Source organism: Vanessa atalanta, chromosome 7 (assembly GCF_905147765.1).
Source record: "Vanessa atalanta chromosome 7, ilVanAtal1.2, whole genome shotgun sequence".
In the NCBI taxonomy this organism is placed as follows: Eukaryota; Metazoa; Arthropoda; class Insecta; order Lepidoptera; family Nymphalidae; genus Vanessa; species Vanessa atalanta.
Genome location: NC_061877.1, coordinates 13,361,122 through 13,422,069, shown reverse-complemented (window position 1 = coordinate 13,422,069; position 60,948 = coordinate 13,361,122). Strand labels below are relative to the sequence as shown.

At 35.8% G+C, this 60,948-nt stretch overlaps 5 protein-coding genes across 9 annotated transcripts; 2 read left to right on the top strand and 3 right to left on the bottom strand.

Moving 5' to 3' along the window:
• The first annotated feature begins 15,093 nt into the window (after positions 1-15,093).
• LOC125065477 (NKAP family protein CG6066) lies at positions 15,094-18,065 on the top strand. The gene is made up of 5 exons (XM_047673078.1): positions 15,094-15,581; positions 15,971-16,112; positions 16,485-16,705; positions 16,779-17,049; positions 17,140-18,065. Exons 1-5 carry the CDS (start codon positions 15,230-15,232, stop codon positions 17,312-17,314), a joined length of 1,161 nt encoding a protein of 386 aa, XP_047529034.1. The 5' UTR covers positions 15,094-15,229; the 3' UTR covers positions 17,315-18,065.
• A 3,573-nt stretch (positions 18,066-21,638) lies between these two features.
• Positions 21,639-29,411, bottom strand: LOC125065476. Of its 3 annotated transcripts, none has more exons than XM_047673077.1 (11): positions 29,140-29,411; positions 28,627-28,699; positions 27,137-27,322; positions 26,495-26,685; positions 25,889-26,097; positions 25,284-25,337; positions 25,125-25,201; positions 24,870-25,050; positions 23,933-24,246; positions 23,723-23,860; positions 21,639-22,960 (listed from the first exon to the last, which is right to left on the bottom strand). In XM_047673077.1, the coding sequence occupies exons 2-11, from the start codon at positions 28,687-28,689 to the stop codon at positions 22,760-22,762; spliced, it is 1,614 nt and encodes a 537-aa protein (XP_047529033.1). In that variant the 5' UTR covers positions 28,690-28,699; positions 29,140-29,411; the 3' UTR covers positions 21,639-22,759. The 3 variants fall into 3 exon arrangements, with proteins under 3 accessions (XP_047529033.1, XP_047529031.1, XP_047529030.1); XM_047673075.1 differs by lacking the exon at positions 29,140-29,411 and adding an exon at positions 28,774-28,988 and having other exon boundaries at positions 21,640-22,960; positions 23,723-23,863; XM_047673074.1 differs by having other exon boundaries at positions 21,641-22,960; positions 23,723-23,863.
• Positions 29,412-29,697: 286 nt separating this feature from the next.
• Positions 29,698-31,395, top strand: LOC125065478 (transmembrane protein 138-like). The gene is made up of 4 exons (XM_047673079.1): positions 29,698-29,910; positions 29,979-30,051; positions 30,172-30,343; positions 30,413-31,395. Exons 1-4 carry the CDS (start codon positions 29,783-29,785, stop codon positions 30,517-30,519), a joined length of 480 nt encoding a protein of 159 aa, XP_047529035.1. The 5' UTR covers positions 29,698-29,782; the 3' UTR covers positions 30,520-31,395.
• A 72-nt stretch (positions 31,396-31,467) lies between these two features.
• On the bottom strand, positions 31,468-44,222 carry LOC125065457 (E3 ubiquitin-protein ligase listerin). Its single transcript, XM_047673038.1, has 26 exons — positions 44,018-44,222; positions 43,639-43,839; positions 42,948-43,079; positions 42,487-42,621; positions 41,886-41,998; positions 41,316-41,501; positions 41,102-41,156; positions 40,972-41,070; positions 40,530-40,596; positions 40,251-40,368; positions 39,166-40,003; positions 38,905-39,094; positions 38,525-38,682; positions 37,933-38,057; positions 37,008-37,566; positions 36,371-36,790; positions 36,117-36,286; positions 35,868-36,051; positions 35,506-35,692; positions 34,926-35,147; positions 34,691-34,817; positions 33,754-33,897; positions 33,529-33,680; positions 33,059-33,456; positions 32,811-32,978; positions 31,468-32,735 (listed from the first exon to the last, which is right to left on the bottom strand). The coding sequence occupies exons 1-26, from the start codon at positions 44,063-44,065 to the stop codon at positions 32,676-32,678; spliced, it is 5,256 nt and encodes a 1,751-aa protein (XP_047528994.1). The 5' UTR covers positions 44,066-44,222; the 3' UTR covers positions 31,468-32,675.
• Positions 44,223-47,843: 3,621 nt separating this feature from the next.
• Positions 47,844-59,036, bottom strand: LOC125065081 (zinc finger protein 1). 3 transcript variants are annotated; one of them, XM_047672499.1, is made up of 4 exons: positions 58,886-59,036; positions 53,572-53,762; positions 51,301-53,365; positions 47,844-51,159 (listed from the first exon to the last, which is right to left on the bottom strand). In XM_047672499.1, the coding sequence occupies exons 1-4, from the start codon at positions 58,977-58,979 to the stop codon at positions 50,966-50,968; spliced, it is 2,544 nt and encodes an 847-aa protein (XP_047528455.1). In that variant the 5' UTR covers positions 58,980-59,036; the 3' UTR covers positions 47,844-50,965. The 3 variants fall into 3 exon arrangements, with proteins under 3 accessions (XP_047528455.1, XP_047528453.1, XP_047528454.1); XM_047672497.1 differs by having other exon boundaries at positions 58,584-59,025; XM_047672498.1 differs by having other exon boundaries at positions 53,590-53,762; positions 58,584-59,025.
• Between the last annotated feature and the right edge of the window lie 1,912 nt (positions 59,037-60,948).

The window sequence follows — 60,948 nt, the reverse complement described above, 5'->3', positions numbered from 1 at the left end:
ACAAATTTACCTCCAGATAAAGTAACAATAAAGGTTCAAATATTAAACGTATCATGACGAAATTATTAAGTATACTCAGACACAGAATGAGCCTTCGTCGTCAATTCCGATCCGAGCTGTTCGCTTACAAAAATGTAATCTTCACGGCATCGCTACCCGTCACAAATGTATTGATTTGCGAACACTTTACAAAATTATATACTCTTATATTGATTCCCCCATTTGTTATAGATGTCGCGAAATAACGAAATTATTTTCACTTCGGATTCATAATATTTTTCGGTTTGAAGGGTGAGTGAGCCAGTGTTACTTAGTATAACAGGTACAAGAGACATAATATCTTATTTCCCAAGGAATATTGGAATAATTGATATTTCTTACAGCGTCATTGTCTATGGGCGGTGGTAACCTCTTACTAACAGGAACGAGCACATGGGCTCGTTCGCCTACCTACATAATATAATAAAAATAAAAATGTAATACTTCGTACTACAATGTCCTCCCAATGGGTGGAAACACGGTTGCTGAGAATACATTTCTAGACATTTTTACGCCTAATTGTACAGGTAAAGGTTATAAATAAACATATGAATATAGTTTAATTTAATTTTTAGCCTAATTTTTAGTTGATTTTTAAATTAATAGTGCCTAACACAGCATTTAGTATTGTCAACATGCGCCATAAACTATCTGTAATTAGTTATGTGTGCCAAATAAATAAATTATGTTACACACATAATATTATGTTTTACTTTTTGTTTACGTTTTCCGATAATTTAAATGTAAATTATTTTACACACACGAATGTAATGAACTAACAAATTTATTTTAAAGGTATTCTGCAACTTAACAATTTATTTTATTCATTTCAGACAATGTTTTAAAAACGTTTGAGAAAAATAATCTGAGGCATGCGTTGAGCCCGGATAGCTTGTTTAGTTAGTTATGTTTTTTTTTTAATATATTAATCCGAATGAATAAACACATATCGAAATAGTTATACTAAAAATAATTTATCCTTCAATAAGATGTATTAGAATAGACGGATCGATCATTATATTTATTTTATAAGTTATTTATTTGATTCTATACTACAATTTGTGCTGTCGTTTATTACATAGTGAACAATGTAATAGAAAAGTAATGTTGTACTCTACAAAAAAGTTTTTTTTCTGCTGATAAAACTATTCGCTTCGAAATTTAAATTCTGACCCCACATCATATGCGACTGCAGTGCCGGCTGCACGTTAATATTCCGGCGATGCGAGTGCGGTCTGCATACTGCGACCTCTACTGGACGTGCGGCGACTCGGGGATATGCATAATATAGACAAGATGCCGTCTCCAGGCGGATACTTAGAACGAGTAACATTTCAAATGAGATATAACAAAATAACTCTTAGTTAGTGGTTGAACGAAATGTCTAAACTTGTAATATACTTTGAAATTGTTCATTTTATATCATTAAAAATAATGTAACAAAATACTTCTGTAATTATATATCCGCTATAACAATCATAATTTTATGGCAAAAATTATTAAATGTTATATAGTTTATATAACATCTGAGATGTCCAGTGGTACCACTGATTTAACATGTGTTTAATTTATGTCTATTAGTATTCATCTTATGTAAGGCAGTGAAGGACAACATCGAATAGAAATCTGCGCTATTTTTAAACACCATAACTCCATATGAACGGCGAAGTGGAATTAGATCCAAATCTTTTCTTTGAAAAGATATGCCCAACATCGATACATTTGCAAGCTGTAAATGTTCCTAATATTGTATAAATACAAAAGATTGATTTGATAACACATGGGTTATTAATGTCGGAACAGGGTGCCTTCAAGTGACTGTTAATGTATGACGGGAAGGAAGATACGCAATCAGACTGGATACGATAATAGTCACCCTTGCCAATAAACTTTCACTAAGATAGGATGCACTATGAGAACTATAATGTAAATCTTTATCACATGATTGCGCCAAATTCCATACAATAAGATCTGGTATCGTGATTACACTGGTTAACTCTTTTTTGGATCATTAACAATACAAACTAAGAATTGGGAGTTTCAAAAAGAACATTTCGTACTCGTATATACGCGTTAAGAAGTTAACTAACTCACATTGATACCGCTCGTCTACTATATTTTGCTTATGTTCATGCCACCTAGAAAATATATTTACAACAATGTTATGTATATTCACAGTAACATCGACAATAACGCTTTGATAGAAACAGTGATAATAATCATTGTACGTACACGAAACGTACGGATAAGCTTATAACGCCAAGTTTCCGAATCTGCAAAGTCAATAAATTCTTGGTTTCTATAATAAAATTCAATCTCAAATGTTTAAAAAGAATAACTATTTAGTTTCTTGCCGGTTCTTGTCTGTAGAATCTAGTTTCCGAACCGGTGATAGCTTTGCCTAATATTGTTTTGTAAAATGACGATTCAAAGGCTTCTTCTTCAAATGTTTCTGCCTACGTGTCTATTTAATAAAGTATATTTTATTTTTAAATAATTTTTAAACAATATTATTTCTTAAAGAATTAATTATTTAAGTACGAATATTGTTTAAACATAATATATACATATATATAATGTTCGCGCTGAGTATTTCTCACAGGTCTTAGGTATTTCTTTTTTTATAAATGATCGAGATTTATAATTTCAATCAGCAAAAGGAATGAAGGAATATTGAATAAAATCAGTACATAAAGTTTTTCCTGAGCTGGATGGGGTTTAAACAACATTTAATTTGGACGATATACTTATAATAAATAACCTATACAGTCTAATACCATAAGTCATCCGTGTCGTACAGGAAAATCAGTGTCGAAGAAAATTCGATTTATTTTACAAGCCATCAAACTCCCCTGAGGCACCTACTCGCTCCCCTTTCATTTAGATACGATATCAATCGGCTGCGAGGTAAAAAACGGCAAAAACAAAATGTGTCTTCGAAAGAAGATACGTAATGGAGAAATTTCAAACCAAGGAATCGTAATGGATTTTCACAATTCATATTCAAATTCTAAGAATACTTTTTTAAGGTAACTTTACATATACAAAATATTTACAAAGATCCTATAAGCCAAACAGAAAACAATAGTCAGCTTAAAAAAAAATACAAGGACAAAGTCCTAAATATCTAATAATAAATTAATAAGAAAATGAATGTACAGCTTCGCCCTTTAACGTGAATAGGTGTCCGGTAAATAATAACATAGCATATACTTGCAGGGGCACCCTGGCAGCTCAGACTGAGAAAACATTAGAGATATAACTGAATATTGGTATTGACTAGTTATCGCTGGATTTTTATCAGATAGTGATTAAACAGAAGGCAGAAGTTTGATTTACTGTTTTTTAAATAGAAACTGGTTTTTCTCAGTAGAATTTAATCGATTAATTTCGAACCGGCTTTAGTTTTACACATTATTTTATTCTGTAAAGTAACGATTTAAAGTGTTTATAAGAACCTACTTAAACAACATATTGTGAGCGTATACAGCAGAACTCTCATATACTCAACAGACAAATTGATAAGATGAAGATAATCGAAGCAACTACATAAAACATAACCACGTAACTGACAGCAGGGACTCGTTACCTCGATGTCAAGAAATATATTGAAGAACCAACTGTTGTAGGTTCTAGCTGTCTAAGATAGACAATGTTCGAAGGAAATCGGATAATGTGTCGAGTCGATGTCGAGTGATATTTTTATTAAAAATATAAAACGATCTCTCACGATATAATAAAATTTTAAGTAATTATGTATTATAAATAAAAATAAATGTTATTACATATATATATTATAAACATAAGGTAGGACTGGCAAATGGGCCGGATGGTGGTAAGCCCATCGCCCACAGACTTTGGAACTGTAAGAAATTAACTACCCGTTTGATCGTCAATGCGTACTAAACCCTAAAAACTAAGTTTTTATGTCCCTTCTGACAATCTACATACACAAGCTTAATTTCCCTTCAAACCGAAACCCAGATGGCTTGCGTAAAGCCCTACCTTATTACTTTGCCACATAATAAACGTAATTGATGGATAAGTATTTTATGTTGTAACTCTCCACCGTTTGTCGCTGCACTACAAACCTAAATCCTTCAACTGGTTATGACTATTTTTATATACACAGCCAGGAAAATATCTGCCCTATTTGTTTTTTGCTGGTATTAAATATTATTGTAAATAATAGCTCATGCTAAGTCTCATACACAATCCCAGTAGTAATATAAAAGTTTCGGAGCGTAACTGAAGTTTGAAAACAAAACATTGGACCCGGAGAAAAAAGTCCACGAGTTCTTAAACTTGGCTTTTCCAACTTCTTGAGAAATTAGATTTCTGCTGCGGGTTTTATTCGTGGGAAGTTTTTAAGTATCAAGCAAGCGATAGCGACCTAACACATCAAATATACACGTAGCTACTATTTTCATCATATAAAGCACAAAATTGACGGTCTCAGACTGTCTAACCATACAAAACAGAACATCAAAGTCCCACTTCCAGGCGACCCAAGGCCAAAGGGGAAGTAGTTATTCTACCACGCTATTCGCACGCTAGTACGAGTCATTGCCTAAAGAGTGTGATATGTTATGAATATAGGTTTAGACGGAACAATTTTAATGAATCATTCAATATATCACTGTTTGGACTATACCCTATTTTTGACAATTCCCGCATATAAGCCCCGCGGAGTTGCAGATGTCCATGGGCGGTGGTCACTTTTCATCAGGTGAGCCTCCTGCTCGTTTGCTACCTATAACATAAAAATAAAAGACCTTAATAAAATTCAATAGTCATTTTTATCAGATATAAAATATTCAGATATAGCGAAATAGATAAACTAGAACATTAACAACAAATTGTGTAGAAGCAGTTAAAGTATAGCCTAGACTAATACATATTTTCATATTTGATGTAAATTTATGTACATAAATCTTTATTATATACTTTAAGAGTTTGTCTAGTGTAAGAAGTTACGCTATGAAATAATCAATTTTACTTAGACAATTTTCAAGTTGAAACTTCGCGATATTTTTAATAGCAAAATCATAAACTCTAAACGTAGTTTAACAGACTCTTATAGAAATATATATCTTATATTATCTTGCCTGAAAATCGACAAATACTAACCTCGCTTTTTTGTCATGAGTATAATATTGAATAAAATAATTTTTCTCACTTATAAATTTATTTTATACGTGACCTTTATTTACTGGCTACTAAGTTAAAAAATGTCTGCGGAATTGTATTGCGTAACGGTTACTTTTGCCCCAGGAAGCATTTGTTGACGTCGCAAAGTCGGAAACTTTGTGTTATAATATATACCTATACCTTTGGTGATTATTACTTATACTGTAATATTTTGTACTTACAAAATATTTTAAAACAATACATTAATCCAGTAAAGCGTCTAAATGTAGGTTAAGCTGTCCGTTGCGCTAGCTATAGAATAAATGGGGCGTAGTAACCGAGAAAGTATGGGGGCTTCGTGCCAGCGGCGTGTTCGTGCCGTCACGTAGCCGCATTGACGGCTCTGCGTGATAGCCGCCACCAATGGCCCGATATCGACAAATATCTACTGACACACCACTATCGCGACAAATTCATTGCTTCCTTATTGAGTTATGTGCCCGAGAGGACTATGGACATGCAGCAGTGTACTGAGACCGATCAAAAAAAAATTATGTGTGGAGTGAATTGTGGTAGACAAAGGTGAAGCGAGTTATTTGTCTAGCTCGTCCGGAATGCAGTAAGTGCGAGCGGCGAGTCCGCCATCACCACCTCCACTATTACTTACTTACATGTCCTGGTATGTGGCGAATAATAAAATGCTGTACTGTAAATTACAAGAACTATCATATCAAACTTACTCACTACGCTGGTAATCATTTCCAAAATTATACGATATTATTTAATTCATTGTTTTATAATGTATTTTAATTAAGTATTTAGATGACATTTCTTGGTCATAGATATAGTAATACATTGATTCGTAAGAAAGGAATATTAATGAGACTCCAGATGGACAATAACATGTCTTTATCACAGACTTGAAGAAAAAAATATAAAAAAACGCATTATTGATTTTTAACTTTGACATGACATGGGTTGTCATTGTCAGTATGACCGTAAATTTTATCATTTGCATACGCTACAGAGAGCGTTTTTGGGGAAGTTATACGTATACGAAATAAAATACCGAAAAAAAAAATATAAACAATTTACAATATAAAAAGTTTATTAAGACTAATTTATAATCTATTTATCTTATTATTAATTTAAATAATGTATTTTGGACAAAAACGACTCTAGCTGTTTCTTCTCGCTAGAGGCTGCTTCCCGAAATGGTGGTAGAGTTTAAATATTGACGATTCAAATATGCTTTATTGTAAAGTTTACTTGAATAAAAATAAAATTATTTAATCGGTCTGTTCACCTTCTCTATACAAACTTTAAATATGGAAAATCGCTCATTGCTCTTCACTTCACACTTAAATAGGTGTACAGTTTTTCCCCATGTATTATTCTTTGTGTTGTCTTAAATAAGTATTAATTTAGAAAAAAAAAATTAAATATCACAATTTAAATTAAACGAAAAGAAAATAGATCACAAATGTCTATTAAAAAAATGAAAGTTTCTACGCTGCCATGTTCCAAATAGGCTTCACTAGCATTTACAAGATAAGATCCCAAATGCTTGAAAAAATGTTTGATTTATACCCAAATAACCAGCTGATCAATTCTAAGATGAACTATGACTGCATCTTTTAGCATAAATTCTACTGTGCTTATACAAATATATCAAGAGTGCCTGGCGAATTGAACTAATTACCTTTCAAGGTTTACAAATAAAAACAACTTCAATGACTACTAAATAAATGTACTCAATATATACTATATATATTATTTATAGCTTAATAACACAGCCCTCCAGAGCAATTAATCAATGTTCACGATTGTAATGATTATTCGGATACAATTTCTTCTTTTGTTATACAGATAATTTACTACTTCGTTGGACTTAATAATGAATATCGCATTATACAATGCGATGGACATCATGTTTTAGGGTTCCGTACGGTTTGTGGAAAAACTAAAACCCTTATAGAATAATTCTCATGATTTTCCGTCTGCTGTCACCAACTAGTTTATCCAAATTAGATTCATTGTTTTTTATAAATATATTATAAATCGGTGACTTAATTTCAGGAATAAGAAATAAATTAATCCTGTTCTAAATGAAATTTAAGAGCATCATGTCGGATATATTATTATTATAAATATACTTTGTTAACGAAAAATCAAAGAAAGTATTGTTTTTTTAGTGTCATATAGGTAGGCGATCTGGCAAATCGGCCACCTGAATGGTCACTTCTGCCAATAGGAACAGGTACTGTAAGAAATATTATTAATTCCTCATATAGCTAATGGGCCCCAACCTAAGGAACTAAGATGTTATGTCCCTCGTGCCCCTGAAGTTACACTTGCTCACTCACACTTAAAACGAAAAGCAACCTTACTAAACTGCTGTTTGACGCTAGGATATAATATGCTGCGTGGGTAATACTTACCCAGTCGGCCTTTGTAACACGGTATAAATTAAAAAAAGGCCTCTCAAAATGTTTAACCTGTAGCTACTAATCGCTTCGATTCTGTTGATATTGCACTTTTCCCTAACTTGTATCACTTTATTCTTTAAATAATTTCTATTTTAATATTCCTAACAGAAGGCTACGATGCTTTTTTCTCTTTTTATTTTCTATTGTATAGTACGAAACCCTTTTCGCAAGTTTTTACAGCCGTTTGATCGGTTTATTTGTTTTTTTATTACATGTACAATGTACATACATTTGATTGCACCACTATCACAATCCCTAAACTTAAAATATACCATAAGGAATCCCAATATCCGTTTAGTGGCTTTTAAACGAATCGTGCACTGAAAGATAAAAGTATTCGAAGATTTTTCCATTTTGTACAAGGCTTATGTTGGCTCTGGGAGCCTCAAGAACGTTATTTATAATATCCTTGCTATTTCGTACCCCTCGGTGAAATTTTAACAGAAAATAAAAATAATTTAATAATTTCATATTATTTATTGAACTTATAAATGTGTAAATGTTGTTTATAATAATAAGTAATGGAGCCTGGCAGACTTTGTCCGGGCCGAACAAATTTTTTTTTTTTGTTGGAACCGTAATTCTTTTTGAAATAGAAAGTAGCCTAAGACGCCTTAAAATATTAGATATCTACCAGTAGAAGTCTCTTCAAAATCGGTTTAAGCGTTTTGGAGAAGATTCGTGCGTATTTATTAATCATATTATTTTGATACTACAAACGGACACTTTAATTGTATTATTTGTATAGATGATGTAAATGAAAGGGTTTATAGGCTTCATTTTTATTCAATTGTTACGTCATATATAAACAACACGTCACAGACAATGGATATTTTGTGTAACGTGATATAAATAACTGTTCATTCAATTAAAAATTATAACTTATTTTAAAATATATGTTTTAAAAATATTTAGTTATTAAAGAAATAATAATAATATCACCTACCTAAATATTTTATATGTAGGTATACCATAAAATGAAATAATAATGAATTAATAAAAGCCATCTTCAACCGATGGATGTTTTCAAATATTTCATAATTACAATATTATCAGATCTCAATAGAGACGCTTTAGTATAAATAGACGAAGTGATCGTAGTATCGTATTGGAGATTATTTGACAACAGGAAAGCAAAACGTCAAAGTTAATATCCGTTCTTGCGGTAGTCGGATATTGCGATTAGTACGATCACCGCTGCGGCGGCTTGATTTCTTCACTCAGTATTAAACTGAGCTCTCTGAGCGCCTACTGGAAATACTAGGGTTGCAATAATTATTATAACCGAAGTCAATACAGATAAAACAAGACGAAAATAAATCAAAAGATTTCTTAAAAATAAAGTAACGCCTTTTGAATTTGTTAATTTAAATTAAGTAAAATTTTTGCAAGGTATTAATATAAAAACTTAAAAATGATAAATGTCATTTCCCTTTCAATCAAATCAAATAATCTTTACACGACATCATATAAAACAATTTTACTATACAGTACTACTACTATCATATAAGCAAGAAAAGATTGTAATCAGACCCACCGCAGGAGTTGCAAAAAACCTGGACCAAGTCTTGTACCATCGGTGAAGCGTCTTAAAAGGTCTCTTTTAAAACTTGTTTTGGGAGGACTCTTGAAGAAGATCTTTTAGAAGATTTGGTACTCTTACATCAACACCATATTGAAGATGTGTGATGTTTACATAATAATATAGTATATTTAAAAATGTAGAGAGGTACATGACATGCAAAGAAATATATGCTAATTTTATTATATGTTTAATTAAATAGACATACGTAACGTATGTAAGTTGAGGTTACAGTAGCATTAATCCCACCAAAACAGAATTTATTTTGTTGTGCAATAAGGTATAAACAAATAGTTCCATAATTTTAAACATTAATGATAAAACTTAACTAACTTTGTATCTCGCTTCAAGCTTAATGGGCTATCTTCGAAGGTCCAAGTACTCTCAAGGCGATTATATTTAATACGAAAAATGTCGCTCCTACACTTATAAAACGAGTGAGATTCCCTCTTCACATATCATATGAATCCTTATCTTGACGTTTCATAAAAATGCTTTGATGAATTTTGTAGAGAGTTATTTTATTTCTAAAATCTTGCAAAACCCACAAGAATTTCATCACTGTCAACCCTAGAAGGTAATACGCCGTAGCGCGCCTTTGAAGAATTTGCGGCCAAGGCGTTCTCGACTTTGCATATTCGCAACTTCACCTTTATAATCTGTTTTCAAAATAAATGTATTGTTTTATAGAATAAAGAATAACATACTGTAGAAACTATTTGAATTAAAGTTATATTAATGAATTATCAATCGATAAAATCGTATTCGAACGTTAGAGTCATTCATTTTCAAAAGTGTCAATTTATTACATTCTACAAAATATTTTATTTGATATATTTTGTTTATCAACCCTATGCTAATTTGAAGAAATGCATTTGCAAAAAGCTGATTATAATGTTTATAGGAATTATTTATTTAACAGAAAACCATTAAAGTTTGGGAAATTTTCTTCAAATTACCGTAATTTTAATGCCATAATAATCATCATCCATCAATTCAATAATCACCATTAATATAACTTCCAGTATAAATCCATACTGAAATAAACTTATTCTCGAAATAGGTCATTAATTAAGTTAAAATTTCGCGGACCCACAATGATAGGTTATCGTAACGGTAGGTGAAAAAAATAGTAAAATGTGGAGTTTTATCTGGTTCAAAATTGTCCTTATTTTCTTTTAAGAAACATTGTTGCAAATAAGCCGTGGAAACTTTACATGTATTAGCAAAAAAGAAAAACAAATCAAAATTATTATCCTGAAGATTAAGTTTTACTGTTCGTTTCCCTTGAATTTTAAATAAATAAATAAACACCTACAGATGCTTAGACCTTAATAAGAAAAGTTAAGCTAACTTGTATTTTTTCCTCGTATCAAGTTAGCCGTCGAGAAAAATATACATTCCTGCCTTTTTTACATAACAAAAACATTTGGGCGATCACACGTAAATTTATTTGGTCTTAAAACATTGTCAGTTGTCTATTGCTATCTTCATTCGTACCTTATGCCTATATTATAAACTCTTTCCTACATATTTGAAAAAAAACGCTGGAATAGATCAAATTGACTTCATTACGTCGTTTCCTCATGCTTCTACTGGATTCTCCTACTGGTATTATCGCATATTTTCTAAAACTCTGGAAGGCCATATTATTAGCTAACCCACTTTCTTTTAAAATGTATAAATATATTAATCCCGAAAACTCGCCTCTCTTCGTAAATTTATTTAATTTTAATAAAATAATTATTTTTAAATAGTCGGCACACAAAGAGATCTTGTAAGAACTGTGTCTCCAATTGTTAAGTCGGTTAGTTTCTCTAGAATTAAAAAAATATATTATATGAAAATCATGACTTACCAATCGCCGGTCATTTAGGTTCTGTTAAAATATTTACGTTACATACCCCGACTATGTACAGACTGACTTCGTTAGGCACTCTCACTTCTATGGAAAGGACCATATAAAGTAATAAGATCCATGGCAACAACACTCTTTCCCTATTAATATATCGACGCCACGTAACATACCATATCGAATTAGCAAAAATTTCTTTAAAATAAAATAAAGAACTAAATGACTTATTAAGAGCAAAGCTTTTCATTATTTTTATTTTATTTTTATTTTTATTTAATAAGTACACTAACAATATACATATTAATTGATGGTTTACACAACATCCAAAAAAAGAAAATCAACTTCTGATATGTACATCGATTACAAGTGTACATAACATTCACAGTGTATGGTGTCAACATGTAAAATAAAGTTTAAATTAAGTTGAAACTAAAATATATTATACAATTTTAAAAAAGATTATTGGCCTATGCTATCGTCGTTTACAAACACATTATTCATTCTATTATACTCGTATGGTTTTTTATTATTACTAAATCCTATTATCTCTGTTTTATTCTATTACAGTTATATCATATTAAACTGTTTCGAGATCTCTAAATTCAAAATCCCAGGCTAGTTCAATCAATCTCGTCAAACTCCGGAATCTACTTGGTTTTATAGGCAAATTAAAAATTATTAACGATCATTTTAACGTTCTAAAATATCTCGCATATCAGAAATCCCATGTCGAAATAATTAATTCAGCTTTAAGTACTGTTAAATATCTTTGTATGCGAACAAATGCAATAGATAATTCAGAACGTCACAATATGCTTGAACTTGAATCATTTTGACAAACAATATTCAACTATTTCTTATTTACTTAATAATCGAAATAGGCGAGTAGCATGGATTAGCGATCTGGGGACTGTTTTCAAGCAAATTGTTGGTACTTTAGAAGAGGATGATGAAATTATATATGAAAATGCTATGGATAGTGTACAAAATAACTACAAACGACTATCTTCACAAATTAAAGAAAACATATTAGTTCGACCTTTTCTTCTTATAATAACTCCCTTCAACTGCAGCTGTCGAGAACTTATCTATTCAAATGAGAAATGTCTCTGTTACTTTCAATAAATTAATATTAGTTTCTCAAATAAATTCGATCTTAAATAAATTTGCAACTTTTGTTCAATTTATCTTTTCAGATAGAAGACATTGGTAATTATTTTCTATTTAGCAATACAATAATACTTCATCCTTCTATACTAATACCTACACAATTGTATCAAGAGCTATCGAATGTTAAATTATTAGCAGTTAATCTTGAAACAAGTTGAATCTACACTATTTTAAGTATACGTTACGTTTACGTTATGTTACTAAGTTACTTTGTTATTATTTAAATCATAAAATAAATAATTATAAAATTAACCAGTCGTTTATCTAAAGAATTTTATTTGTATCATAATATTTCTTTGACGACCTCCGTGGTTGAGTAGTGTGTACACCGGTTTTCATGGGTACGCCACTCCGAGGTCCCGGGTTCGATTCCCGGCCGAGTCGATGTAGAAAAAGTTCATTAGTTTTCTATGTTGTCTTGGGTCTGGGTGTTTGTGGTACCGTCGTTACTCCTGATTTCCATAGCACAAGTGCTTTAGCAACTTACATTGGGATCAGAGTAATGTATGTGATGTTGTCCAATATTTAATATTTATTTATTTATAATTTGAAAAAGCCAGACTTATTCAGGATGACAATACCGGATAACAAGTATACCGCTCTTACTAAGGACACATTATATTACAGTAATATCCACTCTCTGGAAATTAGTAAAATTATCAGTGTTCATAACTATTTATACAGCATTATGAACGTTGTCTCATTAAGTGCCAATTAATCCTGTTTAAGTGAACTATTATCCAAGGTGTTAACACAACTTCCGAAAAAGTGTAAAACGTATTTTCTATACGGTTACTTGACATTTGTAAAACCCTAAATAACAATCGATAGATTTTCCTACAATCTTTATCAACTAAATTGTCAATAAATTGCGCTAAGGCTGAATCTTTATCTTGTTTTTATAATTTAAATATTATGGATCACTTATGTTAAAATTTAAATATATTGTGAAATAAACTGTTTGTAATACGCGTCCTTTTAAGTTGCAAAGTCTCGATCAAGAAAATATGAATTTTAATTACGAGTACAATGCTATTATTAAATCGCATATAAACAATATCTATAAGATTATTAAACCAAAAGCGTGTAATAAAATATGGGCTACATTATTCTGTTCTTGTTGTTTTCCTTATTTTCATTATGATAAGTTTTATTATGTTTAAGTTTTATACCAAGAATTTATACATTTGGCAGCAGCCCGATTCACTCTAATACCACTTCTATTAAAATTCAATGTTCTTTAGAAAGCCAACAGTCATACACAGTAATTATAATTATATATTGAATAAGGTGTAACACTAACTTTAAACTTAAATCTTTATATTCTCTTCTTCTACGAGGTTGTCTACCGAAATTTAAAAGAAACTATTCCTATATATATCGAAGGAGGGAGATGTTACTCCCCTAATTAGAGGAGTACTTGTAAATGCAATGTCAGCAGTATGGGCAAGAGAGACAGAAGTAGGGCTCGGCAGGAGTCAGCTCTCTTCCAAACTACATTCGCGACGGCTGCCTAAAGATTATTCTATATCTTATTTTAATTCTAATTCTATATTCAATACATTTGATGAATGAGTGTTTAATTCCAATTCTTTTTATTTTTGACTTTGTTAAGTGTGCCCTTTATAACAGAGCGTCACTCACTCAGACTTATAATAACACGCCGATATTAAATAATTAAACGTGTGTGAATAGGTCTAGTATTTACAAAGCCGAAACTCGTATAGATTGTTTTGATGAGAAAACCTCTATTAAATAAGATGAGTTTATTTGTTACTTATATTAAGTTAATCTCACTTTTTATTTTTCATAATATTACACTCACGCCCATTATATGTAGCTTTAAATTAGTTGCACTTATAATTAGAATATCTCAACACTGTCAATTATATCAAATATAAGTAATTCGTATTCGAATTATATAATAAACTACTACCTATAATTACAGCTCTTATGGTGAACAAAGTTTAGTGCTATTTTATATAACTCTTATTTACACTCGTCTAAATCAATATAAATACACAGAATTACATAAGGCTTTTGATGTATGTATTTGAAGTGCTCACGCAAGGGTATCTTGTTATGTCATATTTAGGTGGACGGGCAATTGGACCACCTGATGGTAAGTGGTCACCACTGACATAGATATTGAATTGGATAAAATATCCTTATTATTAAGCTCGTATTTTTAATGTCATTTACATACACTACACATATATTCACTAGGCAGTGTGCCTAGTGAATATATGTGACATTCGTCAATAAAAGTTCCTACAGATTTATATCATGAGGGAGAAAACCTACGAAGTGCAAGGCATGGTAAAAAGAACTGCCTTTTAAAGAATGATGCATACTGTATAAAAATAATGATATTATCTCTATTTAAGAAATAACACTGACTTGTTAAGCTATCTGCATAGCTAAAAGATAATTCTGTGTTTTTTCAATTGTCAATTTTTAAGTAAAAGGAATCCCAGAAGTTCAATTGGAGAGTATTACATTTTGTGGACTTTTTTTAATTTTTTAACATTTGACAATGAATGCGTAAAGATCATCTCGGATTAGTAATGAAAATGGAATTCACTGATTTTGGTTCGTAAAAATACAAAAGAGCGTAAGCTGTACATAAAGTTTTCTAAAAAGGTTTTTATTGTAGGTTGGGTTAAATTCTAGTAGTAATTAAAATAGTAGTGAGCAAAAGTACAAAAAACAAAACACAAAAAAGTTGCCAGGTATTTAGAATTTTCTTACAGTGGATTTAGCATAATATATTTTTTTGGTTGGTAGCACTGGTTCAGACATAAATGACAGAATGATGACATTGACATGTATCCCAAATATTGTGCTTATTATTCTCTTTGGTGGCCTCAAAGTTAGGTTCATTGATATTTACGTCTAGTTCAAGCAATAAGCAATTATTTAAATGTATAAGCGAAAGGATAAATAAACCTTTACATAAAAGAAATGGCAGGAGATTACGAAAAAACTCGACGTCGTAGTACTGAGAGACATCGAAGTCGCAGTCGAGATAGATACAGAAGCCGAGATCGTGATAAACGAGAACGAAAAAGAGATCACAGCAATGATCGGTATAGGAACAGCAGCAGAGAACGCAAACACAGTATTGAACGGCATACTAAAGATAAACGCAGGAGTAGCAGCAGTGACAATAACAGAGATGTCGGCGGTGAAAGAGAGAAAAAATATCGTCATAGGGATGATGACACGGATTACTCAAGGAATCGTGAGAGAGCGCAAAATCGAGATCGCGGTCGGAGCTCCTACAAAGAATTTACAGGCGGTGGACTAGGAGGAGGTACAGACGGTTTTTCTACTTAATAGTAACAGCCTATAAATTTCCCACTGTTGGCCTCCTCTCCCTTTCAAAAAAGGTTAGGAGCATATTTCACAATGCTGCTCCAATGCGGGATGGGGGATTCACATGTGGCAGAATTTCATTAAAACTAGATAATAGTAATTAGACACATGCAAGCTTCCTCTCAAAGTTTTTTTTTACCACCGAGCTCGAGATTAATTATAATCATAAAAAATTTAGTGGTGATTGTCTAGGATTAAACCTGCAACTATTGGTGAAGTTGTATGCATTCTTACGACTGTTCCATCTCAACTCCTTTTCTTACTTATGTAGAGACTACTTATTTAATTATGTCTGTAATTTTATTTCTCTTATTATTCCACTGAAAGGGTTAGGTAGCGGTGAACAGGCTCCCCGCGGTCGATACAAACCCCAGGAGGAAGAATTCCTCGATGCGAGGAGAGAAGAAAGAGAGAGAATAGGTGAAGTTGGGGTGTCTTCAGTTTGGGGAAAGTCTCCAACTAGGGCTGAGTAAGTAAAACTTTATTTATAACCATATAATATTAAATTTTTTGACATACTGAGTATATATTATGAGCTTATTGTAAGATCTCATGCTGTTTTTAATTGTTTTTATTTTTTTTGCCTAATCTGCACTACCTTCTTAATACATGAAACAAATTGCATTGAGATAAAATGTCCATGATTAATACACATAGTAGTTTTTTGATAACATTTAATTGTTGTAGTAAGGCTGTATTAGTTAATCATAATAAATATATAAAATCTGAATGAAGCAAGTAAAAGTTTGGTATGATAGCATTATATTTTTAAGCTAATGAAGTGCTGTGTAAATATTGATACAGTGCTATTACTCATGTTACTAATTGCATATCATCTCAGCTCTGAAGAAGAACTACAAGAAAATAATTCAGAAAAAGGCAAGGAAAAGAAAAAAAGTAAGAAATCCAAAGACAAAGATGGTACAAAAAAAAAGCTCAAGAAATTAAAGAAGAAACTAAAGAAAGTAAAGAAAGCAAGAAAAAAAGCTAAGAAAAAATCTAAAAGTTCAAGTAGTGACAGCAGCTCTAGCAGTGAGGAGGAGTTGTGGGTGGAAAAAGGAAGTAAGTGCAGAATAGAATTCATATTTATTAAATTTTTCAGCTATATTAATTTGTATTTTTTAAACTTTCATAGAAGAGCATGAAGTTGAAGCTACAACCACAAAATCATCAAAATCAAAGAAACATGATGAAGAACTAGCATCGGAAGCATATGGACCAGTGCCTCGAGTTGGGCCAGCTTTAGGACACAAAGATTTTGGGCGAGCTTTGCTGCCTGGAGAAGGAGCTGCAATGGCAGCCTATGTCGCTGAAGGTAAACGTATTCCAAGAAGAGGTGAAATCGGACTGACTTCAGATGAAATAGCAGCATATGAATCCGTGGGATATGTAATGAGTGGAAGCAGGTAACGTAATAAAGTTGACCCATGAATTACTTTATAGGAACATACTTATTATTTTGATAAAAAACATTTTGTTTTTAAAAACACTTGCAGGCATCGACGTATGGAAGCAGTACGTATACGCAAAGAGAACCAGATCTACTCAGCCGACGAGAAGCGAGCGCTTGCTGCCTTCAGCAAGGAGGAACGTGCCAAGCGGGAGAACGCGATACTCGCGCAGTTTCGCGACGTGCTGCAGGCGCGCTCGCAGCGTCGGGACGCCACGTAGCCCTCCGGCTGTTACACTATTAGATTAAATACTACATTGCACTGACAACCATAAATTTGTAGATGTACTAGAAACATCCATGAAATAAATATAATTCTGAAAATACAAAGTTTTCTATGGCATATTGTAACAACTGTAATCCTTTACATGGAGCATAGCTGTTGGTGTATTGATTATATGAAATGATTGAAAAACTAATTGAGACTGAATATATCCATTACAATAGAAACAAAATTTCATTATTTATTATTAGTGAATCTACAAGTTTTTTTAATATCCATTATATTGTTGCAATAATCAGAAGCGGTGATATCTTCTAATCTATTGAATGATATATTGTTTAAAAGAAAATGTTAGTATACTATATTAAATGCCCAAGGTAACATAATATCCGAATAAGAATAAATTTGGAGGAAATGGCATCATAAGTAACCTATATTTTTTACTAATCTATAAATACAAGCTAACGCGGACTTTTCTGCATGTGTACTAAAATTCTACTAAGTTTCAAGGTTTTATCTTTTAACCTGTGTTAGCCATGTTCGTAAATGTTCGAAAACTGTTTTTTTTTTTGGAAAAAACACTTATAACTTTTAACAAATTATATATACAAACCTTTCTCGTAGATTTTGTAATAATAAAAACCATACCAAATCCTTTGTATTGTGTAAAAGAAGTAAGCGGGTATACATAAAGGTTTTTGTATACCCGCTTACTACACTATACTTACACTATATAAAATATGATACTAATAATATAAAAATTTTACCTTCCAATAAAATTTGTATTATGTTTCCTAAGACGTCCGAAGTCCATTATGAGAGAGTACATCGTCTGATTTCCGCTGCAGGTCGCTAAATTTTACCACTTCCGTTTCCTAATTCACGCCTACCACGCCCCCTATACTCCTTTCTGGAACTAAACTGACAAAACAAATACAAGCCGCCAAATTTGTCATTGTTCGGCTCATAATGATGGATGTAGCCCCAGGAAGACATTACTTGGACTTCGGACGTCTTAGGAAACATAATACAAATTTTATTGGAAGGTAAAATTTTTATATTATGTGTTCCGGTTGACGTCCGAAGTCCATTATGAGAGATTGTTTGTTATCTTCTGGTGGCTTGTATTTGTAATAAAAATAATATTTACTTAAAACGCAACAATGTGATTCATTATATTTAATTGAAACATAGCATTAATATACATAATTTAAATTCCTTGAAGATAAGCATATAACACTAACTTATGAATTTAAATCAACATAAATCAAATATTTTCCAATGAAATATTAAGAGGATATGGCGGCTATGACTGCATACATCTCCTTCAAATTGCAGTGCCATTTTCTCTGGTGGTGTTCCCATGACCCTTTCACCATCTCGTTGTTTACAAGGGCTCCCCATTGAATGTCCGACGCGTCGGTGATGACGTGGTTCGTGGCCATTCTCTGAGGATGAATGGGTGTCCTCTGACTGATGTTCTCTAGCCACCACTCCAGCTCTGTACGTACCTCGTCCGGATACCGCTTTGATAAGTGAGGATACTTCCTGAGCTTGTTGCTGTGGTACTGCAGGACTCGGCAATGCAACCTTCCCCGGTGGGTGATGAAAGTTGCAAAGTTGAGGTATCCTAAGAGGCGTTGCGCCTGCTCTAGGTTCCAACTGCCGGTCGCAAGCCGCACGAGCAATTTCTGACGAATTTTCTGTATTTTTTCTAAGGGCAGGGACTTTGTGTTGAATCTGGTGTCCCATCTTATTCCCAGAAAGTCTATTAATCTCGTTGGTGTCATAATCGATTTTTCCATATTGATCCACCAACCTAGGTTGCTCAAAAAACGTATAGCCATCTTTACTTGAACTTCCAAAACGTCTCTGTCCTGGTGTACGAGCAGATAATCGTCTAGATAAACCACTAGACGCAGACCGTTCTTGCGAAGTATTTCGGCTGTCCAGTTTGTTACCGAAGCAAAAATCCGCGGGGCTGCAGCTAATCCGAATGGCAGACAAGTCATCTGGAGGAGACGACCCTGATAACTGATCCGGAGAAACCTCCTGTGCTGCTCTTTTATTGGAAGATGATAATAAGCCTGGCTTAAATCCAGCTTGACCATCCAATCCCCATGTTGTAAGAACCTGGGAACTTGTTGATGGTGGAAAAGATGAAAATGTCTCGGTTTCATGTACTGATTCAACGACTTGAGGTTGAAAATTGTTCGATTTTTTCCATTGGTCTTGGGGATTATAAAAAGCGGAGATATGAAAGACGGTGTCAGGGGAGCGGGTTCTAAAACTCTCAATCGAATTAAAGTCTGAATTTCGATTGACATTATATGTGATGTTGGAGTTTGAAATTTTGCTAATACATCCAAGGTTGGAAGAACCAATGGAGGTGTTTCGTTGAAGGGGATTCGAACACCTGTTATTAATTTTAATATTACGTTGGGTGCATTGTAGCGAATCCAGGTGTTTCGATAGAGTCTTAGACACCCGCCTGAAAATCCTGTCGAGTCATTTATTTTTATTTCCTGACTTTCGTCCCGTCTTGTACTTGCGTCCCCCTCCCCCCATTTTCTTTGCAGAGGAGTTATTCGGGTAGAATCGCTCAGAATCTCTGTTTTCGTTCTGTTTAGTTTTATTAGCATTTGGCCTAGCTCGAAATGGCTTTGCACTGGTAGTAGAAGGCGAAGGTTCAGGCGATTTAGGCCGTGTGCGAGAAGCAGATGGTGCCCGCTTTTGTAATTTATCTATACCACCAATTTTTTGTATATATGCTGTTAATATGCTGGGGTTAAACATATAATCACAAGAAGGGGGTATTTTCTCTAAATCTTCTCTGATATATTTATCCTTTAATTTCTTTAAGAGGTCCCTACGGCGTAACTCTAAAACTTCGGCTCGTTTACCGCAAATTATCTGAAGGATATCGCGAGAAACTGTCTTATAGCCAGAATCATTACTAAATAGCTGTTTCAATTTTTCATAAATAGAGGAAGAATTAAGCTGAACGTCCGATGAATTTGACCAGTCAACAAGGCTTTGTAAGGCAGTATTAACGTATTCATTTTGTGCCAAAAAGGCATTAGATAACGCAGCAAAACTACGTTCCATCTGGAACCAACGTAATGGACTACAGTTGTCCTCCAGACGTCGAAACTCCTCATTCACTCTTAATTCAGTAAAAGCCGGAAAAGCAGCATACTTTTTCTGAACATCGGTATAGCGCACCGCGTTCCAATCCGGCGAGTCAAATCTTTGCATATCCTTAATTTTGTCAACACGTGATTGAATTGCTTTCGGTACAGTGGGTTCTTTTACAGTAACGCTCAAATCTACAAAACTACCCGCCACTATTACTGGTGGACGTAAAAATTGTTCGTCTGTCGTTGTCGAACTTTGAATAGTAGTTGAAGCTAGATTAGACTCATTATTATTATTATTATTTGCCGGTTGTAAGAAAGAGGGCGGTATCGCTGGTGTACAACTAGTATGATTCGAAGTTAAAATATTATTTACATGACTCACCAATTGTTGTGACAAAAAGTCAAACCTTTTATCCAGATCCCGCGACCAGTCACGTTTTTGGCGCTTCCTTGGTGGTCCCTCGTATTCATTTTCCGACGAATCCGATGAAATATCCGAAGAATTTGAACTACCCTCACTTAAATCTTTATTTTGATTAGGCGCGATCACCTCTTCACTCATGGTTGAGCTTTTAAGGTTTCAAGAAAACGGAAGACAAACAACACTTGTTTGAAAATAACTTTCTACTTTAAATCTCGAAAGTTTATATTAATTTAAAACTATTATTTTAACTTTTAACGACTGCTCGTGTGGAAAAACGACGCAACAATGACAAATTTGGCGGCTTGTATTTGTTTTGTCAGTTTAGTTCCAGAAAGGAGTATAGGGGGCGTGGTAGGCGTGAATTAGGAAACGGAAGTGGTAAAATTTAGCGACCTGCAGCGGAAATCAGACGATGTACTCTCTCATAATGGACTTCGGACGTCAACCGGAACACATAATAAGAATGATAAATTATTTTCCAAAACATAATCCAAGTTCAGAATTGCAGTTTTAATCATTCATTCACATATCTGTTGCTTTCTATAAATATTAGTTTTATATTTTTAATCTTAAAAATTGGTTCAAATAAAATGGACATATCAAATATCACCATTGCCATGCTATTTGCAGAAGATAATACCTCACTGGATTCCCCTGACAAGAATCACAACATTGTATATTCATGTTAAGGATATAAAGGAACCACAAGAATTCTCAATAAAAATCTAATCCATTTGAAATAATAAAAATATTTTTATTTTACATAACATTTGTTTTATATTTTTAAACCTTAAACTTTTTATAAATAACAGAATTAATTCAATTAAAAACAGATTTGATTGAAACAATTGGCACTTAATAATCCAAATAATTTGCTCTATATGCTAATATTTAAAATTATACCTTCAGCTCAGTTGATACTCGGTTAAATAGATATGGTTTATTTGGTGTTAGCGGTTTATTACAAATGCACTTTATAGATATATTAAAATTGGCTCCACAAAACCAATTGTAGGTGGTATAAAAGTAAAAAATATCAACACAAACGTCAATTTTACTAAATCACAGGATTATTATATTGCATTGCGAGTACTTAAGTTTCTATTGATAAATAATTACTTTTGTTTATAATTTAGTGATAATACCTGTAATTTTATTAACTACAAAGTATTAATCACATTTTATGATCAATTTGTGATACATGTAAATAATGTTAAATGCAATATGGTTTATTTTAAATAACACAGTTGCAGTAATATCACCTATCATTAATTAGAAATCAGAATTGACATTCGAGGCAATAGAAAACATTAGCTACAATAGATATGGCAATGCATTTTTTCCACACAACATGGATATTATTTATACAAGTAGTTTTTTCTTGAATTGTGCAGTTAAAAAACATGTTTATTATTTTTATTGTTAATGAATAAAAAAAACAGTTTATATGTTTGTGCGATTTCTTACAAAATTTAATTAAAGAGAGCTCAGTCTTTACAAAGATACAAGACACTTCAATGGTGATATGAATATTTTTATTTACAAAACCAAATTGTTTTATTATCATTACCTATTAATATTAATGTATCAAATATAACATCAAAACCGAAAAGGTGGACTAACTATGTTTAATATTGTATTACAGTCTCGTATAAAAATACATCATAATTAAATAATCAAACAGATCGAAAGATATATCTAACACTATACTATGCTCCACAGTCGTTTCAGACAGCTGTGACCATAGCTCGAGTGATTTCGTCCTCGTTACTCGTGTGATGTGTTCTCTTGCCTTTCAAGATTCTTCATAAATGAATAAATCTGGCTTTTGAAACATTTTCTGTGTAAATTTCCATACCAAGTGGATACATAGGCAGGTTCACTGTGGTCGCTCCTTTTCGTAGTGTGCGAGCTTAGCGCGACACACGCGCAGCTCGGCCGCCATGTTGGCGATGGCTGCGTGCGCGGCCAGCAGCTGCGCGCGCAGGCTGCGCTCCGACTCCGTGCCCGCCTCCGCCTCCGCGGCGCCCGCCTCCTCCGTCTCCATGCTCACGGGCTCGGTCGGAAGCTGTGCTACCGGCTGGAAATTTATATGTTGATTAGGAGCGTTTCATGCCAGATTGACAGAGATTTTTTTAACGGGATTGTGCGCCAATTTTTATCTGTTACTAAAACAAAAAATACTGTACAAAAGTATATTATCTTATTGATAGAATCTATTGAAAAAATCATAAAAATAGATGATACTGATATTAGACATATTATTTGTTAAAAGTGCATGTTTACAAAATTTTTACAATGATAGTATTATTCGAACACTGTTTCAGCTATGAAAATGTAAAAACTACATAAACGAACAGATTGCTTTCCTTAGAATGTATTTATAAAAATATGTATTTCTTATATTATTATATATAATATTTTATATTATATTTGAGAAAAGAAGGAATGAAAACAAAGGTATAATATAGGTTATATTAAGCATCAAACCTCATGTAATTTCTACAAAACTATTTATCCTGTTAACGATCACTTCATAAATAATAATACAATTATTAAGTTTATCATCTAAAATACTGTCTAAGGTAATTACACTATCTAACAACCTTCTTTTGGAAAAAACATATGCAAGGTTATTTAAGTTTATTACAATATAATATAATACCGTCGATTATTTGACTATTCTAGTAAGAAAAGAGCATATTAACGCATCTACTTACAATACAGCTCTAGTCAATTTTAATCAGGTTATCAAAGTTCCGATGACAACTTATACTATATTCAATTGTTAGATAACATAGTATTTAATTAATTATTATACATAGCCGCTAAGCCGCTGTACCTGCGAGCCGGCAGCTGCGGCTCGTCGCGCGGGCTCGGCGGAGGCGAGCAGGCGCTGCAGGTTGGCCTTGTTCAGCAGCAGCTTGAGCGCCGGCCGCGGCCGCGCGCCCTCCGCGCCCGACACCTGCACGAGCTTCACCTGCTGGAAGTTGCCACGCGCGTTAATTCGTCGTACATACACGAGTTATATTTAGAGGATATACAAAAGTACCTGCAGGTCACTCGGATGAATGATCTTCTTGAGTGGTTGCTGAGGCTTGTTAATCGTTACCACTTTGACGTTCCTCGCGGGTCGCATCGTCCTCACCGCGCGCACCAGCGCTCCGCCGGCGCCGCCCGCGCCGCCCGCATTATCCGCACCACCCGCACCGACCGCAGCACTCGTGTTTATGATATCCATCGCAGAGCTGGTTTCGTCGATAGTCGCGTTGCCGGTCGAGCTCGCTATCGTATCGTTGGCGACGATCCGAGGTTCAGTAGAGGGACCGCCGTCGCCGCTCTCCTTCAACATTAGCTTACCGGCATCTGGAAGATTCCTTGCGAATGAGCTTTCGTAAAGTATTATAATTTAAAATATATCATACTCAGTTTTCTGAAACGTGACGCACACTCAAAATCTTCTAATTACACCGAAGCGAACCGAATAAGAGCAGATCCTGACTATGATGCCGTTCATAGTTTGGTCTCGGTTTTATAAAATATTATCAGGTAAAAAATATACATGTGCATTAATATTCTCGGTAAGAATCAAGTTTCGCTGGAATCCCATTTAAGTCATCACTCTCAACGAAATTTGCTTTTTTGGTTTCGGGTTCAGTCAGCTATTACGCACTGAAGCGATAAGTTCATTTTATTAAATTTTAATTGTATTTGAATTATACTGTAGCTAATCCAGTTGATAGAAATGTCTTAACAAATTTACTTTCGGAACGGGTAATTTCATATATAAATAATCGATGTTTTGAAAATGATATTTATGTATCCATCCATCCATCATTACATCCTTATCTTCTTCATCAAGGATTACAGCTACAGTAGACACTTCTTCAAATAAAGAATTTAAATCATGCTCGTCTACTAACTCATCCGTCGACTTCTCGTACGGCAAGGCGGCGTGTTACATACGTAGACACCAGTACAACGATTACCGGAGAGCATGACGGTGCGGCCACTGCGCAGGGCCGTGAGCACGGTGCAGCCGCGGTCGGCCGGCAGCAGCGTGATGCCGTGCGCGCGCAGCAGCGCCGCCGCGCCGCCCTCCGCGCCCCCCGCGCCGCCCGCTCCCGCCGCGCCGGATGTCGCGCCGCCGCACATCGAGCTCGGGACGGGCTGACGTGTACAAACGCAGGTTACACGTTAATCCGTTGAAAAATGATTTAATCATTAAATTTTTAGAAAATTACCTCTGTTTTTGACTCGATAATTATAGTTTTTTCTGGTTGTATTCTGACTTTAGTTAGTGGTTTGATATCTTGCGTTCCTGAAACGACATTTGACTTGGAGATGTATTCTAGGAATCTTTAAATCAATAAGCACTCAAGCCACACAAACAACTCACTCACTTTGAATAGTTTCAAAACCTTGTTCCATTTTCGAAGTTTCATCTGTCATTTGATCTGAAATAAAAATATTATTTTGTAATGATTATGAAGTTCTATTGACCAATTTCAGTCACGGCACATATTCTCTCATGGGACATTCGCCAAATTTGCAAGATGTTACAATAAATCTTTCTGTCTGTAATCTGATTGTACTATAATAATAAATATTGAATAACATTACATACATTATTCTGATCCCAATGTAAGTAGCTAAAGCACTTGTGTTATGGAAAATCAGAAGTAACGACAGTACCATAAACATCCAGACCCAAAACAAACATAGAAAACTAAGCAACTTTTTCTACATCGACTCGACCGGGAATCAAACCCGGAACTTCGGAGTGGCGTATCCATGAAAACGGGTGTACAAACCACGGAGGACCGACCACGGAGGTCGTCAAACTATGATGATGAATCGTCGCAAAAACAAAAGAGTTACGTGTATTCTTGGCACTTTTTTACTGGTGTCATTTGGGCTACGGAATGTGTAGCAGCATAAACCTTCCACTAGATGAGAAACGATGAAGATAATGCATTGATATAATATAGCACTCGGCGGTACGCACCGGGCGGCGGGTCGGGCGGCGCGCCCGCCTCGGCCGCGTCCAGCAGCGCCAGCAGGTCGGCGCGGCGGCGGCGCGCGGCCAGGCAGCGCGGCGTCTTGCGGAACTTGCAGCGCGCGCGCGCGTCGGCCCCGCGCCGCAGCAGCTCGCGCGCCGCGCCCGCGTGCCCGCGCGCCGCCGCCCAGTGCAGCGGCGTCATGCGCAGCATGTCCCTGTGGGCGCAGTACTGTGTCATTATACTCGAAAACTGTTTTTTTCCCAAAGAGCAACTTGTCATTTCCCTCGCTTTCGATGTTCCGACATCCTTTGTTTGTAGTCCCTTTAATCAAACTTTTAAACGCCACATACATTTCTAGAATGTATAAAAGTATATAATTTAACGACTGCATTTACATCAGTGCAGTTATACTAATTTTTGAAAAGAAAAATAGCTATAATCGAATATATTCTGTCCTTATTTTATATTATAATACATATCTACTAAGTGGACTTATAGGCATCGTATAACATCTACAAATAAAAAGATTAATATATTCTGTTTTAGTTTCGTTCACTCTTTAGGTGCGTGAAGCGGGTCGTACGATGCTCGTACGATGTGCATGCGCTCACCGACAGTCCACCATGGCGCCGTGGTCGAGCAGCAGCGCCACGACGCGCGCGTGGCCGGCGTGCGCGGCGAGATGCAGCGGCGTGCGCTCCACCTTGGTGCGCGAGTCGCGGCTGACGCCGGCGCGCAGCAGCACGGCGCACGTCTCCACGTGGTTGTTGGCGGCCGCCAGGTGGAGCGGCGACGTGCCAAGCTGAATCGTAATAAAACACTAATTACAGAAATGTTCAATAATATTGAACAAACTTTTACCTCATTTTCAAAAAACATACAGTCTTTAATCTGCATGTGCATCTCTATTATTCATCATCTTTTTCTTATATATAAATGCGAATGTTTCATACTCAATCATACCAAAACGGGTGAACAGATCTGAATGAAATTTGGCACAGAAATAAAGTATAGTTTTGAATAGCATAGTTTATTTTTTATCCAATCCAACAACACCCCGCCCTTCTGTTCCACTAACACGGATGCTAAGCTGCGGGCGGTAACTAGTATAATATAACTCATTTGATATACAATAATAGTAAATAGTGCCTAGTGTCTGATTAACACGTTTAAATTAGAAATTCAGCAATATTAACATTTTTGAATTATTTTATTTAAAACCATTCAAACATATTAAGCCACGTAGTTCATACCCAGTCTGTAGTAAAAGGCGCGCCCTTTGCCATGAGGTCGAGCACAGCGCCGGTGTCGCCGGCCCGCGCCGCCAGCAGCAAACGTCGGCCCAGCTCCACCCCGCCCGCCTGCACGCGCGTGCCCGAGCTGCCCGCTCCACCTGTCCCGCCATTACCGGCTGTAGAAGCTGCTACGATTGTCTCTGTCTGAAATAAAATTCATTAATATTGTATTGCAATTATTTATGTCAATACAAATGTACATAGAATTTGCAAAATAAAATAAGGTTTCATTTCTTTTTCTCTCATTATATTTAATAATAGCAAGCATGTTTTGACAAAGTCAAGTAAACTGTCCTTGTAATAGTATCCAAATTATTTATTTGCACAAATTTTCAAAGATAGACATAATGCCAAAGGGCAAAGTTACTTTTTTTATTGTGTCCTTAAATGAACAACATTAATTACTGATAGTGTCATGGACTCTATCATAATGTGAAAATCCATATATTTATATGGATTTATATGGATTTTTGTTGTATTTTTGCAATGACTACTAAACTGATTTCAGTTTAGTAGTCATTGCAAAAATACAACAAAAGTTGGTTATCTCTTCATATTCTGGCAGTTTTTACTTTAACTATTAGTAAATAGATGATGAATGAGCCTGATAAACAAATTTAAATTTGAATATATTTTCATCTCAGTGAAGATGGCTAAGTGGTTAGAATGTATCAAATTTAAGAGAAGATTTCAGGTTCAAATCCAGACAAACACTGAATTTGCATTAGTGTTTCTTATTTTATCTATTCTGTCTATATATTCTATCTATTGCTCAGCGCTGAAGGAATACATTGTAAGGAAACCTGCAATTAATTGAGCGAGAATCTGGTAAATGTATATCCATCAAGATAGCCACTGCAAGCTAGAGGTTTAGCTCTAAATCTTCTCTTCAAGGGACAAAGAGGCCTTAGTCCAGCAGTGGGATATTTACATGTTCAGGTTACAGCTTCTACTATTATAAAATATCTTAAATTAGAAGCAGTTGCGTACATTCCAAGTGCTCATATGTAATTTATTTTTATTTATAATTTTTAATATAGCAAGTTCATTGAGAAAATAAGAATATATAACAATAATAAATATCTTATTGGATATGTATCATCTAAATAAGGATACCTTACATATTATGTAAAAACCATACTTTCTAGTAACGCAGTATGTATAAATTAATGTTAAGTTTTGTATTTTATCATTATCAAGGTTTCCTCTTATAAATCAAGTGTCTGAATTGAATGGGACTAAATTTGTTGAAAATAATAATTAAGTTTCTCGTAAAGTGTAAGTATAGGATATTGTATATAACACAAAATTATCTTTTAAATGTTAGATAAATGTAAAAAATAGTATTTCAAATAAAGATAAGGATAAAGAAAAATGGTACAGGGATTTGTTGAAATATTATTTTAAACATTATCTTGATTATCTTCATTTAATTTTACTATACTTACAGATATAATTTGAGGTGATGATAAGCGCACAATAACGTCTTCGCCACAGAGTTCTGTTGTCATGTTTATGCATCTATAAAGTATTTAAAGCCATATAATATAAGGATATTAATCATAACATATTATATATTTTTTTCTAGTTATCACCTTAACTTTTTTCAAAGATATTCTATGTTACAACAGCTTTATTGCAAATGTATATAATCCGGTAATTATAATACTTTGCAGTTTGTTTTTAGTATCTAATGATACATACAACGCTTACTGAATCTATTGTATTGGAAACATTTTTATTTTTATTTCACGATTGCAGTTTGACAACTTTTCCAAACTTTTGTTACAATACAAAACGAAAACATAGAAACAGGATAAGGATGTTGAAATTAAAAAGTCTTCTATAAAGCATTTTCGATCACCGATCTCACACTTCCTTTTCCTGTCTCAACGGAAGTTCTTTAATAATGTAAATAAAGAGACTATTTTCAACAACATTTGACAAATACCAATACTTACTTATGAATGACAACAAATGATTTCAATTATATGAATATCTTAAAAGTATTTCACTGTAAATTGTAAACGTCAACACATTTTCTGTGTTTTACTCGAAAAAACCTAATTTTATACCGCGAAAAGAAATGTCAAAATATTTCTTCTTTTATTTTTATGGTACCTTAAAACAAAAGAAACACAATATTTTTTATTGGGTGTGAGAAGTATGTAACTAATTTGTAATAAATGAAAGAAAAATGATTTGTACATAAAAGTCTTTTGGATTAACTTTTTGTAGGTTATTTTTCTTATTTTGTGTGTGAAGATTGGCATACTTGTTGAAGTATAGAGAATCTACTCTATATCTGATGTTTGAAGTTAAATAAAGACTTATTAATATTGTAAATTAATTATAAACATCTGTAAACAAATTGTAGTTTTTTATATCAGTATAATTTATTACGTTATATAAAAAATATATCAATAATTGTTTGATATGTTCGTTTATGTTGGCAGTTCGTATAGTTATTGATGGTTTTAGCCAATGACGTAAATTGCGTAGATGACGTCAATAACGGATGTCAAAAAATAAATTTGTCAATAAACCGAACCGAATTTTTTCAATTTCATAAGTCTAATTTACTTTTGCGATTAGATTTAAAAAATGAAATTATCAACGCCAAGATACACATTTTGTTTAATCAGTCAATTGACGTTTATGTTTTGTGATCTTATATTTAATTGCGTGAGTTTATTTCCAAAGAGTCGAGATGGCTTACTGGTTTTATTTATGTAAGTAAATCATTACTTTTCGAATTAAAATAAAATAATAATATTATTTTAATTATATGATGATTTAGATTTCAGGATTTATTTCTTATACTGTCCATTACTACAATGCTTATGACATTTTTCACAACATATTTATTTCAAGTAAGTGGTCATGATTTTGGTATATGAAATATATTAATTGGTATGTAGAATAATTTCGACTTGAAACTACTTAAATAAGTAATTTTGAATAACATATAATTTTTGGTTGGTGGTTTTAAGGCTGGCTTAGTAGAAGTTCTAATACGCAAGTTTCGCGCAGCAGGCTCCGTTATAATGGCATATGTAGCAGCTAGCATAATTCTACACGCAGTTTGGCTTTTGGAAAAATGGGGTGATCCGGAGTCCGTCTCCACACCCATGCTCATTGTTCTTTTTACTTTACAAAGATGCTGTGAGTATATTTTGGTGGAGGACTTTAATTAAAAAAAAAAGACTAAATTAATTGTTTCACATTTTACAGTGTCACCATGGTATTACTTTTTCTACAAACGAGCAGCACTACGAGTCAGCGACCCACGTTTTTATGAAGATATAGATTGGATAAACCAACAGTTACAATCTCATTAAATGATGCATCTTAGATTAAGCATAATTTAGGTCCAAAAATTTTTAACTGGACAGGTCCAGTTACCTATTATTGAATAATATCTTCCATTAAATTTCTATAGCAAAATATCAAACTAATGTATTTAAATAGTTAACTGGCATTTAAAAAAATCTAGGTAATTTTGTAAGTTATTTTGAATGAAGACATTGTAAACTGACAAAAATCATTACATTAAGTATGGACTGAATAATTGTGACCAAAGAAGAAATATCAAAAAGATTGAACTTGCTTAAAACAAGTCTAGTCTAGTCATTAACTAAATTTAATTTTATCAAATCTCTCTAGTCATGTAAAATAAGTCTGCCTGAGACTTCACCCTAAGAATCATGCAATTCCTTTGAAATATATTGTCTTTAAATACATCTGTATAAAGTGTAATAACATTAATATTAATGTCCAAATTTTTAAGTATATTATATTAAGATACTTAATGCTAATATGTGAAAGGCATTCAAATAAATTTGTATAATTGATTAAGGAATCCCCATGCCATGAAATAAAATAACGGAAAGTATGCATGAAGTCTTACAATATCTCGTGATAAGTTTTTAAGTTAAGTTTTTTTTTTTATAGTTGCTCCTGACTTGCGTTTTCAAGTAATCCTCAATAGTTAAAATAACATCAACTAGATAATAAATGATATGTATAAAAAATAACTATGTTATTAAAATTAAATTTATTTATATAGTAATCAATTAAATTATATAAGTAAAGGTATCAAATACTAAAATAATAAGATTAAATGATAGATAACTATGAATCAATCTGATTTATTTCATAATTTATATTTTAACAACTATGTGTTTAAAAACTTACCTTTAAAATCAACAATATGTACACAACTCATTTATTGTACAATATTTAATTATTATAAAAACATGATCTATTTATATAAAACTGCTTGGTCCTGAAGGCCATTAAAAAAATAAATTATGTGTCAACTTGAATGTGATTTTTTTATTTTAATTCAAAGCTTATTACCATCTTAACAGTAGAAAATAGTAAAAATTGTTATATTTCTAATCAATTACAACCTTTATGAAAGTTATTTTTTTATTAACTTATGAAACAAACAACCAATATTAATGATGTCTTTGCACTAATTGTAAATTAATTGAATCTAAAAAAAGTGAATAATTGCTCACAAGTTTGCTCATTTTTGTCTAATTGGCGCTAGCATGTCTCACTGCCAAAATGGATACGTGGCCTGTTAGGACATAAAAAATTGGCTTGGACATAATATAATATAATGATAAACACTGATAACAGCGACTAAATTGCGCTCTTGTCTGAATCGACAGTCAAGTAAAATCGCTTTGGACAATTTCGAATATTACAAACTTCTCTGGGATATCTTCACTTACATATATGTTTTTACAATTTTTTGATTTTATTATTTAAAAAAAAAATACTTTTAAAACAAATCGTTAAATATATATTACGTATTTTGAAGAAGGCTGAGCTGAATTTAGCCACAAGTGGTCGTGCGATAATAACTAAGGCCAGTTTATGGCGCGTTCGCAATTCGGTAAAAAAAATCAAGATTAAAAATATATATATATTTATAATTTCATTAATAGTGTAAATGCGATGATATGTTCCTTTAATAAAGTGATTATGACCATGTCTACTAAATTTTCGAAATAAAAAAAATTGTTAGACATATGTTATCCTTTAATAATTTTTTGTATAAAAATTTTCCTAAGCGACATAGAATAATAAAAAAATACGGATTTCCTTTATCAATCTTAGGATTGTATACTCCTCTTATTCTTTTACTTGATTGATATTGATTGCATAATGATAACATTAAACAAAACACTCGGAAAACAAATGGCAAATATGTTTATAGACATGTTTTAAACATCACGGTGACAATCTTCCATGGTTTCAAACAGTTTATAGAGGGTCTTACTAAATTATTTTATTTGTTAGTGGTTATGTTATCACAAATACCAAACAAATAGTTTTACAAATACAAAACAAAAATTCGATGATGTATTTGGTTTATAGTTAACTGAAGTTTGAGTGCTTGACGATTTACGCGCATGCGCTCTGCAGCCGCATTGTACTGAGATCGCTTGAGCCGAAGATCCTCGACCTTCGATGGGGCTTATCAAAACTTCGTACGACAGAGAGGACAATTTGACTTGTTGCTCGTGGAGAACCATTTACGCTGCGAAAGGTACGATATTTTAGTACGTTTTATTTGCAACTAGATGTAATACCGATGATGCCGTGCGGGGCGTACCAAACAAGGCGAGTGGAACTTGTTCCGGCACTGGTGGCACGGCACGGTCGGCAACCGGCCCGACGACGGGTGCATGCGGCAGTAGCAGATGTAGCACTGCGGGGAGCTCTGCACGCGAGCCGTCACCGCGCTGATCCACATCTTCAGCGCGTTCAGCAGCGTGCCGTTCTGGAAACACATGGAACCGTAGTCGTCTCCGAGCGGGGAGAGGCATCTCGGCCGCGGTCGGGCGGTACAGTGTCGCGAACCTGGTAGGCGAGGTAGAGCACGATCCACTGCGTGTCGGGCGCGGGCGAGTTCGGCGGCGCCGTGACCTGCGGCGGCACCAGCGGGTGCTCCTCCGCAAACTGCACCGTCAGCTCCAGCGTGCGCTCCTCCAGCTCCAGCTCGCAGCGCACCTCGGCGCGAGACCACTGGATGGTGACCTGCGAGTCGGGCAGCTCGTGCGCGCGGTCCCGCAGCTGCAGCAGCAGGCGGCGGCGCAGCGCGGGCGCCACGGCCGCGCGCACCACGCGGCGCAGCGCGCCCGCCGCGCGCACGCCCAGCGCGCCGCACCAGCCGCGCGCCTCGCCCGCCGCCGCGCCGCCCAGCGTCTCCGCCAGCACCAGGCACGCCAGCGCGCTCACCGTCTCGCCGTCGCAGCGCTCTGCGGGCGCCGGGCTCGTGTACACTCGCTATCGGTTTCGATCGGGTGCGTTCGTATCGAATAGTCGCTCACTGTAAACGTCGAGGGCGGGCAGCTCGCGGAAGCAGCGCAGCCATCGCGCCGGCAGCGCCGGTCGCTCGGTGCCCTCGAGCGCGGCGCGGAGCACGTCGGCGGGCAGCAGCCGGACGCAGCTCGACATCAGCCCCGCCGCGTACGCGCCCTCTCTGTCGGAATATAAGCGTCGAGATTGACTCGAGCCGTGCGCGCGGAGCGTCAGATGCGCGAGAAGACGGTCACCTGAGCAGCTCGATGTAGAACTGCGCGAGGTCCCCGCGCGCGCGAGCACAGTGGCGCAGCAGCGCGACGGCCAGTAGCTGATGACCGAGCGCCACGCTGTGACTGTCGGAGGGCGCCACCATCTCGCAAGTGCCCTCACACACGCTGCACGATACATACGGCGATGAAGAAGAGATATAGCATTGAGTTTTTCGTTAGTGTATTTTCGCGACATAATCGAATTTATCAAAATAATATATTAAACTTATAATACACACAAATACAAGTTTTCTTAATACAGTGTAAACTCTATATACGTCACTCGAGGGACTGTGTGGCTTTGGACGTTGTAGAGAGTCGTTAAATGGTGAGAAGACAAATTTGTATTAAAAATAAAGTCTATTTCAGACTAGTGTTAGTAATTAAATAAAACAATTCTTATTTAAACGCTATTGCGGATAGTCTGTTATTTTCGTCTGACGTTTTTGTTGTATATTTTTACTTAACTAATAATAATGAGGCATCTTGGTGATAAAAAAGCACTTTTTTAATAATTTTGCTGCTCCCAAAGCTTCTTTATACGTGCCAGCAAACACAATTTGTAAATTAAAGAACTGTTTTCTTAGAAGTTCGGTATGTATGATGCCGGCAGTTTGTTACGGGCTAGGATAATAAAGCGACAAAAGAACATACACGTCTGCGCAGTTTTTACTAATTTTGGCAATTAAAAAATAACTTTTTATTATTTAATATGTCGTTACTGAAAGAGGGTGTAACGCTATACAGAGTGTATCATTGTATGGAAGAAAAGCTGAGCCAACCAACGCTTTAAGGAGTTTGTCGTTAAATCGAGTGACGTTACATGGAGTTTACGCTGTAATTCGTGTTTTATATAATAGATTAAATACTGTAGTATTAAAAAAAAAACATAAGTCAGAAATAATGAAACAGTGCTCACTTTATATTCGACAACGCAGCGTCGACGAGGTCCTGGAGGTGAACCAAAGTTTCGTCATAGTAGGTGAGAGTAAACTCTGGCCGGGGACTATCGTCTTCTCGACCGCACCACTCCGCCAGCTTTTCGGCTAACGATAGAAACTTATTTAAAAAAATCGGACGATCGGATCGAACGGCCGGTCATCGACACGGAACGTGCGAAACGTGATGACATCGCCGGCCCCCCGTACACTCACCGTCGTGCAGCACCAGCGGCTCGGCGAGCAGGTCGAGCGCGGCGAAGGCGAGGTACTTGAGCGCGGGGTGCGCCACGCCGCGCAGCGCGGCCAGCGCGGCGGCGCTCGCGGCGCGCAGCGACAGCGCGGCCGGCGCGCGCTCCCACTGCAGGCGCGCGCCGCACGCCGCCAGCGCGCCCAGCGACGACACGCGGCACGACGTCATCGCACTGCCGTCTTGCTCTGTGGCGTTTGCGCTTGGGTCAGATTGCTATTTCGTGCCTTTTTGTAGGATATATGTCCTAAATCCTTGCAGGACAGGACCGATCGTGGTAACCGAGGAACTATTAGAACCGTTTGTAGTTTCGATGTCGTACTATGCGGATGCAGAATAATTTGTCGAGCTATAGAATTATTCGACTGAATCGAAATGTAATGTACAATAATTACTACGAGTACAACTACGAGTAGATGTTGGATAGTGATCGACGCGTAATTGGCCATTTAAATTTGGTTGAATTTTGAATTAAGTATTAAACGTTAAAGACGTTAATAAGTCTAAATAATAATTTAAAACTTAATATTGAACGTGCGGACTCACTAAGCATTATCATTAGTAATTCGAATAGATTTTTATTCAAGTCTGGCGCGAAGATGTCCGCCCACTCCGTGGGCAGCGCCAGCACGTGCGCACTCGGCTGCCGCCGCTCCGCCTCCGCGCGCACCCCGCGCACGAACTCGTGCACGACGCCGAACAGCTCCAGCACCGCCCGCGCCACGATCGCCACCTTCGGCCGAGCCATTTTGTCGAGTCAAACATACGTTATTCTAGATTCGGTCCCCGGTTGCGCAAAGTCACACGAACTTCTTACGATTTTATTGTGTCCCGATTACATCTAGGCAAACTGTTTAGATATATGGGCGACATCGTTCGAAATCCATTCGGAGCCCCGACGCACTCACCTTGCAGCACCACCAGCGATGCGCGCTGAGTCGCAGCGAGGTGACCAGCGAGCACAGCGTGATGGTGGTGAAGTCCCACTGGTGGGCGCCCAGCTCCCAGCCGCGCGCGCGCACGCCCTCGGTCAGGAACCGCACGATGGCCGCGTTGCTGACGATCTGGCTCCACGGCGCCGCGGTCAGGTCCCTGCGGACAGCGACGGCACCGTCAGGCCCGCTCGGCGCGCGGGCGGCGGCCGGCGAGCTACGTACGTCTCGTAGAGCATGATGTGGTTGTGCTGGTAGTAGAGGTCGATGACGACGTCGGCGGGCGCGGCGGGCGCGGCGGGCGGCGCGGCCGCGGCGCACTCGTGCGCGTGCGCGCGCCACACGCTGCGCAGCATCAGCAGCGCGCGCGACTGCTCGCTCGGAGCCGCGTCGGCCTGCCGGAATTCTTGGGTTATTATATATTTCTAACGGCTTGTTCGTAATCGAATATAACAATGTTACATGGCGGGTCACGTTACCTGCAAACTGTGGAAGAATCCACTTCCAGTGATCATTTCCTCCAATTTAGATATATCTAAATTTTCGATAACGTTTTGATATTCGTTACTTTCATTTTCGGGAGTTTTATTTGTAGTTTCAGAATCGTCCTCTTTTTCACTTTTCTCATCGCAAACTTTACTCTCTTCTAGTCTATCGTCGAAGCTTAATTGACTTTCGGGCGTTTCATTTTCACTTTCGCGAATCTCGTGAGCTATTTTATTCATTTTAACGACGAATAATTTCTTAGCATACGACCAGTAGTAACCTTTTGTGATCGCATTCTCGTGTATGTATGACATGACGACATTCTTTGTTTCCGGTGTGATCTCGGATAAAATATCTTCTATTAAGTTCTCCATTCGTTCTTTACTTTCTTTTATTACTTCATAATCAGGCCACTATAAATAATACAAAAATGTATTTTCATAACAAATTATAAACACGATCAAAAATACATCAATGTTTTGATTTTTGTAAATAAAACTAAAATTAAGTGTGAGTAGTAAGAATGTAATATAACTATATATGTAAGCTTTACGTATTGTCATATGTAACTATTAAAATATTTTAAGAAAATCTTAAAAGGTTAATGAGTTGAACTTTTAAATAACTTACGAAAGCATATTTCTCGTAAAGCACGTTGAGAACCACATATTCGTAGAGCACCCGATTCAATTTCGCTTTGAAATACTCCTCTCTCAACAGCACATCGCACCAAGATTCGGTCTCATCATCGTCTTCATCCGACACTGCGTTCTTTGATAGAATAGCTCTCAAAAAGGAAGCGCGAAACAAACTCTCGTTGAGGTACAAGATGAGATCCTTTTTCATAAGCTCCTCGTGTTCCTTATCTGAATCTCTGACGACTCTTTCGATGAATTCATTTTCATTTTCAAAAGGACAATTGATGTTTCCTTCTATACAGTCGCACCTCAAGGCGTACACTTCAATGGGCACTTCGGGTCTCTGTGTTTGCATCTCGAACAGCTCTTTGGTATGGGATACTATTTCGCCGGCATTTTCGGGAGAATTATTTAGTCCAGATAAAAAGAGATATGGACACAAAGACGCGGCGTGTTCGATACCTTTCATATCTAGTTCATCCGTGCTGAAAGATAACGGTTTTGATATCGGTAAAGATACATTTTTAAATAAGTAAAGTTGTAAAAGTTTTTTTTGCGATTTTCAACCGTTACTTTCCATCTTTAATGAACGAAACAATTGCGAAAATATATAATATATCCGCTTTCGGTTTTCAATTACACGATATCGATAACATAATAATAATCGAATCGATGGTGAGCGTTTGTAACATAAACAATAAATTTGTACATATATACAAGGAAGAGAAGTACTACTATTATGAATTATTACAAAAACGTGTATGTGGTGTTTAATATATCAAAAACCTTCCGCCGAGTCGGTAGCGCTGGGAATACGTCTACAGCTACTGGGACTCTGGGAAAACTGGTTTAATGATTGGAACGTCCGGACATTATAGTAGAGTGCCGGTAGGATGGCAGGCAGGTGGGGGTCTCACCGCGAGTGCACGTGGCGGTGCAGCGCGGCGCGCGCGAGCGCGAGCAGGCGGGCGCGCGCGCCGCCCGGCAGCGCCGCCAGCGCGCCGCTCCACGCCCCGCGCGCCGCCGCGCCGGCCTCGCCCGCCTGCACAGGACACTCCGAGTCACACCCCCGCCGCTGCCGGCTCGCTGAGCGGTTGCGTGCTCATAACTCATCTCGGGAACTTTACGCTACATGTATTATATAATTATCTTCCGTCGAAAAGCGACCGGAGTACATTGCCCGCCTTTCGGCACTCCTAATGAGGGTACTTTTTAACCGGCAGCGGGACAGACTATCAGTGTTTACTACACCAAAAACGAATTGATAATGTGCACCATCTTTTAATAAGAATATACTTTTGTTAAAATTATTAACTTGGGACTATACTACCGTCGAAAGTGATACATCGATATTTTTCGATTAAAACATGAATCAGTATAATCGCAGGCAGGTGTGACACGACGTCTCATTCCTCGTCGCCGGCACATCGACAGCGTAAACAAATGTTTACGCTTTCTTTCAGTACACATAGATAAAATAAGTGCAAGCGCGAGGTGCGGCGGACTCACGGGGCGCTCGAGCGAGAGGCGGAACAGCGCGTCGAGCAGCGGCAGCGCGAGCGCGCAGGGCGCCAGCGCGGCGGCCGCCCGCGCCGCGCGCGCGCTCGCCGGCGCCGCGCTCAGCGCGCGCACCACGCGCGCCACGCCGCGCTCGCTCAGCGCCGCCTCTGCGCGCGGACACACGACATTACATCTCACGTCTATCTGCTTACTCGGCAATGCGACTGCGATGTGAAGCTATATTATTTTATACGTCGACGTCGCCGTGCTTTGTCTATTTCCATTCTTTGATTACCTGACGCATACTAATTTCTGCGTACGTAATTAAGTTCTTTTATAAATTGTTTTTTTTTTCTATATTATTTATCGGTTAAATCGAAGCCACCTACCCCCCGTATCGTCGGGACTGAGACACTTTAGAAGCATGTCGTCCGCATCGCTGTCTTCCTCTCGCTTGCACAGTGCGACCACGCTGGCCTCTACGACGTCGCCGCGAAGCCATCTCTTTCCCGCAGCCGACGAGCAGTGCGGGTGCGACAGAGTCCTCGATATACACCATTCCACCACAAATGGAGGAAACTGCGAAACGGACGTCAACTTTAGACGTGTCATTTTTCATGAATGTTCATTAGTAACGTCGCCGATCGTACCTGTTGAAAAGACTTGAACATTCCATCTTGTTCTTCTTCGGATAAATATTTAAGAATAATGAATATGAGATCTACGAGCGCTTTACATCTCATAGTGTCGCCGGCTAACCAATTCCTCAACACGGAATCGTACAATCCATAAACTGAATTTTGATTGAAGTGTCTCGCTAGCGCCAGGAATAAATTCTTACTTTCAAACTTTATCATTAGCGTGATCAAAGACGTGAAGACAGCTTGAGAGACTTGTTTCTCGTGCGCGAAGGCGAAGTATTTGCAGCACGTGCTCTCCACCACGTCGTTTAAGTTGTGGTTGAACCTTTCTACTAGAGTGACGTCGCACTGCTCCGTTACAGCTGGAGGCGGATCTTTGGCGTCCGGCATCTTTTGATCTGCAAACTGAATGTGATGTTGCTTTTTGCCTTCTTGTAGAAAAGCTGTCTTCAAAGTTTGCAATAGAAGTATATGTGATTCGATCATTTGCACAATATCATCTCTTTCGACCGTTAATTTGTCTATCTGCGCAGTTATCGTTGAGCCAATGTTCAACCAGAAATTCCTTATGAGTTGGTCGTATTTTTCACTGTTTTCTTGTTTGGTCTGTTTGAGCCAATACTTGACCAACGATGCCATAGTTGTTGACGAATGTTTTATCAAATGATTTTTCACTTGCATATCTGTATATTCGAATATTTTTTCAAGCCAAGTTCGATGTACGAAAGTGACTACTTCTATGACGTATTCGTGTTGCTGAATTGACAAATATCTAAGACATTCTTCTAGAATATTTATCCATGTCTGTCTTTCACTTTTCGAACTTATTAGTATTTTGTTGTTAAATCTAAAAATATGGAACATGAAAGTAAAATTATACAGGGAGTAATCGCTTATTCTAATGTTTTATTTAAATACAACTTTAAGTTAATAAAAAACCGGTTGGGTTCCAGCCAGACTGTCCCACCTACAGCCCTACAACCATTTTTAATCGAAATACATTGACAAGTTATAGTTAAATTTAAAAAATATATATATTAATAAGTTAAGTATTCATATAATTATTATACATGCTATGCAATTACTATACAAACCCAGTGAAAATTGCGCTGAAGAATGCTATATAGAAGTCCTTGGTGATCAAATCAGCCGGTAACTTAGCTAACAACGGCAGCAACATATTAGACAAAAGCCGAGCGTCTCCCCATCCGCCTGTATAATATCAGTAATTTAACAAAATTGAACAACAATTACACAAAAAGAAAGAAAAGCGTATTTTGAAAAAGATAAAATCGAAATAAAAGTATCTAAAAAAATCCGTCCGGTCCGAACTCTGATCGAATTATTTACATTCCAATGGAATCCATCATTACCGTTTTCGATAACTTCCAGAAGTCGTTTCATGAGTAGATCTTTTTTATCCAGCCACGTGTGCCATTCCTAAAAATTTTAATAAGAGTTATCAAAAACATTTTTATGGCTGATAATTATCAGGCATTTCACAGCAATCATTCGGTTTTCTATGTTACAACCAGTGCCCACCTCTGCCCACAGAGATTGGCTCTCTGAAAGATTCCTACCATTCCTTACATCGCCAATGCTCTATCTACATTAGAATCATGTCAAGTCAAGATGGTATGTCCCTTGTGCCCGTCGTTATACTGAGTCACTCACCCTTCAAAACATAGTACAACAATAAAAAATATAACCTACCAAGTCGGGCTCACACGAAGCCCGACCAGCGATTTGTTACCGAATAAAATGAACAAAACAAAACGAGCCGGCGACTACTGCGGGCCGGGGCCGTCCACCGACCTCCCGGCGGTGCATGACGTGCAGCAGCGCGGCCCAGCGCTGCGCGGCCACGGCGCCGCCCTCGGCGCGCGCCAGCAGCGCCCGCGCCGCGCGCGCGCCCACGCCCGCCGCCAGCCGCGCGCCGCCGCGCCCAACCGCGCGCCCCGCCGCGCCGTACCACGCCGCCCTGTCGCCGAGACCTCGGCCTTGAGAGCGCGTCGGACACGTCTTTGCGAGAGCCGTGAGATCGGATTCGAAACGGATCTAGCTCTAGATCCGAAGCGATCGATCCGATGGCACGGGAAATTCGAGAGTTCGTTTGCCAAGCTAGCGGCTTGACGTCCTCTCCGAGCCGGTGGACTCACCTGATATTTTGCGACTGATGCGCGGCCAGCTTCCAAAAAGTATTCGCTTGCAGTAGCGGCCCTATCGCGTCCCACAGCCAGTCATTATGAACTTCCGGGAGTTCGGTTAAAAATAAATCCAGCGCTCTCAAGCTGCTGCATAGAACGCGCACGATTTGAATTTCACGTTCCTCGGGGTTGTCGAGTCTGTAATAAAATATTTTACTTGAATATAAATGATCAAACTTTTATTGATTGGTCCTATTATATTAATTATTTTATTAAAATACTGCTTATATAACATTTTTTAGTTAGTTTGAATATAATCATCCTGTCCAATTCAATGTCAATGCATAAAATGAATTGTAAACACAAATTAAGCGTATGAGAATCTGTATTGCTTATTCGGGTCAAGCTCGCTATCTTCGATAAATTCAGATCCCTATCACGCTATGCAGTACATAAAACGTGCCAACACTTTTACAACCAATAGACGACTATACGAACCATCCATACCATACCATCCAACCATACTATAAGAACGATCGAAAAGTCAGCATTTTTGTTCAACTTTAAGTATTTTGTACTAACTTTTTACTGAGCATAGCTTCTGCATTGCCCGTGAGGTTGTCAATGAGTAATGTCATGATTTCAGATTTACAGAACGAGATTGCTTCTCCTAATTTGTTCTCAGGAAAAGTCATCTGAAATATAAAAAAATATTGTTACACTTTATATCACACATTTTACCTTATATAATATTAATGAGGGGGGCGATTCAATGAATAATAATATTAAGTCAATGGGCTGCCCTTTCAAAAAATCTAGGGAAGTTGGTAGTGTTTAAATATATGCTCGAACTTTCTCCAGACGTGAGGGAAGAGTGTGGGAGTGGTGTGAGAGAAGAGAACATATGATCAAACACACACTTAGACTAAAGTTTGGCATCTCATAAGTAATATTCATTGTAATTTTTTCTCTTATAAATGTATTATCCTATGAAATTTAATTTCTCGCTATTCTGTCCTCATTGATGTCCTTTGTGTTGTGTTGGATGAAATCCTCTAAATTTACTTGCACATACTATGTAGGGGTATGCACTTGGACCTATATAATCTGTGCTCGGTAGCACCATCCAGATTTAACATAATTAATATATGTTTTATATATTTCATAACATTAGGAGTAGAACCTTGAGCTGCGCGTGCGCCTGCGCGCTGACGGGCGCGTGGTCGTCGTGTCGCGCGAGCAGCCAGGCCGGCAGCAGGCGCCGCAGCTGGGGCGCCGCGCGCCGCCCGCTCGCCGCCACCAGCGCGCCGTGGCACAGCTGCGCCCGGGCAATTATTATATTAATTATTAAATTGTCTTATCATTATGAGGTTCTCTGATAAATAGTTTATTATTCTGTATATATATGTATATTGTATAATTATTTGTGATATTTTATTCTATTTGATAATTTTTGTTTCATAGTAATTACACGAAAGAAGGTCAAGGTTTTTGGCTGTAAAATATATACACTACTTAAAAGTTTGTGTTTAGAGCACTTTGAATTTTATATAACTACATTAAAGTATGTTTGATCACTAGTCAGAAAATAATGGAGTGATCAAAGAGTGAAAGATCAATCAAAATGCTATTTTCAATTTATACCTGAGCCGCTTCCCGCACTCTCCTATCACTGTCAATGATCAAAGTTTGGTAGAAGTGAGCCCAGCTCGGTAAAGCTGCTACCACTTCATCGACATTGCTATTCTTTACCAGTTCAGTTAGTTCCTGTAGAGCCTGGAATATAAAATTTGAATAATGTGTCAATTGAAGAAATTAATTTGCACTAATTTCACAATAATTTAAACAACTGACAGAATGGGCAAGAAACATACCAACCCTCCTATCACCAGTGGAGGCAATAAGGTGAGGTTTTATACTATTTATGAAGCTATTTGCCTTAAATTTTAATTTATTTTTATAGGTAATTATATGTTTAATAAAATAATACATTTATTTCAGTCATCAACAGTTAGGATTATTTATATAGTTTGTCCATCATGTGATGACATGACATGAATCACAATCACTTGGATTATGATTAATTATCCATTCATTTGGGGTTCCTTGCAGTACATTTTTTTAATTTGAACTAATTTCACAATTATATAGACAAAATGCAGTAGCATTAAGGCAACCTGTTCCAGAATTTCATTTTGTTGTGCAATAAAGTATACAATGTTCTGTTTCTGTTATCTTTTAATAGATTAAGATAAAAATAAAGATTTTAAGATACAAATGTTATAATTAATAGTGACAGTTAAAATTAACTAAATTGTTGACTGGTGTGTGTTACCTTTGTTTTAGTAATTGGATCCTTTTTATTAAGCTTCTTGAAACATACTGAGTATTCAGGGCTGAGGCCTAGGTCAATATTGGATACACCTAAAGTTGAGAAAAGCACCGGTAGAGGCTTGCCTTGGCCTAAGACTCCAAATGATGGGTCCACTTTAATAGTATTACTTAATAGTTCTGCGCTCCGACCGCTGCTTGAAGGCTGAAAGTAGAGGACGAGGAAAATAAATATACTTTAATTATATAGGTTACTTTTAAAGAAATGTAAGAAATGTACTAGTAAAAAAAATGATATAAACGATATGATTAAAGAAACGACTATTTTATGGTCGTGTATAATAGTTGTGTGAAGCAAAGTTAATATTGCTGCATGTACTCACTCGAACATTGTTCTTAGTTCGTTGGCTCTGCTTCGTTTTACCGCCCATTATAGTTACATATGAAAATAAATATATGGACTGATTTACAAAAAAAGTGCATGTACTTCGGTCGATATGATAATTTTTAAAGTGATTTTGTCCGAAAATTGCTGGTTTCAACAAATGATGTTGACATAATTGTGACAATTTGCCAATTGAGATGCTGATTGCTGACTATTAGACAGATGACGGTTGACACTTGACATTCACAGTGCCAATATTACAAACTGTGTTACCAGACGGTAAGCAATAATTATCACCGATAAAATCTAACGCTACGTATAATATTATGATTTAAGAAGTATATGGGTAGATACACGTATTAGTGTGTTTATATTTACGAGGATTTAATATGAATTCAATTTCTTTATTAATATGAAAGCATTTAAAGCTTGTTTAATGTTTATTATCTGTCAAAATTAAATCAAACATTTTATTAGGATAAAATCGTTGGTTTAATTTTAATTTTTAACCGGTGGAGTGGGTACAATTTTTAAATCCTTGATATTGAAAAAATAAATTTGTAATTTTATACTTGTAATAAGATATGATAAGTATCATTACATTTTTTAATTTTATTTATTAACAAAATAAATGGAATTAGTTTAACAATAATTACTTAATTTAACATCATAATTTAAAAAAGAAAACAGAAACCTGTTCAATTTAGTCTATTTGCAACACTTTACATATCCTTTTTCACATACTTCTTTCTTACTGAAATATCGTTTGACCAATGAATATCTATATATTTTCGCGCCAATTTGAAGAATTTTCTTAAAAGTGCGTCGGCGCCAATTTGTATATAATATTTGAATATTTGCTAATTCATAAAAAGGGACTTCCGAATTACTTCCTTGTTTAAACTTAATAGTTGTGTTATGTTAACTGCAAAATTATTCAGGACTCTTTCTCTTACATGAAATTTCTTCAGAAATTATTTCACAGTAGTATAACGGTATGTAATGTGAAACTGAATTATTTTATTTAAACATTTTGTATAAAAGATACATATTGATGATTAGATATTTATTTGTAACATGTTATTAGTTAATTTAATGTTTTCTCTATTATCAGATAATTTCATCCTAAGATTCACCAAAACAGTGTAGGTAAGTGTATTACTAATGTCAATTCGAGAATGTTCTCGATTTTTTAGGATAATTATTAGTATTACAATTTAGGTACATCTAAGTAATGAAGATCTAAGCTTGTGGATCTGAAACAGTAGATCGAGAATTTTGATTTGATATTTACTAGCGTAATTGTCGATGTTAATAATAATTAGCGTTACTTTTAATGTAATTAGAATACTTATTTATATTAGTGACTGTATACGTAATTAATGTACATATGTATTTTATCTTGTAAATACTAGATGGCGTTATGTCAAATTGTAGATAATTCTGAATCGCGATGGCAAGATTCGCTAATTATCTACAATTTGACATAACGCCATTTAGTATTTACAAGATAAAATACATATGTACATTAATTACATATACAGTGATAACGTATTAAATATTTAGTATAGTACCTGTCTAACTAGTATTTTTTACGAATTTAAAAGCTTTTAATAAAGATGTGACCGTCACTGGACTCCTGAAAGATATGATATGATGAGGGATACGAAACGAAATCGATTCTTTTTAAAATATTTTATAGTTAATGAAAACCAAAACATCATACACATACATAGATGAAAATAAATAAAAACTCAACAGTTTCATAGTTAAAGTATATATTTCTTAGTATCGTGATAATATTATATATGTAAGTATATGGCAAGGAAGTATATATTTATTTTATAGTTTAGGTAGGCGGTTGACCACCACTGGTCATATACATAAAACATACCTTATATAAGTTGTTATATCCCTTGTGCCTGTAGTTATCTACTCATCTTACAAGTCGGTCCTAAACAATATTGGGTAATAAGTAATTGCTATTTAACGATACGAGAGCGGAGATGGCCCAGTGGTTAGAACGCGTGCATCTTAACCGATGATTTCGGGTTCAAGGCCAGGCAGGCACCACTGAATTTTCATGTGCTTAATTTGTGTTTATAATTCATCTCGTGCTCGGCGGTGAAGGAAAACAACGTGAGGAAACCTGCATGTGTCTAATTTCAACGAAATTCTGCCACATGTGTATTCCACCAACCCGCATTGGAGCAGCGTGGTGAAATATGATCCAAACCTTCTCCTCAAAGGGAGAGGCCTTTAGCCCAGCAGTGGGAAAATTTACAGGCTGCTAATGCTAAAAAAAAAAATATTTAACGATAGAATATCTGATGAATGGATGGTACATATCTGGACGAGCTTGCATAGGATTAGAATACAGTATAATATAACATCCCGAGCGTCTTAGAAGCTTGACTAGAATCGAAACTTAACTAGAATTTGTTAGTCACTTATAATATAAGTATAACTGAATCAAAACCTTTGGTTTGGGACTAAGTTCATACAACAAAAACGCAAGAAATATGCATATCAAAGAATGATGATTTCCTCCGGTAAATAAGTATTATTACTCTAGGTAAGTACATAAAGTTACTAAAAATTAGCTGGTGCCCACGACTACATACTTGTGACGAAGACCTCCGTGGTCGAGTAGTTCCCGGGTTCGATTCCTGGCCGAGTCGATGTAGAAAAGTTCATTAGTTTTTATGTTGTATTGGGTCTGGGTGTTTGTGGTTACTTATGATTTTCCATAACCCAAGTGCTTTAGCTACTTACATTGGGATCAGAGTAATGTATGTGATGTTGTCCAATATTTACGCTGAAACATATTTAAGCTGGGACTTTAGCCCCAACTCAAACATAAGGTTGTTATATGATTGACATATTTGTGTATGTCTTTGTGTGTCTGTTGTGGTATCGCAGTTCCCGAATGGGTGGTCTGATTATGATTATATTTTTTTTGTTTCATAGATGACTTATTCGAGAGATACTGCCATATTTGGCAAAGTAATATGTAAGTACCTAATGGTTGTTTTAAGTATTATAAAATCTATTCTACCTATAATAATTATGATATTCTTCTAAGACTAAACTAATTATTAAAGGCGCTGATTTAAAAAAAATACAATAATAATTAATAAAGTCTAATTATCTATCCTAGTAAATAAAAGGTAATATTTTTAACTAAGTATAAGGCACCAAACAATGCCCAGCTTAAGCTGAACCCTATTTAATATGTTTGACTCATCAATGAGAGTTAAACTTACATTAAAATTTATTGGTAATTTCTAAATCTCTGATTCTACCACTTTTTTAACTTTGTGTTAACACTAACTTTTCAAAAAAACCAACTTGACGATTTTTTTCAAATTAATATATACCTATAGACGGATTTTTTCAAATTGACAGATTTGTTTGATTTATGAACCGTTTTAATAAAATAAACATGCTATATTACTCCGAGTTTACTTCAGTAGGTACCTACATCAGTGAAAGCCATATCCAAATCGGTTAAGCCGTTTTAGAGATTAGCGGGAAAAAAACATAAAAAAAATCTAAAAATCAATGTTATGTGGTCTATTGCGTTGCGTATTATGGAACAACGGATATATCTACTCAGAGAATCGTTTTGAGATATTTAGATAGTAAGTATTCAAGCTATTCCCAATACTAGCTGTTTTCTGTACTTGCACTCTCATGTATAAAACATTTTTAAATAGTGGCCGAAGAATATCCCATGAGAGTAAAAAAATAAAATAAACTTTATTGCATTGAAATGTCAATATATATATTTTTAATATTCATAAATTCAATATACATTATAATATCAAGTAAAATGAATTACTATAATTTATATAGGCAATATTTTAACACATGTTAATCTATGGTTACGTTTAACAATCTAGAGTTACCTTATTTTAACAAGTATAGCAACTTGCAAGCAGTTGCTACACCTTTACAACAAACATTATGGCAATAGGAATTCACTTTGGCCTAAAGTTACATCTAAAACTATATATATATAATATATATAAAAGGAAGATTTTTTTCTCTGCAATATTATATTGCACAAGAGTATAACTAAATAATGCCATAGTACGTAATGCCCTTCAAATTTGAAAAATATAGTTTACATTGCATATAAAATATACTCGAAGCTTTAAAAAATAATTTTGGCACAAAACTTAAAACTAAACTAATGATGATGGGAGGTTTATATATTACAATTTTCCACATCATATCTCGTAAACTAATTATTCTTTGGTTTATCTAGCCCACCGGTGATAATTTGGAAATCACTTATATTAAAATTATACATAATAAAATATGAAATATTTTCAAACAGACTCGCTTAATCCAATTATTATTAATTTTACAATAGTTTTTATATTATTTAAATTACGAATGATTTGGTATTTGCGCGGTTTTTTTTTAATGTTAGCGGAATACTGATTGGACTAAGGATCGACTTGAAGGAGTGTCTATTGTTATAAGAACTTATAAAAAAACAATAACCAATAATAACAGTTGTAAGATTATATTTTTTTTTATCTGGTGTGTATTTTATAGAAGTATATAATTAAATTAAAATAACAGAGCTTTTGTACATTTGAAATAAAATAGTATTATTTTATCTATAAGTCGATCCTGTCCTTTTTAGCCAACAAAGTTAACACTTTAAATGGACTTAGTGCCGAGCCATACATATACAGCTACAATTTAAATGACGCGAAAATGTGCTCAAATACTGTCTCAATGGACAATTTAACATTATGCTAAACAAGAAGTGTACTGTTTGCAATAATTTACGTAATTCGTTGATTAGAAACCTTTAAAAATTATATTTATCTACTTATGAATACAAAATAATATAGATAAATCATTAGGTATCTCTTAAAAGTATTAGGCTTAGGAACTTTCTGTTCTAACGTACGTTGTATGGAAGAATGAAAAATGATCGTTTTTATTTATTAGCGTTTGATTAATTCAAATGCGTTGCTACTTAACCAATCGATAATTGTATACAAATTAAGTACTTCGAATAGTCAATGCGTGAGTCGTGTTGCTATCTACTTTCTATGTAAACCGTCAATGAAAATTCGTAAACATTTATATTTTTTTTAATAATCCTAATAAACCTCGTTATTACTTTTAAGAAATAAATAACACAGAGTTCGCTGGTAACGATCACATCATGGGAATATTATTTTTGATTTACAATTACGGCTATAAATATATCGATTTTAATAAACAGATGTTCATTCATTATTGTCTCTTATATTCATACACGGCGCTCGCTTCCGTCGCGCGCCCATCCACATATAAACTATACTGTTAGATTTTATAAGCGATCATATTTACAGATATTTTTATTTTTTAATATATGTACAATAATTATTATTTACACCTGTATTACTAATCTTTGGATTATTCAAAAGTTTTTTAAACACAGCGGAGATCCCATAGAAGTATTATGGAATGCTTTAAACTTAAGTTATATATCTATCTATTCACTTAATACTAAAATACGAGAAGTTTAAATATTCTAATAGTACTTTATTAAGATTAACAAAAATGACGATGGTATATGAATATTTTAGTACACTAAAGTCGTTAAATACTGAGGCTAATATGAAAAGTTGACCGAGAGTGCATCGGTTCATAGCCGAAAAGCAATCTCCGTGTTGGAAGCATGAAATTAGATGTCTGAAGTCGACGTGTACTCTTTTGTACGTATTTACGTTCACATTAAACACACGGAGTCAACTTAATTATATGGATAGCGTTATACTTAACTATATATATTGTCATCGCGACAGACATAGGTCTGGTAAGCCTACGTTTCTTACTCGAATTCGCATTGTTTTTGCAAATGCTCTAACGGCGCTCGAATGAAAACAACATATGAATGTATATAATGACAAGATCTTTCTATTCTAATTATTATTTCAAAGATAAGTATAAAAATTATAGAATAATATTAAACGTTGATGAGTATTATGCTACAGGTACTGGCCTTTGGGATTCAGCACGTAAAACTATTTATAAACTATAAGGGCGAAAACGGACTGAGCTCACACAACGCGAGGTGATTGGTCTACAATAATGACGTCATAATAAGCGTCAATTAAAAAAAAAAAACAATCGTTATTTCAGCAAAATATTGATTTCAAAAGTGATATTACGATTATTGTCATTATTATAACTTTTTGAATTGATTACTTTAATTTTTATTTAAATGGAAGCTAATCTATATTTTTTCAGAATATTTGTTAAGTATCGAAAGTATATACAAATATATATTCATTATGACAATTATTTATGACGCAACCATTGATTTGATTTTATCGTAAGCTCTTAGCTCAGTCGAATTCACACTTACTCGTAATTAAATTAAAACAGTAAATATTTTTGGTTTATGAACTGGCACATAGTTACACATATTTGGCACAAGTTGCAATATAAATAATAAATTGAATGATGTCGTATCGTACGAAATATGACGTTGAGCAAAATCCTTAAATTATATTTTCGAATAATAAATACCGAGCAAAGAATACTTTAATAACATGAGTATTAACCATATTATGAGTAATTATTTCGATGTTCACTAAATGTCGATGTTCAGGCAATGCTTGTCATTTTAAGTTATTGTAATATAAAACTAGTATATATGAAAACAACTTTTAAAGTTAAAATCGTGATCCTACAATTTATGTTTAATTATATTTTTTTACGAATATCACATTAACTAAAACTCTATCTTGACAAACTATTGAATTGTATCGTAATAAATAAATATGTATTTGACTTTTTCTGTTCTGACAAATTACTAAGTAACAGCCCCGCGTATTTGCGAATACATTTACATAGGTTACGATCAAGAATAACACTTCAAATTAGAAAGTTTGTGAATTATTTAGCTATTATAATATTGTAGTATTAGTTAGTCCCTGTAGGGTTTGCAAATGGCAAACCTGTGGTTCATGTGTTGGCTGTAGGAACCGGAGTGGGAGAACTTCTTGAGGCACTTGCAGCACTGGAAGGGTTTCTCGCCGGTGTGGAGCCTCTTGTGCTCTGTGAGGTGATGCTTGTGCTTGAACGCTTTCGGGCACTCCAAACATTTGTATGGTCGTTGACCTGGAATATATTAGGTGTTTAATACTGCATTTTTTACTACAAAAATTAAAAATATATTTTCGACCATTATAAAATTACAAGACAATTACAACATAGCTAGCTGATTTTAAAATTACCTATTTATATTATGTAAAAACTAACCTGAATGCTCATATTTGTGTCTCGCGAGAGAGCTCTGTTTCACAAAAGTTTTATCACATTGGTCGCAAACGAATTGTCCTTCTCCCTCTTTAAAGTCGTTACCAGCCTTTAGCTTGCTTTTCTTAAGTACAGACGTTTCATCTTCAAATTCGTTTTGAGCTTGCAGTTCATCTCCCCAAGACGGTCGGTCGTAGGATGGGCTAGATTCTTGTCTATGTTCTGACGATATATGCATGTTAAGTATTGGCGATCTGCCATTTGTCAAATCATTATATTGAAGAAGTTTATCCATTGGCATCATAGGATTTACTGGCACCTTTTGAGACAGTAACCTCTTCTGCGCGCTAATCGTTTCACCCGGCGATGGCGACAATCGAAAGTCAGTAAACGATGAAGAAGAACAATTGGAATGTGGATACGTATTAAGATAGTTAGAACGATGTGGAGTCGTACTACGCGAAGATTTTTGGCTCAAATTAACTGCTTCTTCAGAGTCGGAATGTGTAACTGAAATGCTGCAAGGTGGGGAGGGTGATGGACTAGAAGTTAACGATGCGTTACATTTTTTTGTTGACAGATCTAATGGTTGATCCGAAATAGCTATCGCTTGAGTCATTCGTCTCACTCTCGCCCTGTTATTTTGGAACCACACTTGTACGACTCTGTTATCTAGACCAATTTGATGAGCTATCTTTTTGAATTCTTCTCTATTAGGTCGAGGATTAACAGAGTAATGCTCCTTTAGAACAGTTTGTTGTTCTTCACTTAAGGCTGTTCGGACTCTTATCTTTCTATCGCTGTCATGGAGAGATACTTTATCATCTCTATCATCTTTTCCAAAGTCTTCATCTTCACTTGCACTGACTCCACTCTGTATAGAAGCTCGCATTTCAGCTTCTAACCTATTTAGTGCCACTGTTTCAGCCATTTGAGCAGCTAATCCTTCATGTTTCCTAAACACATTTCCACATAAGACTTTTTCATGTTCTATTAGTTCATTTTTATCATTAAACGAAACGTTGCATTTTGAGCAGCGCAACTCATCGGGTTCTTCTTTCACGGTAACGCGTGATACTGGCGATTCTATGCTCGGGTATATGTTTCCGGAAACAGGTGACAGTTTCTCCATATCAGCTCTAAAAAAATGTTTCGTTACAGACGCATTAACGGAATTCATTATAGTGTTAAAACCTGTCTGGTTGTTGTCAGCCTCTTCACTGTTATTGTTAACAGGGACGGATTCATAAATACGCGAGGGAGACCTGTGCTCACTCTCTCGTTCTTCTTGTTCCTTTTTTATGCTAATATTATCCTCATCTTCTATGTCCATTACGAGTTCGGCGCTACCTTCTGATCTTTTGTCTTCATCTTCGATCACTTCTTCTATTAAATCTTCAGGATCAGCTGAAGGAAGACCCATTTGTTTCGGACTAGGATTTTCAATTTTTCTTTGGTGGTATTGTTGTGATGCTAGTTGCTCGAAAAGCTGGCTTAAGGAAGTAGGAAAACTGTATGGAGCAATTCCATTAGCCGGACTCAAAGGCATACCCGGAGGCATGTAGAAAGGATTAATTCCTGGCTGACCTAAAGGCGGTCGGTGGAAATTATTTTCTGGTGTAGACATCGATGCAAAGAATGCAGCGGCAGCGTCGTTGTATTTAGGAAGAATTGGTAAAAAAGAATTACCGTTTGGCGCAATGTTATTATTCAGTTGAGATGCAACCATGGCATTTGTTCGTTTGCGCGAAGGACTTCGATCGGGGTTAAGAGCAGGGTTGTTAGGCTTTATTCTCCCCATCTTGAGGTTCATCACTAGACATTTTTTAGATGTCATGTGTGAAGAATACGAGCCGGAGTGGGAAAACTTTTTGCCACAATTGGCGCATTCGAATGGTTTCTCTCCACTGTGTATCCGAAGGTGCTCTTTGAGATGGTGTTTAAATTTAAATGCCTTGTCACAATCGTTGCACTTGAATTTACGAAGTCCAGCGCTCTCGTCGTGGCTGATCATGTGGCGCTGCAGTCGGTACACGTTCGCGAAGCTCTTGTGGCAAATCTTGCACGACTGTTGACAAAATTAAACACTAATCAGAAATCTGTATCGGCCTAAGAGGACTTTAAAAAAAATGCAAATAAATGAATAGCATTCGAGTTAAAGTAAAAATAAATGATGAAAAAAATAAATGAAATGAAAGTGTAAAATGAGGATTCGCCCTATTCACTATAACCTGCACGGATTGTTAGTGTTGGTATATTAGAATGGGCACTGACATATTTGATGTTATCCACCTGAGTGCTGGGCGAGTGCAGGGTCTCGTGTCGCTCGAGCTGCTCGCGTGTTGGGTAGGCGCCGCGGCATTGGCTGCAGGTGAAGGGACCGCCAGGGCCCAGCGGCGAGCCCCCACGCTCCTCTTCTTCCTCCGAAGGTTTGCCCTCCGCACCTCCACCGGCCAGCGGTCGGACTGTTGATTTCAAATTCTTTACTATAAATAAATATAAATCTCTCGTATTGTTCAGTGTTTTTAAACTCCATTAATACTTATTAACTTTACTTAATGTTTTTTTTATGGTTGATCTCACGTTGAGTTAGAAATCTGTGACCTTTTTTTATCGCACCTGTGGGTTGTGAGTTCATATCCGGGTAACAACTAACAACAAATACCAATTAGGTATCTAAACAATTATGATAATATAAAATAATAAAGTCGACAGCATGCTTATAAAAACATTCGAAATTTTGTAACGTAAAGCTTTAAACGTTGTTCATAAATGTTATTTTCAATTTGTAATCGTAATAATCCCTTAATTCAGGAGCGATTTATGACCACAAAACAAATGAAAATAATAATAAAGTCGGTTCTCGTACATGTGCCCGGTGAGCAATTAACGATGTTTATACGCTAAACGATCGCGGACACCTTCATTCTTGTAACACGGTAACATTTCAATTTGGATTCGGTTATTTTGGTAATACTCGTTTTGCCGTGTAATATCGTTTTTAAAACTGGCGTCCGGCGTCCGGCGTCCGGCGGCACGGGCGCGGTCTACGTCGTAAATCAAATATAATAAAGAGCAAAACAACGCCACGACGTATTAATTAGTGCGGTCGAGTCCGTGCGCGTCCACGGACAGCGAGCGTCATAGAGTTGCTGTTCCATGTGGCGCTCCGGAATCATTTTGCGTTACAAACAGCTGAGCGGTAGTTCTATCAGGTTTTTATTATCTATTTCCCTTAATTATTTATATTATATCCCATATTTGACGATTTTCAAGAGGTACATCACTCTTACACTGCTTAAAGCAGCGATCTATATTTGTAAATTTTTATTTTATGTCGAGTTTGTTTGTTTATTGTCGAGTCTAAAATAACGCTTATGTTTAAATTCTGATATAGGATTGTATGCAAACGCAGTTATTATTATATGTACCTATAGGCGTTAGATTTTCAGGTTCAATATAATCTGCTATCGGCACACCGGTATTGAATTTTAGAAAATATGACCTCGTAAACCGCGCTCCCAAGCGCAGACCATATTCACCGTTATTTAGGTAACTAACCTGACCAAATTGTGCTCTTATGCTTTGAAACAAATATGGTAAAATTTATAAACAGTAAGCAATTTATTGATAACATCTCGCACTAATATGAAATATAGTTCTTATAATAAAATAACTTCGATTGGAAGTATTTTTATGCTATTCGATAACAGATGGCGCTAGTTGCACTGAAAATCACAGTAACGTCTCTTGTACGGTAAAGCTTTTTATTCAATATAATGACGGAATATTCGGTGTTATTCAAATAAATGATTTTTAATGTGAGATTAAATAAACTTTTTTTTTATTGCTCTTTGTACAGGTCTAAATCAGACTATAAATTTATACGTTGGTTAAATGAAATACCTATAGCCAATGTATCACATGTCGTTACTTCACTTTTAATAATTCTTGAATCATTCAAACAAACTAATTTAAAAAAGAATATGAATTTATTTTGTTACTTAAAACCACTAATTACTCAAATATTAGATTAAACAGCAGTGTCTACATGTAGCATGTTAGTAAGCAGTGAGCAGTGTACCTAGAGTTTATTAGGTGGAACGGACGACAACACCTACACAATGCGAGTATCGTGCAGTAATCTCTGCGCACGGGCACACGCGTCCGTTAACCGCTGATAAAAAACGTGCACGCACACATACGATCGACGCTTCCTATTGCGTTACAATAAATAATTATCGCACACACATGTGTGAGCGGTCATAGAGATAAGGAGTTGATTGTTGATTGTGGCACACAAGCGCGTCTGGTGATTGGCTACACCTGTGCCGGTGCGGCGCGGGGGCGCGGGGCTCGCTTGCTTTGGAAACAAAAAAACTCCGCCTGTCCCGAAGTGGCTAGACTCCATGTTGAAACGTCTCCGATCGTAATTGTGCGATGAGAGAATTATTAGTAAACTGTTTGGTTGGGTGAGAGCTATTTGTTCAATTGTATTGCGACGCAGGAATATGGACCGCGGGTTCATTCTAAAATTTAATAATACATCGTTATTTAGTTTCGCTCTGAACGTCACAATCGTACACAATTTTAATTATGATTCACTCTACGGCAATTCGGTACCCACGCTGCGGAGCCTGAGTCAATGTCGAGCGGATACTCAGAGCTTTATAGATGTGATAGGGATAATGAGCTAGGTATTTCAAGTCCAATGCGTTACGCATCATACAAAAAAACTCAGTGCGTAGATTAAGTCAATATTAACCGAAGATGGCGGGTTTAAGTCGCAGCAAGTACAACGGAATTTTCAAGTATTGAAATAAACACCTTTTCCTCAAAACGGCAGCAGACTTCACTCAGCCCAGTAGTGGAATATGCAAAATTTTAACAACTTTTAAATATAATATAATAAAGAATACCATTAACGTCAGTTACCACCTTTTATGCATTTTCATTTTGTTGTGTTACAAAGTATTTAATTAGATAAAAAAAAATTAAAAATCCATGAAAATTTTATAAACGGAACTCTTACTACTATGTGTTATAGATTTATATAAAACATTAATGATTTCAAGCTATAGTATAGGTAGTTTAGTCAAAACATCTATTATATATATTTATATGATATATACTATTTTATCAACCATTTAAAAATTGTTTTTATCTTTTTATTATTACCTATTTTTATTATTACCAACTTAATTGTAGATACCCATAACATATTTTTTAAATGTTTGGTATATATTTTGATCAAAGGTCGAAAAATAATTACAGTTCAAAATTACATGAACTAATTAGTTTACTATTGTAGTATAATAATAACCTCTAAATAGTATAACTATTTATACTAGATATATGCATGAAAAGTTATATTATTATTATTCTCATATTGCAGATATAGTATATCTAAGGATGATATAATATAACGTCAAAGATTATGTATGCGGATGGAAAAAAACATTCTAAAACTAAGACATTAATGTCCGTCCATTTCCTTGTTTTCCATGGTCTGTCATCACAATGAATATTAGATTTTGATTATGATCTGTTTATTTTAACTGTAATACATATTCAAATAGTTTCACGGCCAGTAAAAAGCTCGCACTAAAAATACTACTACTGGTCTATTATATATGTTAAATTCAAAAAAATATAAGTGTTGTCCTCTCCTCTGTTGATCATAAAACGTAAAGCGTTTCAAGTTGTCGTTATCAAAAATATCTTATAACTTTAGTTGTATTATTAATATAAATTTCCTTGAATAAATTATTAATATACAGAAGAAGTCCAATTAGAGTGTATAGAATTATGTTTGGAAATGTTTTCAATATTACCTGTAATTCAAACAATATCTTATGATTTGTTTATAGATAGAGACAGGAAAAACTTTATGTTGACTCGCCTTTGAGTCAGACTAAATCGCGGTAACGACTTATATCTTAAATATTGTTTATCAAGTGATTAAGGGATTCGAGTTTTCGATATTAATATAACTGTTAACGTTCTGTGCCTTTAGCAAACAAGTGATTAGCGGCTGCAAGCGCCCATAACTTCCGCGGAACGAACTAAATTATTTTTTATTTACAACTATTATTAAATTTTAAAAAATATACTTTATATATTTTTGAATCATATTACATATTACTCTTAAGAAACAATTATATTTTATTATGATTATTAAAGAAATGTGCTTTCTTTTTCGTACAACAACAACAAAGTAATTAAAGATTTTTAGCAATTATTATCCATTAATATTAAAAATACCCATTATTATTATGTTGTTTGGCATATTAATTTTCCTTTAGTGAAGGATTATTATTAATTAATATTTTACCTGTAAAGTTATCATGTAATTATTAATTCGTTTTGTTATATTTATAACTTTGGTTAGCTTACGGCAACAAATTATTATTCTGGAATAACGGTTGTTGCTCTACAACGTTGTCAATATTAACTGGAGTTATTGTATGTGTACGTATCTAAAAGTAAATTAACCGCACACCTTGTCCGTTTACAAAATATGTTTTAACGATAAACTACGCATTGGCCGATGTTATCTGTAGTGCGCTATAATTGGAGTTCATTGAGCAAATAATATCGAAATGACGAGCGTGACGCGTTTCAGAAAGCGTAGAGCCGATCAGGAAGCACGATAACACGGAACTTTCACTAATTTATTCATACGTCTTCCACGAACTCTACCATCATGGTCCGAACGCATTAACGGCCAGCTGTTCTAACCACTCCAGACAGGCGGCGCTCAAAGAAGAATAAAATATAAAAGTAAAAGAGAAAAAGCAAATGAATTAAAACAACATAATCATTTACGATTTAAGACGTTGAAAGAGAGCGGGGTTCCCCTCGACAAACGAAACTTTCTTTTAAGTCCGTGTGTACCTGTTCCCGATTCTCAAGTGGATGAATTATATCCCTCGGGAGTCGAGGGGAGATTACGAACACGAAGGTTATTTCTAATGAAGATGTGCTCGAGTTTTATTTTTAATGCGGTCGAGGTGATGTTTTCACCTGTTTCAATTTCACAGTTCGACTCTACTTTTTGGGGAACTTTTTTCTTTGAAATTTTTACACTTCGTTTTTATTCTTCGCTTTTAAATCTTTTTGAGCAAATTGGATAAAAAACGTTTTTAAATATTTAAAGAGTGTAAAGAATAGTCAAGGATTTTGAATTGAATTTGGAAATAAAAATATAAACTCAGACGCGGAAGAATTAATTGTAAATAAATAAAAAAAAAATGCAAATAAACATAAAAGGAAAAGAAGCTTACTTAAGGCCGCGAGCCGCCTGGCCGAGGTGGTAGACGTGGGGACCTGCTTACTCCTCATGTCGGCAAGCCAACCGGCCGCCAAGCATTCGTACCAACCGCCAACTCCCATAAGCGAGCTCTGCACTTTCATCTAGCGACACCTCGTTCTCACACCTCACTGACCGCGACTACGGAAACTCGTTACTCAACGCACTATCTACGGAGCCGGCTCCGGATCGTATCTACGCCGTACTACACAGGCTTGCACAGCCTCCGCTGACGTCAGCAGCAAAAGTCCCAGAGCGGAGCGCGGCGCTACTCACATCGGCAGGCGCCCCACACGTTGGCCAGACTCCACAGGCGGTACGAGTAGCTGTCACCATAGCAGCCGAACATCTCATCGGTTCTCGCGACCATGGCCCGCGCGCGCTCTCTACGTGTTGCTAGCGGCGCGGCGCGCGGCGGAATGAAGCCGGCCCGCCTCTCGCCCCGCCCTGCGCCCGCTGCGCCCCGCGCCCCTACGCCCCCACCTATACTTAATTAGTGAGCCGAGAGACTGCCGACTACGAGCCGCGCTCGACCCGTGTCCCACCACCGGCACCGTGTCCGGCGAACACCGCGTCTTCAGTATAGTACGAGTATGTCATAAGAGATCGCTTTTTGATGACTTGTTATATGTACTTGTATGTTATATGTACTTGTACGCGCTACGCTCCACCTTCCCATTCATCTACCTGTCTCTATCTTGCGCTTCGGAATCTTGATAAGCAATGATAACTCTATGCGAGCTTTTAAAGTTTCCGAATATTTTTTGCATTTAATATGTTAGTAATTGCAACTGTATTTCTTTTATGAAAACTAAAAATTGAGATTAAGAGAGAGAGAGAAAGATTGAAAATTTGAATAAGCTTCTAGTTTTTAGTATTTATATGAATTAATTTAAAATAATTATTCTATAAACTAATTTAATAACTTACATACATAATTTTAACATAATTTAAGTTAACACTGTAAATATAATATAATTTAAGTTAACGCTGTCCAGTCTCTTTTGGACAAGTAACTTTTGTTTGGATTTTTACATTGGCTTCTTGTCACTAGATGGCGTTAGACGTAGCGTACAGCTTTTGCTGTTTACAAAACTATAGATGTGCTTGATATAAGTTCCATATTAAACTCTTTTCTAAACGATAAGTCTTTTAAATAATTTGATATGAGCAACGAACACTATAAATAGATATAAATCAAGACTCGCATTGACAATTGACGAATGACGAAAGACATGACGACCTCCGTGGTCGAGTAGTGTGTACACCGGTTTTCATGGGTATTCCCAGCCGAGTCGATGTAGAAAAAATTCAATAGTTTTCTATGTTGTCTTGGGTCTGGGTGTTTGTGGTACCGTCGTTACTTCTGATTTCCATAACACAAGTGCTTTAGCTACTTACATTGGGATCTGAGTAATGTATGTGATGTTGTCCAATATTTATTATTTATAAGTACATAGGTAAAAATAAAATCGAAACTACTTATCTAATTTTATTTCTACATATACATTACTGTGTATAATAATGCTCTTATAATTCACATGGTGGTAGGGCTCTCTTCAAGGTACTACCATCCACTCATTAGATATTCTACCATCAAACAGCAATTCTTGGTATTGTTGTGTCCCGGTTTGAAGGGTGAGTGAGCCAGTGTGACTACAGGCCCAAGGGACATAAAATCTTAATCTCCAAAGTTGGGTGTTGCATTGTCGATGTGGGGAATGGTTAATATTTGGTCCATTTGCCCGTCCGCCTACCATTATAATAATAAAAAAAAATGGATCCATGAGCAATCTTGTTTTTAACTCACCTAACTGTTTGAAGTTAGTTACATTTGAGTTTTTTCACCTTTTAAGTATCATATGCGTTTAAATAATAATTAACTATCGAGGTATATTTTTATAAATTTTGATTAATGTTTGAATGAAAACAAGAAAAATTGTTTCTTATAAAAAAAGGATATGGGTTTATTGTAAAATAGTTTTTTGTTCTGCGTTTAGTAAAATGGCAAATAAGTAAACAAAGACGAGCCTCGGTAAGGTTATGCTACCGGCATAATTATTTTGTTCAATAAACAATACATTATTGTGAGCCTTATTTGACGGTGTTAAGGTGTACATTTGTAAGACATGTCTATTGTAATTTATCCGTTGTGTAACCTTTATAGTTTAAGACAATACCACCTTGTTCGCACGTGTGCCACACGTGTGCATCTTCTTCGACATTAAAAGCGCTGTGAAACCGCTGCGAAGGACGAATGTGTAAAACAATTGCTACGTCTCTATCGCTGGAGCGCTTGAGTTATTAAAATGTATTCTGAATGTCACACCTAAGCATTG

Excerpts from the sequence above, each read along its gene's own strand:
- LOC125065477 (XM_047673078.1), top strand. The coding sequence starts at position 15,230 with ATGGCAGGAGATTACGAAAAAACTCGACGTCGTAGTACTGAGAGACAT. Across the intron at positions 16,113-16,484 it reads AAGTCTCCAACTAGGGCTGA|CTCTGAAGAAGAACTACAAG; the intron begins GTAAGTAAAACT and ends ATATCATCTCAG. Across the intron at positions 17,050-17,139 it reads TATGTAATGAGTGGAAGCAG|GCATCGACGTATGGAAGCAG; the intron begins GTAACGTAATAA and ends AAACACTTGCAG.
- LOC125065476 (XM_047673074.1), bottom strand. The coding sequence starts at position 28,689 with ATGACAACAGAACTCTGTGGCGAAGACGTTATTGTGCGCTTATCATCA. Across the intron at positions 25,202-25,283 it reads AGGTTTTGAAACTATTCAAA|GAACGCAAGATATCAAACCA; the intron begins GTGAGTGAGTTG and ends ATGTCGTTTCAG. Across the intron at positions 25,051-25,124 it reads TTATCGAGTCAAAAACAGAG|CCCGTCCCGAGCTCGATGTG; the intron begins GTAATTTTCTAA and ends TGTACACGTCAG.
- LOC125065478 (XM_047673079.1), top strand. The coding sequence starts at position 29,783 with ATGAAATTATCAACGCCAAGATACACATTTTGTTTAATCAGTCAATTG. Across the intron at positions 29,911-29,978 it reads GGCTTACTGGTTTTATTTAT|ATTTCAGGATTTATTTCTTA; the intron begins GTAAGTAAATCA and ends ATGATGATTTAG. Across the intron at positions 30,344-30,412 it reads TTTTACTTTACAAAGATGCT|TGTCACCATGGTATTACTTT; the intron begins GTGAGTATATTT and ends CACATTTTACAG.
- LOC125065457 (XM_047673038.1), bottom strand. The coding sequence starts at position 44,065 with ATGGGCGGTAAAACGAAGCAGAGCCAACGAACTAAGAACAATGTTCGA. Across the intron at positions 43,840-44,017 it reads GAACTAAGAACAATGTTCGA|CCTTCAAGCAGCGGTCGGAG; the intron begins GTGAGTACATGC and ends CTCTACTTTCAG. Across the intron at positions 33,898-34,690 it reads GCTGCGTTGTCGAATATAAA|CGTGTGTGAGGGCACTTGCG; the intron begins GTGAGCACTGTT and ends TGTATCGTGCAG.
- LOC125065081 (XM_047672497.1), bottom strand. The coding sequence starts at position 58,713 with ATGAAAGTGCAGAGCTCGCTTATGGGAGTTGGCGGTTGGTACGAATGC. Across the intron at positions 53,763-58,583 it reads CAGGCGGCTCGCGGCCTTAA|TCCGACCGCTGGCCGGTGGA; the intron begins GTAAGCTTCTTT and ends TGAAATCAACAG. Across the intron at positions 51,160-51,300 it reads ACACAAATATGAGCATTCAG|GTCAACGACCATACAAATGT; the intron begins GTTAGTTTTTAC and ends AATATATTCCAG.